The sequence below is a fragment of the Dama dama genome, chromosome 5, assembly GCF_033118175.1.
Source record: "Dama dama isolate Ldn47 chromosome 5, ASM3311817v1, whole genome shotgun sequence".
NCBI lineage: Eukaryota > Metazoa > Chordata > Mammalia > Artiodactyla > Cervidae > Dama > Dama dama.
Genome location: NC_083685.1, coordinates 29,668,227 through 29,740,315, shown reverse-complemented (window position 1 = coordinate 29,740,315; position 72,089 = coordinate 29,668,227).

Below are 72,089 nucleotides of genomic sequence, written 5' to 3'. Positions count from 1 at the left end.
TTATTAAGGTTTTCTGTCTGGAGCCCTGAGTGTCTCTTTGGGACAGCTGGCATTCATCACCATCAATCCAGGGATCTCTCTGGTACATAAACACTTTTGCGAAATGAGATAAGCTTAAGTATGTTGCTAAATCATGGCTATCTGTCACCTCGTGGTACCTAAAAAAGACGTAGAAGTGATCAAATTATCTACTCCACCGCTTTCCACTTTTTAGGAGAAAACTTCATTTCTGTTGCTGCAAAGTGATAAAGCACAGCTTGGCAACATGGATTCAAAGGAGAACTGAGAGATGAAAATCAAGATTCAATACAAACAGTTCTTTCCAGGTTAAAAATAGCAGAACATTGCATTGGCTCTCTTTGAGGCTTACTTTATATTTTGTGGAGGAGGAATACACTTAGTAGCCTTCCCTGGCTGTGCATATGAAAACTTGGCTGAAGCATCCTGACAAAATGGATAGTGTGAGCTCATCTGCCTCCAAACTGTTGGTTGATGTCTGAATGGACCACTCTTATTTAATCTGACCTGGTGCTGCCAAAGAGGACTGGGCCCAAGCATTTGAAAGCATGTGCAAATTTAGATTGACCAATTATCTATTTATTAACATTGCTATGCTAGGTCCAAGTTTATTCTTCTCTATTTAAAATAGGATATACCCCGTGTTCTAAGAAACCCTAGGGCTCTCATATGAGTATCTTTATTTGAAGTATGAATATGCTTTTTAAAATTTTTATGATTTAAAAAAATTAATTTAATTTTTATTTTATGTTAGAGCATAGTCGATTTAAAATGTTTTGTTAGTTTCACGTGTTCAGCAAAGTGACCCAGTTATACATATACATGTATTCATTCTTTTTCAGATTCTTTTCCCACATAGGTTATTAGAGAATATCAAGTAGAGTTCTCTGTGCTATACATTAATTCCTTGTTTATCTATTTTATTTACAGGAGTGTGTATCTGCTAATCCCAAACTCCAAAGTTATGCTTCTGGATGTGCTTTTAAATTAAGCTTGAGGTAAAATTGGTGTATAACATTTATTAGTTTCAAGTGTTGTTGTTCAGTCACCTAATTGTGTCCAACTCTCAACCTCATGGACTGCAGCATGCCAGGCCTCCCTGCTCCTCACCATCTCCCGGAATTTGCCCAAATTCATGTCCATTGCATTGGTGATGCCATCCAGCCATCTCATCCTCTGAGGCTCTCTTCTTCTGCCCTCAATCTTTCCCAGCATCAGGGACTTTTCCAATGAGCCATCTGTTTCCTGGTGTACACATCATAACTCAATGTATGTACAGTCTGCAAATGGTCACCATCAAGAGTCTATAAGTACCATGTGTCACCATGCAATTGGCCCTCTTTACTGTTTTTGCCTACTCCAACCCTCTTCTAATAACCACCAACCTGTTCTCTATATCTTGTGAGTTTTGTTTTGTTTCATTTCTTCAATATTAAATTTGTTATTCTCTGTCTGGCTTACCTCACTTAGTATGATAATCTCTAGGCCCACTCGTGTTGCTGCAAATGGAAGAATTTCATTCTTTTTTTTTCATGGCTGAGTAACATTCCATTGTGTACATGAACACTTAAGGTTGTTTTCTTGTCTTGGCTATTGTGAATAGTGCTGCAAGGAACATAGGCATGCATACATCTTTTCATGTTAGTGTTTTCATATTCTTTGGATAAATACCTGGGTTATATGATAGGTGTAACCATTTTTAAAGAAAACTCCATACTGTTTTCCATAGTAGCTACACCAATTTACATTCCCACCAACAGTGTAACAGTGTTCCTTTTTCTCCATACTTGTTATTTGTAGACTTTTTGATGATACCCATTCTGACAGGTGTGAGGTGACATCTTCTGGTGGTTTTGATTTGCCTTCCCCTGATGATTAGTAATTTGGAGCATCTTTCCAGGTGCCTGTTGGCCATCTGCGTGTCTTCCTTGGAAAAATGTTTATTCAGATCCTTATTTTTCATTAATATGATTTTTTTTAACATGGTAGTACCAAAAGCATATAAAACTGAGACTACATAAAATATGAGGCTTTATAATGAATGAGACCTTTATTTAGAAACTAACTAAGGAGTGGCTAGCACAGTGGCGAGCATCAGGAACTCGATGCACGTTCTTCCTTTCACGTCTGTCCTGCAATCACTCTGGGCCCCCTGACCGGCTCTGGCCTATGTATTGTTAATGGAAATGTGTCAGTCCTGGGCTTTTTATGCCTCTCTTCCACTGCAACCAATCTTGAAGGCCACTCACTCCAGATGTCGTGGATACTAGATCCATCAGGGCCATCCGACACATACCAGGCTCTCCTGAGTGAGAAACAAATCTTTCATGTGTTAAACATTGAGATTTTGAGGAGTTTTCTGTGTGTGGAAATCATCAACAACTCTGATTAAAATATGAGGACATCATTTTTTTAATAAATTAAAAAGTTTAGTTCAACTTTTATTTATTTATTTTTGAATGAATAATACATTTCCAGAATTCATAATTTAAAGGTTCAGGGGATATAGAGTGAAAAAAATCGCTCTTCCATTTCCTAATCCTGGCCATTCTTCACCCTCACACTCCTTACCTTGGACAACAAATAATGAATAATTTCTCATATATTTACAGAGACATTTCAATTATATTCAAACAAATTGTTTATTAAATTCCCCTTTTGTACAGAAATGGAAGTATACTATAGTCTGCATTTTGCATATAGGAACCTTTTATATGTTAAGAAATTTACCTTTTGTCTGTGATATGTATTGCAAATGCTTTTTCTTAACTTTGTTGTCATCTTTTGATAAATGTTCTCAGAATGGAAAAAAAAAAATGATCTTGCTTTAGTTCATTTTATGCACCAAGACTGGAAAGATCTCTTAGAATTTTTTTTAAATTCTCACCTGTTTTCTTCTCTTTTATTATTTCTTTTCATACATTTAAATCACTGATATACCTGAGGTCAGTTTTGAGGTATAGGTCCAACTTTAATCTCTTCCAGATAGCTACCTGGTTGTCTCCGTTTATTAAACACTTTGCTCACTGATTTGAAATGCAACCTTTATCATCTGTAGTTTTCCAGATGTTCTTGGATCAATTTCTAGACGCACTATTTATTCCATTGATCTGTCTCCCTGTTTGTGAGCCAGTATCATTTATCCTTCAGTTCAATGCCAGGATGGCTTCTGTACTTATGACTTCAGGGAAATTCTTCTAGTCCAAATGTACTCAGTGTAGCTGACATTTAATACACTGTGGAGGTCTAGTCATTGATCAGACGAAGGGGATGGGGACAGGTCTGGAAAAGATGGAGGCAGTGGTACCAGGAAGCGGGGAGCTCTTAGAGTCACACTGTGCCTTCCATGAATATGGCCTGTGTTACTTATTTCTTCTTTTTTTATACCCTGGACTAGGGAAGCCAGGTATATAGAGTCCTGGATAGGTAGCACATTGATGATTGTTGACATTTTCTTACATGTTTCCCTTCCTGATACTCATCTTGAATAATCTTCTGAAAACTCAACTTCTCTTATGTTAGGAATGGGAAGTTGCTGGTTATCTTTTTTTTTCTCCAAGAATGATCCATATTTCCCCCAAAAAAGTACATGATCAAGAAAGATTTCAGAGAGATTGCAGTAACTATCTTTTTTTAGTTATCCAAAGTTCTTGGAGACTGACTGAACAGGATAAAAATATAGTTTAAGAGTTTTCTGATTTAAATCCTTCATCACTATTCTCTTTGATATATGTCTGAGAAAGTCTTTGAGAGTAAAGATAATTCTGAAGAAGAGCATATACAAGTTAAAAAATATTTTCAAAATTTGACCTAACTTCTAAAAATGAAACTCTGAGTACATTATTGCTTCTTAATGATTTTCTGCTAAGTTTAGAGACTTTTCATGAAATTGTAATGAAAAGATTAACTATAATATTTTTAAAATGTCAAAATGAAGTCCTTCTGAATCAATTCTTAGTTGATAATCTTTTCTTGTAAACAGGCCACTAATCATCTGTGTCTTACCTGACATTTGAGCTTGTTTTTGTGTGTGTGCTTTACTTTAACTGAAATATGACAGAGGATATTATTAATGAATAAAGGTTCACAGACTGTTGCTTCTTTAACACACCAAAGAGAGTATTATAATTTCCAGCCCTGTCTTTCTTCTGTTAAGAAGCATATCAGTTACCTATTGCCATGATCATGATTACCAAGTCACCTCAAGTCTCAGGAACTTAATATAATAATAAGGATTTATTTACCTACCAGTCTATTCTCAGAGAGTTCAGCTGGGCTTGGTGGGTCTATTTATCTGCTCTCAGATGGACCAGTACACAGGTCCAACTGGGATGACAGTGCTGTTGGGACCAAGCCTCTCTCCTCCTGCAGCATGCCAGCCTGGCCATGCTTTCATGGTGTCAGGGCAGGATGAGAGCAAATCCAGGTAAGAAAATGCTTTCTCAAGTTTCTTCTTGTGTCTTAGGTCCCCAAATTTCTGTGACCAGAGCAAGTCACAAGACTGAGACTTGTGTTAATGTAGCCAGGAGATATGGTTTCTAGCCAAAGAGCCTGAAAGCAGAGGAGTGACAAGCTGGGGCCGGTAGAGCTGACAGTCCGTCATAAAGAAGAATTACAATGCATTCTAGGGAAAAGTGTGAATTAATAGTTACTGTCATGTCCGAGTCTTTGCAAACCCATGGACTGCAGCACGCCAGGCTCCCCTGTTCTTCGCCATCTCCCAGAGTTTGCTTAAATTCATGTCCATTGAGTGAGGGATGCTATCCAACCATCTCATCCTCTGTCACCTCCTTCTCCTCCTGCGCTCAATCTTTCCTAGAATCAGGGTCTTTTCCAATCAGTTGGCTCTTAGCAACAGGTGGCCAAAGCATTGGAGCTTCAGCATCAGTTCTTACAATAACTATTCAGGATTGATTTCTTTTTAATTGACTAGTTTGATCTCCAGTTTAATTCTCCATTTGAATTAATAGTTAATTCATTGTAATTAATGCCAAAATCATACAACAGTGGGAAAGAGGAGGAAAGAAAGCCTGGTGGGCTGGGATTAGGGGGAGATATTTCCCTTTTCGATGTGGAAAAAGCAGAGGAGAGAAAGAAATCTCTGATGAGATTGGATGGAGACAAAGAGCACTTGAATGGAAGTTTCTGAAGAATTCTTATTTCAGTCACTTTAATGTGATCCAGGTGGCTCAGTGGTAAAGAATCCATCTGCCAATGCAGGAGACACGGGTTCAGTCCCTGAGTCAGGAAGATCCCTTGGAGAAGGAAATGGCAACCTACTCCAGTATTCTTGTCTGGAAAATCCCATGGACAGAGGAGCCTGATAGACTGTAGTCCATGGGGTTGCAGAGAGTTGGACACGACTGAGCACACTCGTCAATGCAATCCAAGAGGTTGTAGAGCGAAACTCTTCTGTAGTCACTTTTGGTTCCTGGGCTGTGATCTGCATGTGTCCCAGCTCCAGGGCTGTGTCTGCAGATTCATGGTGTGAATCAGGACCCTTTAGCTTGAGTGCCCAGAGCCAGGCTCCCCTTGACTTGTGTAATGGATCCACTATTTGGGACTCCAGCTGCTGCATCCTCTGGGATGTCGAAAACCTCCTTAAGTGTGCTGGTTGTAAGGACTGTCTTGCAACTCCAAACCTACTCCCACAAACTTCGCTTTGAGGCCATAAAGCTGGGCTTCTAGAAGACATAGATGACATCACCACCTGAATCCCTGTTGTGCTCATGCTCTTTCCGACCCTTTGTGACCCCACGGACTGGAGTCCACCAGGCTCCTCTGTCCATGGATTTTTCCAAGCAAGAATACTGGAATGGGTTGCCATTTCCTACTTCAGGGGATCTTCCCAGCCCAGAGATGGAACCCACCTCTCTTGCTTCTCCTGCATTGGCATGTGAATTCTTTACCATTGTTCCACCTCAGATGCCTCAAAATTCCCTGTTAGGTTCTGCCAGTGGATGGCACTGAAGAGGGTCTGGAGGAGGAGGGGTGAGCTCTGTCTTGACACTCTTCAGCCCAACTGGAGTAACTGTGGTTGGTCCTTCTCCAGTGTTTTCCTGTGTTCCAGGGCCCATGACGTGACCCAGCTGACAGACAGCCCTCCAGTGGAGGCTGGGCCCAGCTCTGAGAATGATGCTCCTCTGGGCTTTTTTAAAATTTTATTTATTTAAAACTTTTATTTTATATGGAGTGTAGTGGATTAGGTGCTTCCCTGCCACATTGTGTTCATTCCAGGGGTACAGCAAAGTGATTCAGTTTTACATATACATGTGTTTATTCTTTTCAAATTCTTTTCCCATTTAGGTTGTTACACAACATTGGACAGAGTTCCCTGGGTTATACAAATGGTCCTTGTTGGTTATCGTTTTATAGATAGTAGTGTTTACCTGACTGGAGAAGGAAATGGCAAACCACTCCAGTGTTCTTGCCTGGAGAATCCCAGGGATGGGGGAGCCTGGTGGGCTGCCGTCTATGGGGTCGCACAGAGCCGGACACGACTGAAGTGACTTAGCATAGTGTTTACCTGACAATTCCAAACTCCCAGTCTGCCCCCCCCCCCCACCCTTTCCCTTCAGCACGAGCACATGTTGGAAACTTTGTCTGAGGCTTGAACTTGATGAGTGACCGAAAGTGACTAACCTCCAGTGACCCTAGTTAAAGAGATCTTAAGGTTACCATTGCTTCTAATTGTCCTAATATAGATTTGTCTGCAGCGTAATCTCTTTCTGCAGACACAAAACTTATTGAAAAAATAAAACAATTTCAAGTGTTTAATTTAGAAGCCACTTCTTTAGTGTAAATTATTCTAGAAAAGTGATTTAATAGATTCACTGAATCATCAAGTGGCCAATAAGAGGAACTATTTAATAGAAGGAAAATATAAAAGTGAGGTAACAAAAAGCATTGTTGGGAGTGAACTGAGCTTGCCTATGTGAGAGTGTGTTAGAAATTAAAAAGGAAATTAGAATTCTTAAAATCAAAGGTAAATTTGATGTACATTAAAATCATTGACTCCTTAAATTTGCAAATAACACTTCTGATTCAAGGAGCTTATAAGAGTTTTAACTTTTTAGATTGAATTTCCCTAGGTAACTGTGAATCTCCTTTTTCTTTTCTTTGTTCCTGCTGCTTGCCTTTCAGGATCTTAATTTTCCAACCAGAGACTGAATCTTCACTTTTTGCAGTGAAAGTGCAGAGTCCTAAGCACTGGACCATCAGGGAATCTCCCCACCCTGAATCTCTTCTTATTGGTTGTCTTCCATTTGTATAACCCTCTGAAGAATGCATTTATAATGGCAGGTGTTTTCAGTGATGTATCCTGGTCATATATAATCCTGACTTAAATGGTTACAGATGAATTTTGGTATTTAAATGAAAACAGGAATTGTTTTCCTAGTGCTTGGAAGCCCTCTCCCTTAGTTATTGACATAAACTTCCAGTGAATAAAGCAGTTTATGGAAACAGAATAGGCAGAATGCAGATTTGCTGGTCTTTCTGCTTTGCTGTGGGGATGTGGAGGGAAAGGAATGTGGCTTTGCCTCTTTTTTGACTCATTAGTGATTCTGTGTTGCCTGTGTGCCTAGAGACTCTACCAGTAGACACATTTTTGTAAGTGAAATATCATGCTTCATCCTGGCAATGTTGTCATACATCCCGGTAGCTCATTTTCATTAGGGAGTTGCCATAAAGAGTTCATTTAAAAAAAAAAATCAGGTATAGGCAACACATCTATTTTTCAAACAATCTGAAAAATACTTGCAAAAGACCCTCCAACATAATAATATAAACAAAAGTTTTTAAGGATCTTTCAGACCCTCACTTATTCTATTATTTCTATTCTCAAGAAAAATAATTTTCAAAATTAAAAGTAAATTCTCAATCATAAATCATACCATGCTATTGTTTGATTAAGTAGTCCAAGTACTCCATGACTATGGGTTCTATTTCTGTTTTGTATATAGGTTCAGTTTTATAATTTTTTAAATTCCACATATGTGCTATCATATGGTATTTGTCTTTCTCTATCTGACTTACTTCACATAATATGATAATCTCTAGATCCATTCATGTTGCTATAAATGGCATTATTTCATTCTGTTTTTATGACTAGGTAATATTCCATTATATTAATGCTTTCTATGTCATCATGATTTAGTCTTGGTAAGCTGCAAATTTTTAGGCATTTATATTTCTCCTAGGTGACTCAGTTTATGATACATAATCCTTTTTATTTATGTGGTATATGTTATTGTCTGTTCTTTCATTTCTCATCTTGTTTGAGTCTTCTTTCCTTTTTTTACCCCCTTATAGTCTAGTTAGATGGTAATCTTTGAAAAACATTAACTCAATTTTGTTGATGTTTTCTTATTTCATTCTTGATTTTATTCATTTCTATTCTAATATTTACTATTTTCCTTATTCTGCTAACTTTTTCCTTATTTGTTCTTTAAAATTAAGTTGTTCTATTTTGAGATTTTTTTTTATATACATGCTCACTTCTATAAGTTTTCCTCTTAGTATTTCTTTGTCATACCCCATAAACTTTGGTATTTTCTTTTTTCTTTTTTGATTCTCTCAACCTTTTCTCTCATTTACTGGATGATTTATTCTTTGATCCATTTGTTTTTCAATCACTGTGTTATTCAATTTCCATTTGTTAATTTTCCACTTTTGTTCTACTGATTTCTACTTTTATTCTATTGGGGTCAGAAAAGTTACTTGGTATGATTTAAATATTTCTAAATGTGTGACTTTCCTGGTGATCCAGTGAGTGTTTAAGAATAACCTTGCAGTGTATGGGATGTAGGTTCAATCCCTGACTGAGAACTAAGATTCCACATGCTACAGAGCAACCAAGCCTGCAAGCCTCAACTAAGACCTGATACAGCCAAATAAAATAAATATTCTAAAAAATTAAAGCATTCTTAAATATATTTAAGACTTGCTCTGTGACTGATATGTTTTCTATCCTAGAGATATTTCTGTGTGCGCTTGAGAAGAAAATGTATTCTGCTGGTGTTGGGAATGTTCTGTATATATCTATTAAATGGTGTACTCTATAGCGTCATTCAAGTTCCTGTTCTCTTATTGATCATCTGTCTGGATTTTCTATCCACTATTGAAAATGAAGCATTGGAATTTCCTTCTCTTTTTGTTTTATCATCTCTCTTTTCAGTTGTATAGATGTTTGCCTCATGTATTGGTACCCTGATGTTGACTGAATATATATTTATAAATGAAAGAGCCTCCTGGTGAATTTACCATTTTATAATTGTATAATGATCATCTTTATTTCTTGTGGCAGTTTTTGGCTTAAGTATATTTTGTTTGATATGATTGTAGCCATCCATACTCTGATTTGGTTACCACATAGCCTTTCCCCATACTTTCACTTTCAGCCTATGGTTGCCTTTCTGTCTAAATACAACATACAATTCTATCTTATTACTGTTTCTACTCCACTCAACCACTCTATGTCTTTTAATTGGGGAGTTCAACCATTTAGACTTAAAATAATTCTTTGATAGTGAAGGACTTATTGCTATTTTGTTTCCTGAGCTGAACTGGCTTCTGTCTGCTATATTGTGGGTTCCCTGGAGGAGGAGCATGACACCCACCTCTCCTACTTCTCAGACCCATCCCTGCATCCAGAGCATGCCTGGTCCCAAAAGAATGCCAGAATAGGGAAGGCAGAAACAAGTCCCTTGGACAGCCCTCCTGAATGTTGGACATATGTTTCAACCTTCCGCTTCTCTCCCTAGAAGAACCTGGGGCTGAGGGTTCTCCCAATTATGCCACACTGAGTTGGGAGGATGGGACTGCAGCAGGTTAGTGCTGAGTCTTTTAACCAGCTTTGATGTGGGTACAGAGCTCTTAACTATTTCCTGAATCTCTCATGAAAGGAATTGGTCTGTGTATTGTCTTTGAGTCAGTGTCTCTCTGGGGGAAGGAAGGTCTAGGACTTGCCATTCTACCATCTTACTGACTTCATCCCAGTTTTATCCATTTTTAATCTAAAATGTTACTGTGTTATGATTCATGAAGGCTGGCAGATGTGAGATTCCTGAATCAGAGAGACTGGGTTTTGTTACTCACATTACAGCAAACTACACACACATCAACATATTTTGTGCCAGGTCCCTAAGTTGCAATTCACACAGGATGATGTGAAGGTCAGATAATGTCTGCACATACAGTGAGTTGTGTTAAAGGAGAAGCTGAAGGGGCTTAGAAACTTTAACTTTTCACATTGGATAGTAAACTTGCCTGCCTACTGTTCCAGAGAGAGACGGTCTTCCCAGTATGGGAGAAAACCTGTCTTATGTCCTAAAGGAAGATGCTATCTCTATCTTCCAATGTTGATTTCTGCACAGACAGTCTTGAAAATACAGTTCAGAGCAAAGAGAGTCAGGATCTCTGCTCTGAGGACTTGCAGAAACACATCAAAATATATATGTTAGATTTGCATTCTTTGAATGCATGCTTATTTCAGTAACATTAAAGTTAAAACAGCTACAAAAACTATAGAGAGAAAATGGACTCATTTGAGGTTAATAGCTGAGATTGCCAAATCTCAAATTATTCTGCCCTCCTCTTTTTGGAATTTTTACATGAACATTGCATTAGTCTTTTGAGGAAGATTGTAAGAAGGATAATCATTATTAAGCTCTAAGTATGGGATTGGAGTACACCAGTAAAACATTAAAAGCCAAGTTTATTTTTAGTAGTTAGGCCATCTAAATTCACAAGTTGGTTTCAAGGAAGAAAAAAAACTCGAATTTATGAGGAGTCTCAGTGGGGAGTGTTTATATTAGATACTTAGCACCGCAGGATGCTGTGAGTTGGAAAACATAGGCAGATCCAATTAACAGATTGTGCGCTGTAGAAACTGAACCATATTCAGCTTTTGGACAGCTTTATGTGTGAATGTGAGAACATACTTATAAAAAATGTTATTATTTTATCCCATATAACTTCGTGAGAATTTTTCTACAGGCTAGGGATTTGTGATTAAAATAGAGATAAGCTGGCTCCTCATTTATGGAATTCTCTAATAAAGTTCCTTGAGAATCATTATTTTAGGGAATAATACTGCTTTTGAGGGATGGGTACAGTGTGTCTGCCTGTAGTAAGACTAGGAAAGATAACTCTGCCTTAATGATCTGGCCCCTTATTACCTGATGAACTTGCTCTTACATATGTGTCAAATTAGCAAGATTTTCACTTGTGACCAGTTGCTTCTGACAAAGCTTCCAGCTACCATCTGACTTTTTCCAATAACGCATTGTTTGAAAAGATTCATTCACAATGGCCGACTACAGATTACTGCAATGGTGTACATTTTCAAAAAGAAATAAAATCTACTCATAAATGCCAGAGTTAAAATTTAACCAATGATCTCTGTGGAGATTAGAAGAATTTTGGTTGGAAACCTTGCTTCTAGAAATTTATCCTGATATTTCTGACTTTATTGGCTGTGTGGAATGTTCAGGAACAATGAATCTTAAATTGATATTTGTAGGTCTCTAGAGAATCAAAGCAAATCCCCAAAAGGTTGCAAAAATCAGAGCTACAGAAACCTCAATAACTCTTTGAAAGCAGAAGTGTCAGTCGTTCAGTTGTGTCCAACTTTGTGATCCAATGGACTGTAGCCTGCCAGGCCTCTTTGTCCATGGAATTCTCCAGGCAAGACTATTGGAATGGGTTGTCATTTCCTTCTTCAGGGGATCTTCCCGACCCAGGGATCATACCTGGCTCTCCTGCACTGCAGGCAGATTCTTTACCAGATTCGATAACTCTTTGGTGCCACTCAGATCCATTAACCAAGCCTCATAACATTGTATTTGCTATTTTTTTGCTTTGGCTAGCATCTATCCAGTCATTCTTGCTAAGACCGAAACACATCAATCTCTCATTTATTGTCTTATCACTACTTTCTCCAAAATTGTCTTATCACTACTTTCTCCAAAATTGTCAGTCAGGAAATCAAGGTAGGGTGTGTGTGTGTGTGTGTGTGTGTGTGTGTGTGTGTGTGTCTGTACATATGCATGCTTATATTTCTTCTAAGTTCTCCTTTGTGTTGGGGTGAGGAGAAACAAGTCAGGAAAAGTTTAAAGAGTAATTGGAAAAGTTGCTGGAGTATGTGGTATAAAATGTTTTTCTTTTTTTTTTGAGAATAGTCATGCTTAGTAAATATATATTGTTAAAATTCAAAATGTCAGAGCTTAATAAAATAAATAAAACCTTCACTATTTCTGGATCAAACATGCTATTCAGAGGAAAGTGTTTCAGTGGAAATTTAGTGTGTGTTAAGATAGTCACATTTTCTTTCACTAACATATGATTCCACAGAACTGAATTGTAATCATATTGCTAATAAAAATGAAATAAAAATTAAGGCAGGCATTTAATTAAAAACTATTTTAAAATAAAGGAGTTGCTAGAGGGTATTCTTTGAAGGTAAATGGAAGAACCAGGCTTCTAGAATATTTGCTTTGATGAGAGAGGCTAATGTTTCCAGCAGAGAGTTGTTTAAATTTTATTTCTCTTAATCATTTGTGCTTTCAGGAAGAGGCAAAGTAGGGGGTAAGTGATTAAACAAAAACAAGAAATGTACAGTAGATCCATGAAATTTTTTCTTCTGGAAATGTAATTATATGGTTCTTAACATTTCTCTAGGTTCAGCTGAAACGAATGTCCATTTTCAAAATAAAACTCTGTTAGACTCTGTGACTTGTTTGATTTCAGAATTCAAAGAATATCTTGTGTTACTTAAGGATTCCTCCTCCTCCCCACAGAAAGGTATTTTAAAAAATTGTCAGTAAGTCTTTCTCAAGTTTTTTTTTTTTATTCCAGGAGAGGATTGTGAACAAATTGAAAATTTAAAGAACACCAAGACACCTGAGAAAATAATTTTTTAGAAAGAAAATAATTGGAAAAATATTACAGACACTACTGCCATTTTTTTCCCCCCTTTGGTTTAACATGTAGATTTCCATAGACTTTTTGGAACACGCAGAGGGTAATTTTTTTTTTTTGTTTTGTTTTTGAAAGCAGGAGGGCTTTGTTTGCCAGGTGACTATCTCAGAGCTCTCAGAGTCCTGATAGAAAACAGCTTTAGTTTTGGAAAGGAGAAATATGTGTGAAAAGTCATGATAAAATCAGAGCCAGGTTTTCTGTGACAGCATTGATTTATACACAAGACTAGAGATGATTATATAACCTGTTGTCAACAATTGATTCTGCGATTGTCAACTCAGTCATTTTTAGGGAGGCCTGATGACATATCTAGAGACTTCTGATTTTGAAAATATATATATGTTGCTGAGTAATACGGACAAGTGACTTTTTATTTTAATGCATGCTATTTACAAAGAGAAAAATAGTAGAATTTTAATAATTCTTGAGCTGAGAAACTCAACAAATCAAATCTTATTTTAAGTTTCCCCAATCACCTTACAATCAGCCCTGCCACCGACTCCTGGTCATCCTTACTCTATTATTTTTACTTTTTTCTCTTTTGTTCTAGTCACCTTCTGAATTTCCACAGTTTTGTTACTTTATTATGCTCATTGTATATTTTCAGTTTCTTCCTACTAGAAAGTGCAGGGTCGCAGGGCTGGAATGACATCCAGCAAATAGTGATACTCAATAATTACTTGTTGAAATCAAGGTTATTTTACATTTGAGTTGGAAGAGATAAAAATAATAGAAAACATTTCTTGAGTCATTCCTATGGGCCAGGTCCTGCTAAGTTCTTTCTTTAGTCTCATTTTCTCATTTAATCCCCACAAATAATCTTATGAAGTAGGTGTTGAGTTTGAGACTAGCACTGCCCCTTTATGGAGATGAAGAAAACAAGGATCAGGGTTGTCACCTGAGGGTCAAACGGCCAGTGAATGGCCAATGAGAAGCAGAATCAGAGCTTCTGTTTGTCACATGAGGTGTCCTTCTTTAGGTAATGTTCATTCTTTCCTCTGCTTGAATTTAAGCAGATAAATGTGAATTCTAATTGGTCTTAAAGGACCTCCAGATTATCATGAACAATTCTATCAGCCATTACCAAATTTGTATATGGAAATGAGCATTCCATGGGAACAGAATAATCCTGGCTCTTGTTTGCTCTTTTTCAGAACATGCAGGGTTGGCCACTGTGCTTGGTAACACAAAGAGAACCAGAAGGTTGTCACTGGCTGTGCAGGCTTGGCCAGGACTGACCCGTGCAGAGACTGAGGTCAAGAGAAATGAGACCTGGTGATGGTGTTCGACTGTGTGAAGCCACATCATGGTCCTGTCCCACGAAACAGTCTGAGTCTGCTGGTGTGGATGGCAGGAGATTCTCTCCAGTTACAGGCTGAGTGGTATTTTTACACCTTCATGTTTATGTGGCTAGTTAGTAAAGAGCCAAACTTGCTTGGCATCTGAGGAAAGATCTGAGGGCCATTGTTTGCTTATTTGATGTTATGGGCAGCACAGCTCTTAGGGTAAGTAAAGATGAGTGAAAAGAATTATTTTTTTTTATTTTTTTTTAATTTTTTTAATTTTTTTTCCAGTGGGTTTTGTCATACATTGATATGAATCAGCCATGGATTTACATGTATTCCCAATCCCGATCCCCCCTCCCACCTCCCTCTCCACCCGATTCCTCTGGGTCTTCCCAGTGCACCAGGCTGGAGCACTTGTCTCGTGCATCCCACCTGGGCTGGTGATCTGTTTCACCATAGATAGCATACATGCTGTTCTTTTGAAATATCCCACCCTCACATTCTCCCACAAAGTTCAAAAGTCTGTTCTGTATTTCTGTGTCTCTTTTTCTGTTCTGCATATAGGGTTATCGTTATCACCTTTCTAAATTCCATATACATGTGTCAGTATGCTGTAATGTTCTTTATCTTTCTGGCTTACTTCACTCCGTACAATGGGCTCCAGCTTCATCCATCTCATTAGGACTGGTTCAAATGAATTCTTTTTAATGGCTGAGTAATATTCCATGGTGTATATGTACCACAGCTTCCTTATCCATTCATCTGCTGATGGGCATCTAGGTTGCTTCCATGTCCTGGCTATTTAATTTTGATTACCCATTGAAGGAAGTTGGCTCTAGATTTTGTCAATATTCATATGGATGTGCAAGAAATATACATTTGCATATTAATATGTAGTATATGTTCACACATTGTTGTATATGAAAAGTGAGAGGCAGATAAACAGGTAAATGAAGCACCAAAATTAACTATATAAGAGAAAATCCAAATAGGATCATACATCACCTGGTTTTAGATCTTGATTGTGAGTAACAAAGAAATTGAATTGCAATTCTGATGTACAGTCAAATTTTTGTTTTATTTTGGTTTTGGGATTTACATTTATTTATTTTTATTTTTTACATTTATTTTCAATTTTTAAATATTTTTGAATGTGCTATGAATCTTGGAGGGTATGGCTTCTCCAACTGGGGATTGAATCCAGGCCTTTGGCAATGAAACTGTGGAATCCTAACCAATGGACTGCCAGGGAATTCCCTCAAATGTTTGTTTTATCAATCCAATTGATTTAATGGAGATATGTATATTACATATGTAATATACATATGTATGTATGTATGTATATGTATATTACACTGCATATTAAAAAATGACCAGTGTAGAGTGACAAACTATATGTGCTACTAAGGCAGAGTTTGGTATCTTATACTATAGAATACATTTCTATATCAGTTGAGTCCAGTCATTCAGAGTCATGTCCCACTCTTTGCGATCCCATGAACTGCAGCACTCCAGGCCTCCCTGTCCATCACCAACTCCTGGAGTCCACCCAAACCCATGTCATATGTGTATATATATATATGTGTGTGTATATAATGTATATATATATATATATATATATGTATATATATGTATAAATACTCTGATCTTTTCTGAAGAAAAGATATTTACACATTTATAATATCAATAGCAATATAACAATGATTCTTCACAGAAATCTTTTTGGTATACCATGAAGCTTTGATAAATGACTTAACAACTCTCATCAGATGAAGAGGGATCTTTTTAAATCCTTAGTAATCCTTAGTAGTAATTAAGACAGAATTGGCTTCTGTCTGTGGAAAGGATGCATAAGCTTTTTTTTTTTTCTGAAGAAAGGCAATAATTAACCTTAGATCACATCTTGATTATTTCATTCCATAACATTTGAAGAAGTTCTAACAATGAAGGAAGAGTCATGTGGACTTTATTTGCTGTGGTCTTGTCTATTAGGGCTGAGTACCACCACACGAGTCATATTTTACCTTTCATGTCTGGATTTTTCTTTCTGTGCATGTGTGTTTACTCTGAAACAGACAAATTGCTAATTGATTTTTAAATTATGTAAAATAATTTTTTAATGTTTGATTTATAATGATAGATAGTTAAAATACCAAAGGATTTCTATAACAATATCAGTCTCATTTGTCTTTAGATTGCTTTTTTGAGTAGAAAAGATAAATGGGCCCAGGAAATGACTTAAAATCCTTAAAATGTCCAGGGAATTTCCTACTACTTATAAATAGTAAAATATGGTCAGAAGCCCTGGTCTGAACCATGCAAACTGTGTGCAATGACCCTTCCTGTAACTGTTTTCTGTTTCTCAGACCTGCAGAGCTCTCTAGCTCAAACACATCCAAGATTGCTCCAGAAATTTTGAGACATGCTTATAATTCACAATAGATGCCTGTAAAGTGCTACCTGTCCCATCCTCGCTGAAGCAAGTGCAGAAGTTCAGTGCATTGGTGGTGGATTTGAGGCAGTAAAAGGTGAGGGCGTGGGACTCAGTCAGACTTGGGTTTACACTCTAACTCACCACTTATTAGCTATGTGATTGTGAGCAAGTGACCCACTCTCTCCAAGTCCTCATGTATGGGATTAAATAAGGATTTCCGCACTTATTCTTTTGTGTTATAAAGACAAAATGGCAATGATGTGCTCCTGTCTTCATTCAATACTTTGTATTGAGAGCCCACCCTGTGTCCTTTGATGTTCTCCCAGCATCCTGTTGACAGAGGTGGTATTGATCTGCTCTCGTGGAACTTTAAGCTTAGGATATTAACACATGTATTAGAGGAAACAGTGTATAAGTGTCCAGTAAATGTCACCCATGGTACGGGCATTGTGCCTTCAGATGGATAGTTCTATCACATCTGAAAGCCCAATGTTGTTATAAGGTAGCTTCTCTCAGAACACAAATGTTTAAAGAATAAAGGAAAAATTAACCTCAGTATTTACAGAGGAGAACCACAACCATTCATACAATATGGTTAATTGTTAACAGTGGTGGAAATCATAGGATGAGTGAAAACTATAAACTAGTTAGATGTCAGTTCCTGATATATTTGAATGAACCCTCCTCTGCTTTCTCCCCCTACTTCCCTCCCCCATCCTCCACAGGCACATTGATAAGGAATTCTAATCATTTGGTTCACTTCACGGCTATTATCACAGCTGGAAATTAGCTGGAAAAATAATGTTGAAAAAAATTATGATGACCAGATTTACTTATAGGGCTTATTGAGATGTCAAATGATATGAAACCCTACAGAGAAACTTCAGAGGAAGAGTGAGAGGTAGAGGTTTTGGAAGAAAAGCACACAGATGCTCACTTTAGCTATATTTCATAAAATAATATAAAAAGAATAAAAAAGAAAAGTCAAGTATGAGTGTGAGGGAGACCTTGCTGTTGGAAACCAACCCAAGGAGTTCCAGAAGAAAAGACCATGGATGACTTCTTGTTACTTGGGAAAAGATTTTCAGAAACAGGAAGAGAAGAAAGAATTCAAGGGCAAGCCAGTGAACGAATGAAATATTGAATTAAATGCTTTGGCTTGTATGTTTCCCCTAAGCTCCACTGTTCCAAATAATGGAAACCAATATCTGGTGAAGGGATGATGAGCCAGAGGTTCGATCCACAGTATAATTATGATGCTTTGAGATTTTGCTTACTTTTTTGTTTTGCTATCCTTCCATACACTCCTGTGGATTAGCATGTAGGAGAATCAGAGAATCCTGATGCTGAGAGAGACCCCAGTGATGACCACTATCCAAGTTTTCAATCAATGGAGAAAGAGTGTACAATGACTGAGCTGACTTTGCCAAGGTCACCACAAAACTACTTTTTGTGTTGTAAGAAAGTGGTCTAGCAGGATGGCAGCTTTTTTGCTATGTACTTTTGTGTTCTGTCTGCAAAACAAGTTTACTTCTTATTTGTCCTGAGGTTCAGCTGCTGGAAAATGAAACCATCTGGTAATTTATTTTTTTCTTAGAAAAACATACATTTCTTTAAGAGTTTCAGTGAATTAGCACAGAATTACACATAATATTATCTTTTAAGGGTTTAACTACATCTATTTGTTAATTATTTTGGTCAGAATTTTGTATGTACTTACCATTTGATTTCTTTGGCCCTCATTTTTCACAGATTTTTAAAAATTGTCTTTTAAAATTGGTTCTAATATCCTCAATTTCATTTTTTCCTTGTTTATCTTCAGAACTTTATGTAGTCTACTTTTGTTTTCTTCCTTACTTTGAATGTTTATTTTCATTTGTAATTTGTTTTCATCCTTTTGTTAAAATTATGAAAGTCTCTAAAGGTATACATTTGTCACTGTCTACAACTTTTGTCACATCCCATATGTTTAATAAGCACATTTGCACTGTTATTTTCTAAATAACCTCCATTTGAAGTTTCGGCAGCTTTTTTGACTCGGTTGCCCTATATTAATAGTAGGAAATGTGGGCTGTAAAATTTGTGCTTTAAAAAATGTCTTCATATGTTCTTTATGGACTAATATTTACTCAAATGCTTATATTTATATAGACATTTTTCAAAGTTACAGTTACTTACAAAATTTGAATCTTTATTAAAATATTTTTATTCGTAGTTATATTTTGCAGCATTATTTTATTCTGTCTTAAAAGCTCACTAAAATCATATTTTAAAATAAATAAACTACTTGGATTTATAAATTGCATTTTCTCTTGCCACTCTACTTAGTTTCTTTTTTTAAAAAAGTTTTCATTTATTTATTTGTTTTATTATTTTTGGCTGCGTTGGGTCTTTGTCGCTGCATGCAGGCTTTTACTAGAGACAGCAGAGGCTACTCTCTAGTTGCAGTGCATGGGCTTTTCTTATTGTGGAACACAGGCTCCAGGGTGAGCTGGCTTCAGTAGTTGGGGCTTGAAGGCTCCTCAGTAGTGTGGCAAGGGGCTTAGTTGCTCTGCGGCATATGGAATCCTCTCAGACCCAAGGATCAAACCCATGTCCCTTACATTGGTAGGCAGACTCTCAACAACTGGATCAATAGGGAAATCTTCTACTTAGATTCTGAATATCATTGTCCTCTCCAGTCTTCTTTTCAGTACTATATGTATTAAAAAGCAGTAACCACTATTTTACTTTTAAACTTTACTGTCTTTTTGAATTCTCAATCAGCCCAGCTGGACACTGCTGTCTAGCCATGGTTTGTTTGCTATATCCTATTCTATTACTGAAAAGTTACAAATTTTGTCAGTATATTTTTATCCCCAAACACTTGGACTATATTCCTACTATTCTAATCAAATACTCATCTTGGATCCCCCTTTATCCCGGAAAGGCAAGACATTTCTACACTCCAAACCTCCCATCTACCATCCCTGGTCTTTATTTATCTTTGGAATTCTAAAACATTCTAATTTTTTTGAATGTTTAAGTTAAGACCTGGTTAGCCATGGCCCAAATCTCAGACACATGTTTTGCTTGGCACCTTCAGTGCTTTTTTTTTTTTTTTTTTCAATACTGGAACTGTCTTTGTATATTAAAAAATTGCAGTGTTACATATAAATCTCTGGATTCTCTTGAAATGTACTCAGGCCCTTTTATGGGGTGATGCTCTAAGAGGTCTTGGTGGCTTCTGTGTCCTTGAGCAGACACACCTCCAGCTCAGCATCCTCCCTCACTGTCTGTCCAAAGGTAGGATCTCATTCCTAACTTGTCTTCTGTCCCAGGTTCCATGGTCATGTGAAATTGTGATCATCACTCTAAAGATGTCTACCTAGATTATTACCAAAATATTATTTATGTCATATATCTTGATTTTAGAAAAAAATTTAAATATTTTTCAAATTTAAACATATACCATTGAAACATATTTAATATTTAGAGTCAGCCTTTTAATGTGATAATCCATTTAAAAATTATTTGATTATCCCTGTTTAGATACAGTTTTAAATTATTTCTATTATTTTTTCAAGCCATACATGTTAGTGTTATATATTCTGAGTTTTGCATACTTGCAAATATCATTTTCTTGTGGCCTGCACCCACAGAGGATGGTTTGATAGGAAAGGCAGTCTTTAATGAGTAATTTTTTGTCTCAAATGCTAGAAATTTACTTTTATTTTTCTGCATTTACTGTTTTGAAGAAGTAAGGGCTAACCTGACTCTTCTTAAATTAAAACAAAAGGTTTGGATGTTTTTAGTATTTTTTTGTCATCCTAACACCATTTTTTCTAAGCATATTTAAAGTCTCTATGATGCTTATACTCAGTTACTAAGCTTTGCTAATCTAGATCTTCGCCATTTGTTAACTCATAGATGTTTTCTTTCGTTAAATCTTTCATCATTGCCCCTGCTTTACATGTTGTACTTTCTTCCACAGTTATTTCTATTAATTTCTGGTGGTCATTCTCTGTCTTTCAGTTATAAATTTTAACTTATCGTTTTGCTTTCCTTGGGCCATTTTTCCTCTGTGGTATTCAGAAATATGTCTAGTTTTGCTTTTCACATTAGGATTTGATTTTTATTCTTTGTCAATATCACTGTTTTATCACCTTCAATGTGCATTTTGTTACTGCTACTGTGATCTTTTCTCATCTAACCTATTTCACTTTTAATAGGTTGAGGATCTTTCAAAACAGAAGATCTTTTTAAAACTATAGCATTTTTGAAGATTTTTGCAACTGTCTCACATGTGGCTTGGGTTTGTCTTTTGTGTGTTTTTTTTTTTTTTTTCTGAGAATGTCGCTCTTTTCCTAGAAATTTTCCTGGCTTCTCAGCTGCTTAGCCTTGTCAGCTGCTTTTCCTTGCTTGGCAGTGTTTTTAAGACCACATGGTCTTCTTTTTCTCAGTCTTTTAATGGGGTGCTCTCTAGAACTCGTGTTTTCCAGGGACAAGCTGTGTCGACTGCCCTGTCCTTGTTTCTCTGATGTCACATGGATTTATTCCAGTGCTGTCCTGTCATTGCCTGTGGGTTTTAGCCTGGTTCTCAGAGCACTAAAATCAAATTTCATAAAGTCATTAGGTTGCAAAACAATGGAATACATAAAAATTATAATTCCCATGCTTTGAGGTTTATTCAGCCTTCTGCCATCTACAATCTTTAACTGAGGAGATACATTTTCCAAAGAGATGCCAAGCACCCAATCCCTCTTCCTCCAAATCATTTTACTCTCTCTTGCCTAGATGTTTCCTTGAAGTTTTAATCTCTAAAAGAATTAAGGTAGTATTTATGAGTGTGTGTGCATGTGTATGTGTTGAGGTGTTGAGGCAGAGGGTAGGATTAAGTTGAGCAAGAAGAGGATTCTGAAATGAGCAAGCTGTGACATCTATTCAACTGAAGAGTGACTGCTCTCTTTTCCTGTTGGCATGTATCTTGCATAGCCGGTCCAGTGGGCAGAGCTGAAAAGGTAGCTGAAGGGCCTTCTCACCTTCCTTTAGGTGTGTGTTCAGCTCCATCCAGTCTGCCTTGAGGTACATGGACTCTCTTTCTGGGTTTCATATTTTTTGGAGTTTTCATAGGCAGTGGGTTGGGAAGGTCAGAGCAGTTGCTGTAGGGATTACTAGCCTTTTTTTGTATTTTGATTTGAAAGTCTCCTTAAGTGACACTATAGGAGTGTCACTTAAATAGCTGAATGACGTTGTTTATCATTCCATGAAACTACTAGGGAGGCTGAAAGTAAAGAGGTGGGGAGTGTGGCCAGAAGTAGGCACAAGGGCAATAGTGAAAATGCTGATGTTACAGAAAGATAATTCATTATGAGTGTAGGGCATGCATGCTCAGTCCTCTGTGTATCTAACTCTTTGCAACGCTGCCAACTGTAGCCCACCAGGCTCCTCTGTCTACAGAATTTTCCAGGCAAGATTACTGGAGTGGGTTGCCATTTCCTACTCCATATGAGTGCAGTAGACAATATAAAATTACATTCAGAAATATTGCTAGACATCTAAATAGATTTTACCACCAATATGTCATTAAGAAAAATCTAGATTATAATAAAAATTCATTTGAATGTGGTGACATACATAATAATTTGCTTATGAAAAGGAGAAATATCACAAATTCTTCATACCTAAAAGAGGTTCAAGGTTATTATCTAAAATATTCACTTAAATAGACTAACCCAATCCTGACCATTTTCTGGTGAATTAGATATTATCCTGCATACAAGTATTACCTACATATCCAGATGTATATTTGCCTTAGATTATTTGTTGTTACACTTTACTTTTGAAGGAAATGTGATGGGTAATAAAGATCTATAAATGTAGTTAAATGCATGACACTATAACCTCCTAATAAAATGAGAGACAATATAATATTCTCTTTACTTAGCATGCTCACACTTTTCTTTTTAGGAGTGCCACAACCTGAAGCCTTAGCCCAAAATGATGAAGCTCCCTTAAAGGTTAATGAAGAGGTTTCACAGTTGCTGTAATTTCCAACCACCCACTCCTAAACCTCATTATCTGAAGCTGTGTCCCAGCGATTCTTTAAAAGTTATGATCTGCCTCATTTCAACTGGCTTTACTGTAGCTGCCAGGGCTTCTTGCTTTCATCTGCACTACACGTTTGGTCAAATATTTTTATGGACAATCCAGGACTGAATGCTGAATGCTGCCGTGGCATTTCTCTGGACTCTTCGACAACTATGCAGAGAATGGAATACGAAAGAACAACACAGCCTGGGGAAGCTTCACACAGAGCGTGGAACCTGTGTGACACCAAGATCCGGGTCTAAGGCAAAGTCATTCAAAGGACTGTGCCTGAAGTCCTACATGGTATGAGGAGGTTTCTTACTAAGTATAATGGAAATCCATTTTTGCATATACAAGATCCGTGTGTGTGTATGTGTGTGTGTGTGTGTGTGTACAGACAATTAAAAACAGAGAAGGAAAAAAAGAGAGGTGAGGCATGACGGAAATACAGCAAAGTTGGCAGAGAGCATGTCTGTCTAGAGAACTAGGGATGTTTTAATACTGCTCTGACATTTCAGAAAGTAGTTTTTAAAATATAAACATAGAGTTTACCAGTACATAGAATTTGCTGAGTACTGAAAAGCTTTAGCATTCTATATTAATGCAAATTATGAATATAATAATCTAACTTTTAAAATGTTTTGACTATACTATGTAACTAATTCCTAATACTACTTACTATGTTATGGTACTGCATCATTTCCAGCATCTTCCTATGATACTCCAGCTGCAAACTAATTTTTTTTTTATTGAAGTATAGTTGACGTATAACATTATATTAGTTTCTGAGGTGCAACATGGTAGTTTGATATTTATATAAATTGCAAATTGATAATCATGATAAATCTAGTAACTGTCTGTATTGATACAATGCTATTATGATATTGACTATATTCCCTATGTTGTGTGTTACATCGCTTGGCTTATTTATTTTATAGCTTCAAGCTTGTATCTCCTAACCCCCTTCACTTATTTCTCCCAACCCACTATTCTTCTCCCTTCTGGTAACAACCAGCTTGTTCTCTGTATCTATAAGTCTGATTCTGTTTTATCTGTTTGTTTTTGTTTTTTTTAGATTCCTCAATTATATTCCAAATCACATGGTATTTACTTTATCTGTTTGGCATTTCACTTAGCATAATACCCTGTAGGTCCATCCATATTGTCCCAAATGGCATTATTTCATATTTTTAATGACTGAGTAGAATTCCTACAAACGTGTACATATATACATACACCACATCTTCTTTATCCATGAGCATCTTTTCTTGTGTCTGTTAGCCATCTCTATGTCTTCCTTAGAAGAAAGAGACACAGATGTACAGAACAGACTTTTGGACTCTGTGGGAGAAGGCGAGGGTGGGATGTTCTGAGAGAATATCATTGAAACAAGTATACTGTCAAGGGTGAAACAGACCACCAGCCCAGGTTGGATGCATGAGACATGTGCTCAGGGCTGGTGCACTTGGAAGACCCAGAGGAATGGGATGGGGAGGGAGGCGGGAGGGGGGATCGGGATGGGGAACACATGTAAATCCATGGCTGATTCATGTCAATGTATGGCAAAAACCACTACAAATTGTAAGGTAATTAGCCTCCAACTAATAAAAATAAATTTAAAAAAAAGAAGAAGAATGTCTATTCTGCTTTTTTCCCCCAATTTAAATTAGACTGTTCAGACATTTTTTGGATATTGAGTTATATATTTTTTAAAAATATATTCTGGATATTAACACACTATTGGTCATATCATTTGCAGATACCTTGTCCCATTTAGTAGGTTACGTTTTGATTTTGTTGATGGTTTCCTTCACTATGCAAATTCTTTTTTATTGTCATCCATTGTTAAATTTTTGCTTCTGCTGTCAAAAGCTGAGGAGACAGATACAAAAAAAAAATGTTTTTAGAAGTGATGTCAAAGTGTACTGCCTATGTTTTCTTCCAGGACTTTTAATGGTTTTGTTTTATATTTAAGTCTTGAATCCATTTTAAGATTTGAATATGGTACAAGAAAGTGGTCTCCTTTCATTCTTTCATGTGTAGATGTCCAGTTTTCCCAACATCATTTACTGAAGAGACTGTTTTCCCCCATTATATATTTTTGACTCCTCTGTGGTAAATTAAATGACCATGTAAATATGGATTTATATCTAAACTCTATTCTGTTCCAGTGATCTATGTGTCTGTTTTTGCACCAGTACTACACAGTTTTGATCACTATATCTATGTAGTATAGTTTGAAATCAGGGAGCATGATACCTCCAAATTTGTTTTTCTTTCTTTAGATTGCTTTGGATATTTTGTGGTTCCACTTAACTTTGGGATTATGAGTTTCAATTCTGTGGAAAATGTCAATATTTTGATAGAGATTGTATTACATGTCATTTCTTTGGGTAATATGAACATTTTAACTATATTAATGGATCTTCCAACCCAAAAGCATGGTGCACATTTCCATTTATTTCTGTCATATTCAATTTATTTCACCACCAATGTCTGATAGATTTCAGAGTACAGAGTTTTCACCTTCTTGGTTAAATTGATTCCTAGGTATTTTATTCTTTTGGATACTATTGTAAATTGGATTGTTTTCTTAATTTCTCTTTCAATAGTTTTTTATTAGTGTATAAAAATGCAAAAATTTCTATATATTGGTTTTATATCTTGCAACTATATTGAACTCTTCATTACTTCTAATAAAACTAAAGGTTCTGTTATCACTCCTAACAGAAGCAGAAGATACGAAGTAAAGGCGGCAAGAATACACAGAAGAACTACGCAAAAAAGAACTTAACTACCCAGAAAACCACAATGAGGTGATCACTCACCTAGAGCCAGATATCCTGGAATGCGAAGTCAGGTGGGCCTTAGGAAGCATCACTACGAACAAAGTTAGTGGAGGTCATAGAATTCCAGTTGAGCTATTTCAAATCCTAAAAGAGATGCTGGTAAAGTGCTGTGCTCATCATGCCAGCAAATTTGGAAATCTCAGCAGTGGCCACAGGACTGTTTTCATTCCAATCCCAGAGAAAGGCAATACCAAGAAATGTTCAAACTACTGCACAGTTTCACTCATCTCACACGCTAGTAAAGTAATGCTCAAAATTCTCCAAGCCAGGCTTCACAGTACGTGAACTGAGAAGTTCCAGATGTTCAAGCTGGACTTTGAAAAGGCAGAGGAACCAGAGGTCAAATTGCCAACATCCTCTGGATCATCGAAAAGCAAGAGAGTTCCAGAAAAACATCTACTTCTGCTTTGTTGACTACACCAAAGCCTTTGACTGTGATCACAAACTGTGGAAAATTATTAAAGAGATGGGAATACCAACCACCTACCTGACTCCTGAGAAATCTGTATGCAGGTCAGGAAGCAACAGTTAGAAGCAGACATGGAACAATGGACTCATTCTAAATAGGAAAAGGAGTACGTCAAGGCTGTATATTGTCACCCTGCTTATTTAACTTATATGCACAGTACATCATGAGAAACGTTGGGCTGGAAGAAGCACAAGCTGGAATCAAGATTGCCAGGAAAAATATAAACAACTTCAGATATGCAGATGACACCACCCTTATGGCAGAAAATGAAGAAGAACTGAAGAGCATCTTGATGAAAGGGAAAGAGGAGAGTGAAAAAGCTGGCTTAATAAGATCATGGCATCCAGTTCCATCATTTCATGCAAGTAGATGGGGAAACAATGAAAACAGTGAGACTTTATTTTCTTGGTCTCCAAAATCACTGCAGATGGTGACTGCAGCCACGAAATTAAAAGATGCTTGCTCCTTGGGAGAAAAGCTATGACCAATCTAGACAGCATGTTAAAAATAAGAGACATTACTTTGCCAGCAAAGGTCCATCTAGTCAAAGCTATGGTATTTCCAGTAGTCATGTATGGATGTGAGAGTTGGACTATAAAGAAAGCTGAGTGCTGAAGAATTGATGCTTTTGAAATGTGGTGTTGGAGAAGACTCTTGAGAATCCCATGTACTGCAAGGAGATCAAACCAGTCAATACTAAAGGAAATTAGTCCTGAATATTCATTGGAAGGATTGATGCTGAAGCTGAAGCTCCAGTACTTTGGCTAGGTGATGGGAAGAACTGACTCCATTGGTAAAAACCCTGATGCTGGGAAAGATTGAAGGCAGGAGAAGAGGGCAACAGAGAGTGAGATGGTTGGATGGCATCACCAACTCACTGGCCATGAGTTTGAGCAAGCTCTGGGAGTTAGTGATGGACATGGAAGCCTGGTGTACTGCAGGCTATGGGGTCACAAAGAATCGGACATGACTGAGTGACCGAACTGAATTGATTAGATTTTTTGGTCGTGTCTTTAGGGTTTTCTATATTTAGATGATATAATCTATAAATAGTGACACTTACTTCTTTCTTTCCAATTGGGATGCTTTATTTCCTTTTTCCTGTCTGATTTCTGAGGCTAGAACTTTAAAAGCTATGTTGAGTAAAAGTGGTATGAGTGAGCATTCTTATTTTATTCTCATTTTAAAATAAAACTTTTCAGCTTTTCTCTCTTGAGAATGATTTTGGCTGTGGGTTTACCGTTTATGACCCTTATTATGTTGCAGCATGTTCCTTCTATATCCACTTTGTTGAGAATTTTTAATGATATTAATGAATGTTAATAATTATAATGATATTAATGACTCAATTTTTAATGATTCAAATGAATCATTTGAATTTTTTCAAAAGCTCTTTCTGCATCTATTGAGATGGTTATATGATTTTTATCTTTGATTTACTTAATGTGGTATGTCATGTTGATTGGTTTGCAGATCTTCCCTTCTTTTATTTTGCCCATCCCACCCAGCTTGCAAGATTTTAGTTCCCCGATCAGGGACTTACCCTGGGCCTATGGCAGTGAAAAAACCAAATCCTAACCACTGGACCATCAGGGAATTCACTGATTTGCAAGTATTAAAACATACATTCCTTCCTGGAAAAAATTTCCCTCTTAATTACAGTGTATGATCCTTTTAATGTATTTTTTAATTTAAATTAATTTATTTATTTTAATTGGAGGCTAATTACTTTACAATATTGTAGTGGTTTTTACCATACATTGACATGAATCAGCCATGTGTATACATGTGTCCCCCATCTTGAACCTCCCTCCCACTTCCCTCCCCATCCCATCCCTCAGGGTTGTCCCAGTGAACCAGCTTTGAATGCCCTATTTCATGCATCAAACTTGGACTGGTGATCTATTGCACATATGGTAATATACATGTTTCAGTGCTATTCTCTCAAATCATCCCACCCTTGCCTTCTCCCACAGAGTCCAAAAGTCTGTTCTTTATATCTGTGTCTCTTTTGCTGTCTCGCATATAGGGTCATTGTTACCATCTTTCTAACTTCCATATATATGTGTTAATATACTGTATAATTTATTTTTAAAATCCATTTACTAAAATTTTGTGAGGATTTTTGCTTATCATGAATCGCTTCAGTTCAGCTCAGTTGTGTCCGACTCTTTGTGACCCCATGGACTGCAACATGCCAGGCTTCCCTGTCCATCTCCAACTCCAGGAGCCTGCTCAAACTTGTGTCCATTGAGTCAGGGATGCCATCCAACCATCTCATCCTCTGTCATCCCCTTCTCCTCCCACCTTCAATCTTCCCCAGCTTCAGGGTATTTTCCAGTGAGTCTGTTCTTTGCATCAGGTGGCCAAAGTATTGGAGTTTCAGCTTCAGCATCAGTCCTTCCAATGAACACCCAGGACTGATCTCATTTAGGACAGACTGGTTGGATTTCCTTGCAGTCCAAGGGACTCTCAAGACTCTTATCCAACACCACAACTCAAAAGGACCAATTCTTTAGCGCTCAGCTTTCTTTATGGTCCAACTCTCACATCCATACATGACTAGAGGAAAAACCATAGCTTTGACTAGATGGACCTTTGTTGTCTCTGCTTTTTAGTATGCTGTCTAGATTGGTTATAGCTTTTCTTCCAAGGAGCAAGTGTGTTTTAGTTTCATGGATGCAGTCACCATCTACAGTGATTTTGGTGCCTCCTCCATCACTATTTCCATTGTTTCCCCATCTATTTGTCATGAAGTGATGGGACTGGATGCCATGATCTTAGTTTTTTTAATTTTAAGTTTTAAGCCAGCTTTTTCACTCTCCTCTTTCACTTTCATCAAGAGGCTCTTCAGTTCCTCTTCACTTTCTGCCATAAGGGTTGTGTCATCTGCATATCTGAGGTTATTGATATTTATCCTGGCAATCTTGATTTCAGCTTTATCCTATTCCAGCTAATTTATCATGAATTGTGCTCAGCAATTTTTTGTAGTATTTTTATATGGTTTTGATATCAGGGTGATGTAGACCTTGAAGAAAGAAGATGGAACCATTCCTTCATCTTCAATTTTTTGAAATTACTTGAAGAGTATAGGTGTTAACTCTTCTTTAAATGTTTGGTAGAATTCACCTGTGAAGCTTTTGCTTATTGGTGTTGTTTTTATTGTTACTGATTCAATTTAATTACTAGTAATTTGTTTGTTTAGGTTTTCTGTTTTATCCTCATTCAGTATTGAAAGGTTGTGTGTTTCTAGATTTTTGTCTATTTCTTCTAGGTTGTCCAACATGTTGACATATAACTGTTCATGGTAATCTCTTCTTATCTTTTGGATTTCAATTCTGTGGTGGTGTTGTAACATCTCTTTAATTTCTGATTTTATTTATTTGAACCTTGTCTTTCTTTTTTTTTTTTCCTTGATGAGTCTGGATAAAGTATTGCTTTTCAAAGAATCAGCTCTTAGTTTCACTGATCTTTTCTATTTTTTATTCTGTACTTCATTTACTTCCACTCTGCTTCTCTGGTGGCTCAGATGGTAAAGTGTCTGCCTGCAATGAGGGAGACCCGGGTTCAATCCCTGGGTTGGGAAGATCCCCTGGAGAAGGCAATGGCAACCCACTCCAGGACTCTTGCCTGGAAAATTCCATGGACAGAGGAGCCTGGTAGGCTACAGTCCATGGGGTCGCAAAGAATTGGACACAATTGAGCAACTTCACTTTCACTTTCAATCTTTATTATGTTCTTCTTTCTACTAATTTTTTATTTCATTTCTTTTTCTAGTTTCTTTAGATGCAAGTTTAGATTATTTATCCACATCTTTTCACTTTTTTTTTTTTTTTTTTGGTGTGTGTTACAGCTGTATCACTATAAACTTCCTTCTTAGAACTGCTTTTGCTGTGTCCCATAGATTTAGGATCATTGTAATTCTATTTTCATTTGTTGCAATATACATTTTGATTTCCTTTTTAATTTCTTTGTTGATCTATTGGTTGTTTAGTATCATGCTGCTTAGCCTCCACTTTTTTTGTGTTTATTACCCCACTTTTATTCCTTTAATTAATTTCTAGCTCATTACTTTGTGTTTGGAAAATATGCTACTTAAATTTATTGAGACCTTTCATGGCTTAACATGTGCTCTATCCTGGAGAATGTTGCATGTGCATTTAAAAAGAATGTGTATTCTGCTGTTTTAACTTATAATGTTTTGTATATAAAGATATATATATATATAAATTAATTTGGCTAAGGCATCATTTAAGGATGGTGTTTCTGTTTACTTTCTGTTTGGATGATCTATCCATTGATATAAATGAGCTGTTAAAGTTCCTTACATTACTGTACTATCAACATCTACCTTCATATATGTTAATATTTGCTTTATGTATTTAGGTGCTTTTATGTTGGATTCATAGATATGTATATGTTGTATCCTCTTTTTGGATTGATCTCTTTATCATTATGTAATACCCTTCTTTATCTCTTGCAATTGTCTTTGTTTTGAAGTCTATTTTGTCTGATGGAAATATTGCTACCCAAGCTTTATTTTTGTTTCCTTTTGTGTGGAGTATTTTTTTCCATCCCTTTACCTTCTTTGGATCTTAAGTGAGTCTTTGTAGGTTGCATATATGTGGATATTGTCATTCTTCTCTATTCATACATCCTATGTCTTTTACTTGAAACATTTATTTCATTTACATTTGAAGCAATTATTGATAGGTATGTACTTAATGCCAGTTTGTTCACTGTTTTCTGGTTGTTTTTGTAGTTATTTTCAGTTTCATTCTTTTTTTCGCTTTCCTTGTGATTTGATGACTCTAATGCTGTGTTTGTGTTCATTTCTCTTTATTTTTTGTGTATCTGTTATAAGTTTCTGATTTGCATTTACCATTAGATTCATATATAATGATCTATGTATATCACAGTCTATTTTATGTTTTTATGTTGATGATCACATACTGATGCATTCTAAAAGCACAATATTTTTCATTTTTACACAGTATTTTTCCCCCACTAGTTTTTATAATTTTGATGTCATATTTTGCATCTTTTCATTTTATGTATTACTTAGCTAATTATTTTAGTTATAGATGATTTTGCTATATTTAATTTTTAACCTTCATTCTGACTTTATAGATGGTTAATCCACTACCTCTAATATGTATTTACCTTTACCAGTTAGATTTTTTTCTTTTGTAACTTTTTGTTTCTAGTTGTGACCTTTCTTTTTTATTAAAAGAAGTCCCTTCAACATTTCTTGTAAGGATGGTTTAGTGGTGATGAACTTTAACTTTTGCTTGTGTGAGAAACTGTATATCTCCTGAAATTCTGAGTAAAATCTTGAAGGGTAGAGTATTCTTGATTGTAAGGTTTTTTCCCCTCCTTTTAGTAGTTCAGAGTTATTATGCCAGTGCCTCTGGCCTGTAAAGTTTCTGCTGAAAAATCAGCTGGTAGTCTTAATGGGGGATAAGACTAATTGTTTTTCTTTTGCTAATTGTGACTAATTGTTGTTCTTTTGCTGCTGTTAAGATTTTACCTACCTTTAACTTTTGACATTTTAATTATAATGTGTCATGGTGTGGGTCTCTTTGGATTTGTCTTATTTGGGAATCCCTGTGCTTCCTGGACCTAGTTGTCTATTTCCTTTGCTGGGTTAAGAAATTTTTTGGCCATTATTTCTTTAAATATGTTCTTAGCCCCATATTCTCTCTCTTCTCCTTTTGGGACCCCTATAATGTGAATGTTTGTAAGCTTGAGCTTGTGCTAGAGGTTCCTTAAACATCTTCAATTTTACCTGTTGAGTCTCTCCAGGGTATTTTCATTTCAGTTTTTGCATTCTTCAATCAGATTGATTTGTGTTTTTTAATATGTTCTAACTCTGCTGAGGTTCTCACCAAGTTCATCCATTTTTCTTTGGAATTCAGTAAGCATCTTTATACTTCAACTCTTTACCTGGTAAATTGCTTATCTCCATATTGTTTAGTTCTTCTCTCGAGATTTTGTATTATTTTTTCATTTGAAAGATATTCCTTTGTCTCATTTTCCTAAATATCTTCTTCCAACAATACTTTGTTTCTATGTATTCAGTGTTTTAGCCATTTCCCCTGTCTTTAAAGAGGGGCCTTAAGTAGAAGATGTCCCATAGGGACCAATGGCATAATCCCCCCAAGGTCACCAGAACAAGAGATGTCGCTTATATGGGAAATATGTGTATACTTCTGTTGCCTCTCTGATTGCTGTGGGCATGCTGGTGGACAGGGCGAGCCCCTGGCTGACTCCTCCAGGCCTGGAAACAACCACTGTGGGTAGGTTGATGTGTGGGATAGGCACCCAGCATGACTGGTTGCAAAGCCTGACCATGGCCATTAGAGGAGTGCAGGTGAATGAGGCTGCCCCCCTCCCACAGGTGGGAGCAGTTTTGGAGGAGTGCCAGTGCTGACTGAGGCCATCCATAGGGTGGGGCATGACAGGAGCAACCATGCAGTTTTCAGCTATATTAGCACCTTTCAGATCAAGGTCAACATGCATGCTCAATGAGCAGATTTGTTCACAACATAGTATTTTTTATTCTAAAGAGCTAAATGTCAGATTTTGTGGTCTTTTAGGAAAATGATTGGATAATACCTGATGTCATATGTCTGTGAGATATGATATCTGTCAGGAATATATTATTTTTAGTGAAGAGATAGTTATCCTAATAAATAAATATAGTATAAATTATGTCAGGCTCAAAGAGGTCTTGAGGGTAATTTTGTGTGAGTTATTTCCAAGATTCCACCCAATTTTGACAAATTAAAATGATCTTTCATCAGGGATGTCAGAGTTGAGGTTTGAAGCATTATATTTTGAGAAAAAAACCTATTCTTCCTATTTCTTTTTCTTTTTACCTGATTCTTTCAACAATAATATTCTACATTTACTGAGATAAATTTTGTTTATCACAGTGTTTCAGAAAGGAATTGGAGACAAACTTTTCAGTACATTTTCCTGTATGGGCTACAATTTGCTTTATAAGTGTAATATATGCATATCTTGGTCCTTTGCCTATTGCTTAACCTCCATATGTCTTTTGGAAGGGAATAACCGCACATATATTTTCAGGCAACAGCAAAATCTTGGAGATTAGGTCATCTTGAAAATAAAATATAAACCAAGTTAAGATGACCCATTCTCAAGTGGCCTCTGGAAGGATCCTTTAAAGTTAAATTTGCTGTCATGTCCAGCTCTTTGCAATCTAGTTCAGAATACTGGAGTGGGTAACCTTTCCCCTCTCCAGGGGATTGGAAACAACCAATCCCTGAGTTGTTCCCAGGGATTGAACCCGGGCCTCCTGCTTTGCAGGGGGATTCTTTACCAGCTGAGCCACAGGAAGGATCCTTTAGTAAACAATTTTTTCAGCATCCCAATCATACTGCCATCAATTCCACTACCAGAACGTAGTTTTACTATTAAGAATCCTTAAGAAAAAAAAAGAAAAAACTTCTAATATAGTAGATTTAATGCTTGGTGGACGCAAAAGCATGGTCTTTCTTTCCTTGTATAAACTCCAGTAACTCAGATAGTATGTTATCAGTTATGACATCTTCCCTGCCAGAGGAGTGGGAAGTTGATATTTACTGACTAATAGCAGTTCTGTCCCAGTAAACCTGGGGACTGTCTAGCTTGATCACATGATCCAAGCAGAACCAATCAAGGCCTTTTTAGGGATGATTATATGTATGCTGAAAGAGAAAGGGTTTTTCTTCTTCTGGGATTGTAGATAGTAAGTACCATACAAAGCTTACTACTTTCTGGATGCTTTTTTGCTCTTCATGGGCAGAACCTGCTTGACAATAAAAAATAAATAAAGAAATAAATGATAAATGTGAGACGAAGATTCCTAAGGACATCACTCAAAATACTAGACCCTCTTATGCATAAAAGTTATGCAACCACTTGGATTTCCCATAAAAGAGTCAATAATTTTTATTTTGTCTTAAACTAGTTGATCAGGGCATTTGTTACCAGAAGAGCTGGAGGGAGAGGTTATCGCAAGTATACACATTGTTCAGTAAGGGTATTCTGGAGAATTCATTGGATTGGGAGCCTTGGAGAATCTGAGGTAGATGATGGAGATACTCCTCGGGTTTTGGGTACCAGAAGATAGAAGAGAAGTACAGAAAGGAACTGGGGGAGCCATGGAAATCAAACTTTGGTATAAACAACATGCTGCTATAAAAAGCCTCAGAGAAATCCTATGTATTTTTCTTTCTCTGCATTTCAGATACTTATCAAATAGTAAATAATGTGCTCTTGTAGCTTGTGCTTTTAGAGCTGTCTAATTCTCTGAATTTTGGCAATAAGCAAATGAGGAATAAAAATCATGTGGATTTTAACATTGTATTCCAAAATTTTTGTTGTTTTAACTTTTTTTTTAAATTTAAGCAATTTTGACAATTTAATTGGGAAAGTTCCATCAGCTTACTTGTTTAATAAGATGGAACTTTTAGTATTTCAGTTAAGTATGACTTTTTTTTTACATCTGAGCACACATTAAGATGATAAAATAATTCAACAGAATGTACACGAAATGTCTTCAATAACCTAATTTCAGTAATAAAAAAGTTTAATTGTTATACTCACAGAAATTGTCACCTTTATCATATAAATAAATATTCTAAAGCTAATTTTAAATGGGTAACATCTTGTAGGAAAAAAAAAATCTGCTTTTAGGTCCTCCACCCAATCATATTGTGAAAAGCGTAAAAGTTATTTTTTTTCTCTAATAAGAATATATTTCAAAAAATACATGTAGCCACTCAAAATCTACCTTTTATTACTTTGTGTTATGTATTGCTTCTAATTGCCTAGATGTTAAGCAGAATGCATTCCTTCTCAGAGTGTTGACAAACGGGCAGCCAGAAGCAAAGGCTGAGATTTCATGGGGAGGATTAGCGTTTGGAGGAAAATTTAAGGGAGCGGAAGATAATTAAACCAGAGCTAATAGCAACAGACTCGAATTTCAGAGGGCCACCCAGATATCTTATTCTCTATCACTCTCTCTAATGTTTCACTTTCTCATTTGAGAAGGTCATCAGTCAGAACTTTTCTTGGCATGTAGGCAAACCTTTGCATTAACTTATTTGTGTTTAAAAATCACAAGTTTTATTTTTAGCATTCAAAATACTTAGCTTTTTTCTAAACCATTTTTCTTTGCCATTTTTTTCTTTCTTCTACTTGTTTTTATTTTACTTTTTTAAGTTGAAATAATCTGGGAATCATTAAGTGCCAAACATGTTTCTTAAGCCCATAAACAATACAAGATTCTATAGTAAATCCAGTTACTTCTTGGGAAGTTTCAACAAAACACATTTTTACTCATTCAGAGCTGGGGGAATAAATCTTGAGGTCTTTCAAAAAAGGTGCACTTGAGACCCTAAGAGGCTGACATATTACTGGATTTCACGCAAAAAGATCACAAAAGCTATCCTGCAGGCTCAGTAAATTCTGGAGGTTCTTGAAAGATTTGACATGTATTTCAGGGATGGAGTCATTTCTCTTAGCTTTACTGATTTTCTCTTGACCTATCAACTTGGATAAAATGAGAGAGCAGAGAGCAAACTTTCAAGAAAATATCTAGCTTTAATCAAAGAGAATACAATTGAGGTCAGGTTATCATCTGAGGGAAATGTCAAAGATTGTTGTGTTATTGTTTTTCAATGTCTTGTAATTTTACACTTACTTTTCTTCCTGACAAGTATAATTCTATTATGTACTTTTATTTGTGGCTTGTTCTATATTATGATAATTCTGTGGGTTTGAATGTACAAATTAATGCCCTTTCAAAATTTTACTTGCTGTGATATGGTAATTAGGGGCATAATTATGCAGTAACTAATAAGTGAAGAAGTAAATACCAGTAAACAAGTTACTGCCAGTTTTTATGCTGATGGGACCATCAGCAGAGGAATGTATCCTGAAAGTAGATTCTTCCCAATATTCTCATCACTTGAGATAGAAAGCACCACTGTCTCCTGATAGAGCCTCTGCTGATTGCCTAAACGTACAGGAATAATTGTGTGAAACTAAGGAAAACATGATGACATGCAGTATAGGTGAAAGGCCAGTAGTTTTCACAGTATTGTAATCCAAAGACCACCTATCTCAAAAAATATGTGGTACTTTAAAAAATTTTAGACTTCTTATCACTTCAAACCCTGTGGTTTGATGTTATCAAGTGGTTGGTACCAGGAATCTGCATTTAACAGGCTTCCCCATGTGAACCTGATTTTCCTCAAAGTTTAAAAGCTACTAGTGTGCATTAGGTGTATTGTTATCAAGGTTGGTTGGATTTGCCATGTCTTTGAACTGGTACGCCTTCGAAGGAGGGGTGAATCAGACAGCAGCTAGCCTCAGAGAGCCGTGGTTCAGTGGCTATTTGCACATGTCCTTGAGAGTCAGTTCTGGATTTCTTTGCAATAGCAAGGGGAACCCATGAAGCATTAGACCCAAAAAGGACAGTGGTTATGCCCATAGACACCTCTCAGAAGTGCTTCTGAATCCACTTTCTTCCAGGGATAAGTTGGCAGCAAGAAAGCACAGCCTGACCTACTAGTCTGGAAACCCTGACTACAGAGAAGCTAAGAGTCCAGGAAAATAGATGTTCAGGATTATTCCCCAAATAGTCCTGCCAGAAGACACAAATTGGTACATCCAACTGAAGAGTTTATGACTGAGATGAACAACCCTAAGATGCAGCCAAAATCTTAGCATTTAGTTGAGGACACAAACAAATTAATCATTCAATGTATCATCATCAGACCAGAGACAAAAGTCAAGACATTCTTATAGAAATGGTAGCACACTGAACTAATGCCAAAGTTACTTCACCCTATAACTGTCTGTAGAAAATGGTTTCAGCTTGCTTCAGGCAAAGATTTAATATTGAAGGCAATGTAACTTTAAAGTCAATTAATTTAAAAAAAACTTAGAAGAAATTTCACAGAGTATGTGTGGACATGAGAGTTAGGAAGATGACAGAAGAGAGGCATTGGGGGATTAGTGCTTGTGCAGGAAGCAGAGGTTGGGAATGAGGGTCTATAACTTGTGATATATATTTGTTCTAAGAATTTGCCAGAACTTGCAACTTTGCTTTTGAAAAATGTTCATACTTAAGAATCCATGGCAGTTAATCTGGTTATTGCTTGACTTTATCATTATCATTACTATTTTTTACAGTATGCATCTACTTTCCTGGACATTCTTGGCTACCAAAAAAAAAAAAAAAAGTTCTGCTTTTCTTATGTGTCTACTTCAGGAGGGGTCCTTGCCAAATATTTGATAATGGGTTATAATGTCATTTACATGGAAGGCTATTACTGTCACACCTTAGGAAAGTGAAAGTCACTCAGTCATGTCTGACTCTTTGCAACCCTGTGGACTGTAGCCCACAACCCCATGGACTGTAGCCTGCCAGGCTCCCCTGTCCAGGAAATTCTCCAGACCAGAATACTGGAGTGGGTAGCCATTCCCTTCTCCAGGGGATTGAACCCAGGAATTGAACCCAGGTCTCCCATATTGCAGGTGGATTCTTTACTGTCTGAGCCACCATGGAAGCCCAAGAACACTGAAGTGGGTAGCCTATCCCTTCTCCAGCAAATCTTCCCAACCCAGGAATTGAACCAGGGCCTCCTGCATTGCAGGCAGATTCTTTACCAGCTGAGCTATCAGAGAAGCCCTCACCTTAGGAAAGGGATAGTCAATGGAGGACAAATGATTCAAAGGTTTCAATGCAATGCCAGACTTGAATGAAATAATTTATGGGCAGGACAGAGGCCACATTAAAATGTATGATTAGGTGGAAACACTGTCCACCCAGGAGCTAACACAGAATTTGCAGTATCTGTAAGAAGAAGCATTTCCACTGCATGGAATTTGTAACATCCTGTATCTTGAGCTTTTTGTAATTTTAAGAGAAGATAATTAATCCTCCCTTCCTCTCTTTCTCCCTGTCCCTGAGTTTTCTTGTGTGTGACTCTGTTTTATGAGTGTAAATGTGGTGTCTGATATGCAGCACTGGACCAGGAGTCAGAGACAGGCAGCCTCCCTGAAGATTACCTGTATGATCATGGTCTAGTCACTTCGTCCTTGAAGTCTGAGTGGACTTCCTCTTGATAGGAGGAAGACTTGAATAAATCTCTTTCATTAAATCAGATAAGAAATTTCTGAGTAGCAGGTCATAAAATGAAAAGGAAGCACGCATTCTACAGGAAATAACTCTATGACAAGAGATAAACATGACAGTAAATGTGTTTCTTGAAGAATGTCAGAGCTCTTGGAAATGTAAGTGAATAGATTCTAGTCCCTCCTATCATATCCCAGGGGAAAGATCCCACCTCTCCCATTTCTGGGAGCTTCTGGGAGATACATGTCAATATGGTCAGTTTTGGTCTCAGGCTTGGGGTCTGAATTCCTATTCCTTCTGAACACTTGATTTAGCTTAAATTTAATCTCCTGCATCTGTTCTGTCTGCTGAAGGGCAGCACACAGAACTTGTTTCATTACAGTCTCTACTCAAGACTCAGGTCTCAGCCACAGCACTGACAACATGTGTGAACGGGCCAAGGATCCGTTTCTTAATTCTCCAGTTTGTAAGATGGGATAACGGTTGTTTCAGTTACTAGTGTTTTGTGAAAAGTAAATGTTCTACTTAAAGTAGAACATGACATATTATAAATACTCAAGATATTTTTTTGCTCTCATCTTTAGAAGTCACTTATACTGGCATTTGTGTACATAGCACATACTCTTGGGGCAGGGCGAGTTAGGAGAGTTTATTACTTTGTAGAAACAGAAACCCTGGACTGTTATTAATAGATATCTTTGTTTGCTAAGGGCACATCTGTTGAATTTTTTTAACTACCCCACAAAACTCAATTGTAAAACATGGTAATACATCCAAAAGTACAAGATACAAAAACAGAGGGAGTGGAGGTAATTAACTGCTTTGGGAAATGGGAGATGAAGGAGTCAAGTGATATTTGCACTAGGTTTTGATGGGTGAATAGGAGTTTATCAAGTCAGAAAGTCACAAGAGAACAAGTAGAGCTAAAGTACTATACAAATGCTGTAATTTTTCCTTCTCTTAATAATCTCATTGAATATTCCTTTGGCATCCAGCACAGGGAAGGCAATATTTTAACAGCTATCTTCAGCAGAAGATATAATATGCTGATCCAAACTCTGAAAAGGGGTTTTCTTTACAAGGACAGAGTCAGGGCCCCTGAGAGGTGTACCAGGAGGTCCTAACCTGATCAGAGGTCAAATTTCCTGGAGGTTGTCACACTTAAGTTGGACACTCATATCCAATCCCTCAGTCAGTCCTATCTGCTCTACTTTCAAAATATGCAGACTCCTGCACTGTCTCATCACCCCCAGTACCACCACTCTGGTACCCCAGACCACCATCTTTATGGATGCAGCCTTCTAAGCCCTCTCCAGCCCCTCTTAACCCTTGTGGTGTGTCCCCAATATGGCATCCGGCCCCTCAGGGGTCCTGGTGAAACCTAGTCAGTTTATGGTACTTGTTGACACAAAGCCCTCTGACGCCACCTCTTTACTCAAGCATTCAATCCAATGTTCAGAGCGTCCATCAGGGCCCTTTGCAGGCCACGTGGTCTTGTTCCCTCTCTGGGTGTTCCTCCCCACCCCCTGCTGCATGCTCCTCCCTTGTGCCTTTGCTCCACCCATCCTGCCAGCCTCCCAAATCCTCAAACCTAACAGCCAGCTCTAGCCTTAGAGACTCTGTGACTGCTAGAATGCACAAGTGACTGGCCCCCATCACCTCCCTGTCAGTGTTTCCCCAAATCATCACCACTGTCCCAGTACATCATCTCCCTGCCCCCAAATCTAAATCATCATGGTACTCATGGCGCTTGTTTATCACTATGGACCTCTGTCCCTTTCCTGGAATGTGAACCCTATGAGCTCCCTGGTGTCACACCTCCATCCCCTTCTGTGCTGGGACACAGAAGGCTCTCCTGAAGTGTTTGCTGAGGGAAAGGATAGAGGCATGGGGTGTGCCTGGTGAGTTGGCTCTGGACACCCAATATGGAGGGACCAGCACACCCATTGACTCAAAGATGCTAAAGATCTAAGGAACTGGAAGGGATAAAGGAAGCTCAACGTGGATGAAGCACCAAAAGTGGAGGAAACAAAGCTAGGCGACCTTTTCATCTCTACGATTCTACTACAGTGATGAAAAATGAAATTCTCTTATCATGTTTTAGATTTTGTGATGGCAAGTAGAAGAGGACACAGTATTATACAGTGATGAAACTATAACTATACAGCCCAATATTTTGATTGTAAAGAAACGCTGCCATATTTTGCTGATGTTGGAGATTCAGTAAACTTTCCTGGAATAAATTGATATTCTTATTTGATGGCAAATACTCTTCTGGGGATGAATCTTTAAGATTGCCAAAATGGAAAATGTGGCTTTCTTAATCCACATTTTTCTTTTGTCCAATTTTAGAGGCTGTCCTTTCTTTGTGTTTTGTACTCAATGTCTGAAAGCATTTTCGGAATGGTTTAAAACACATATTCTCTTTTCTTGGCTGTGAGGTTCTTTCTTTGGCTCTTTCTTTCAAGTAGCCCAAGGAGTTTCCTTTGGGGGGATGGCCCCCTTGGCCAGGTGATAAATGCATCCTGTCTGGTTTGGGGACCAGAATTCAGAGCCTTGCTGGGTAATCATGGCACTTGGGCTGGTCACCACCTGAAATGGAAGTTCACTTTTGAAAATCACATGGTGAAAGAAAAAGTTTTATTTATTTAGGCATGTAGATAAAACATAAGAGAAAATATATTCTCCCAAATGAGAACTCTACTGAAATCATTGAATTAAGGGGAAAATAAATGTATACATTTGCTCATGAAGCTAGGGACTGTTGCTAAAATAAAGTATACTGAGAACTTTTGAGTTCCATTATATTGTTTTAAAAAATGCTTACTGGCTAGTTTACTTGAGCTTAAGTAATTTCTTCATGGAGCAAAAAATAAATGCTCTTTGATTTGGAAATAATTGCAATCTAGCCAAGAGAAGCTGGAGGGATCAGAGAAATTGAGCATTAAGTCCTAGTTTTGTCAGTTTGTCCCTAAGGCTGCTGGGATCTCACCTGCATGGCTGCTGCTACTGCTGGGGGCATGGGCAAAACCAGGGTAAAGTGAACAAAAATCTGGCTTTAAGGAGGGGGTTGAACTTGGTCAATGTGTCTTAACCCAAGGATGTGGCAGACCTGACTTTCTTTCTGATCAATCGCTGTAATAAAAAATCAAGAATTGCATATGGGACCCAGCATCATAATATACCAGATAAGTTATTTGTAGATAGTTAGAGTTTGCAGCTGTGAGACTCACATACCTGGTGAGTAAAGCCCATCCACAGTGTGAGGGGATCATTCTGGGCAAGTTGGCCAGAACCTGAACAGAGCTCTAAGACTAGTAGGGAAAGACATTGTAAAGAAGGAAGCAAATTAAGTCCTGAGATTTGGCGGGAGGCTGAAGGGTGGGGGTGGGAAGAGATGTATACCTGAATTATAGCATAATTATAAAGATACTGTTTTTTGAGAAAAATCACCATCATTGAGAGTAGATGTCATAATCAGATCTCCATTTTACTTTTACTTCACAAGCAACTCAAAGGCAGGTTGTTTGAACAACCCAGAGAGGTATAGAATGAAGAGCAGAAGTTTTTGAACTGGTTCTGTTCTCCAGAAGTAATAATTTCATATTTCTTTTCTTGCATAATAAAGATTTAAGAAATACTCTACCTCTGCTTAGTAGCTGGAGATTCAAGCATTGTGCATAAACTTAAAAAATAAGACAAAAATCAAATCATCATCAGCATAATCATCATCATCACCGCCACCACCATCATCATAGTGTTAGTAACAAAAGGGAATGGGCTGGGAGAGAAAAGTGTCTGATTGTTATTTTCATAGCAGTAGATCATTAGACAAAATTTGGAATTTATAGACCAAGGTTTAGAGGTGAAATCCAATTATATGGCTATATGAAGTCATAACCTGGAAAACTATACATTAAAGAGCTGTAGATAAAGTTGTGTTTAGAAATCAAAGTGGAGAATGGAGCAGGAACAGGAGGAAGAAACCTGAATCAAGGCAGGAAGCCTGGTGAAAAGGAGATTTTAATCTGTGACAGTGTAATATGGATCAAAGGTGGGCATGGTTCAGCATGAAATCAGAGGAATACAGTCTGACTGAGTTGTTGGAACTAGAAGACTAGGGTATTAACATGATGATCGACACAAATAATGATGTGGCTCAAGGTGTTAGGCAGACTAAAGGAAAGAAAAACAGACTCTGAGTCTCATATCAAATATGTTATGAGACATAAGGAAGATACTTACAGTTAAGGATGCAAGAGGACGCAGGAGAGCAGTGACAAATTCAAAGCCAGTGCCTTGCTGCTGAAGACAGGGACTAGGGACTGAAGACTGCGCCAACCTTCTCATTCATACTCAGACAGGAGACAACTGCAGGTGACGATGCTTCCCTTTGAAAGTTATGGGAACATTGCTGTTTCTTGACTCATCTAGAGTAATAAAGTAGACGATTTTAAACTGTGGTGCATGGCATTTCTTAAAATCTTAGCTTTGGATGGAAGGGGAACTGGTTAAGTGCCTGGATGAGGGACCAGCAATGAAGGGCTGGGCTTCATCGGGCTGAATTAATCTGAAGTGAGAGTAGAACACATGTGATATGCTCAAATTAGGACACATAAAACTTGACCTTTACTTAAGACATCATCCTGGTGCTTTGACAATGATGTTTTATGCATATACACAAAAGTTCCACTCATAGTTAATTTTGAAAGTGAAAGTGTCAATCACTTACTCCTATCTGACTCTTTGTGACCCATGGACTGCAGCATGCCAGGCTTCTCTATCCATAGGATTCTCCAGGCAAGAATACTGGAGTGGATTGCTATTACCTTCTCCAGGGGTCTTCCCGACCCAGGGATTGAACCTGGGTCTCCTGCATTGCAGGCAGATTCCTTACTGTCTAATTCACAGGGAAGCTCCATATTTAATTTTACTCATGGGTTATCCACTTAATAATTTCTTGATTTCTAAGTTCTTAATAATCTTACCTTTAATATTGCAATTTTTAAACGTAATTTCCCTAGAATTTAGGGGAGAGAGAGAAAGGATTCATGCATACAGATGGGCATGGTAACTACCCTATGAAAATAATTCTGTGATCTTTTAGACAGGTAGACAGACATATTTTGCTAGGTATCTAAAAACACTTTTCTTGTTGATCTGTAAATTAAGCAATAAAAAATACTTAGATTTTTACTGACTTCAGCTACATTTTCTTTTCTCATTGTGATTTAAATCTTTCCAAGTCTGAAGTTTATGGTTTTGGTGCCATTTAATTTACATGAGTGGAAAGAAAAATCTTAACAGTATTTTTTATAACTGGAGAAGCATATTTCTTCTATGCTCCCATAACTCACAAACAGCCAGACAGATTTTGCTTAAGCTTTCAAAAGAAATTCCATTTTAGACTAGACACTAATATGGAAAATCTGAAGCCAAATGATTCCACTACTTCAGGTTTTATAACTCGGAGAGAGAGACAGAGAAAGAGAGGAGATAGAGAAAGAGAGACCAAGAGAGAGACAGACAGAGAGAGACACAGAGAAACAGGGTGAGAAGGTGGAGTTGGGGGAGGCAGACAGAGACAAAGAGAGATCAAGTCATTTATGAATTAATTGGAATGCTGTTCTGAATCATTCATCTAAAGTTTACATATGTATGTATATTTTAACATTTCCTTTCCAGTCCTATGGGACACTTATCATGCATACACGAGCACAATTTTCTTAAGACATTGTGCTTTTCATTTTAGTTGAATATTTTTGTTTCTGGAAAGTATGCAGGTTAACATTTCCTCTGAATTATACCATTTACATGCAACTGCTTATAGCAGTATGAAGAAAAGCAGAAGATAAAACAGATATATATTAGTTCAACATTAAACCTTTACAGAACGTTGGGGGTTGAGGGGAAGTGAAAAAGCGAAGACCAACCTCACCAGACACAATTCCTTCTATGAGTCGAGCTCCTGTGGACTTCAAAGGGTTTACTGCTCAAAATCCAGACACACAACTCAGGGGAGAGATTGAAAACCAGCCGACAATTGCCAGTCACAGAGTCTTGGCCAATTTTAACTTGGAAGTTGTCCTCTCTGATTTTTTATCAGTGAAAAATGTCTGGAATGAAGGGAGACACTTCTAAAGTTTTTCACTTTATGTTTTTGCAGACTAAAATAGGTTGGAAAAACTAAAATTTCATTAAACACCTCCCAGTTATAATGTAGAGTGTTCATCTCTGTATTTTCTTCAGGGCCAACTAAATTAAAAAAAAATTCTAGGTACAGTATTTATAAAAATTGTAGTATTATGGGCTTCGAAAGCTTCTGGAAATTACAGTGTAAAGTTAGCATGTTTTGTAGGAGAAGGTATTTGCAGCTCCGTTTTCACTTTTGTTTTCACACTTTGTTCCTTCTTCCTGCCCAGGGTGCAATCTGCTTCCCAACTGTGGTCTGCTTTCCACCGGGGAAACAGGATCCTCAGATGTCCTCACCAACTGCTTCCCTTGATTTTGAGCCAGTTACTTGACCACAGTAGGAGAAGAAAGGTGATTTTGACCTACAGGCCACAGGGAAGGTTAGTCTTGATGGAAACCATCCCCACGGAAGTCCAGAACAACCAAGCCTTTGTTCTGTTTTTTTCTTTGGAACACAAGTACCTATAGAAGGACTAGAGAAATCACAATGATAAACCTGAGAAAACCTAAATAGACACCAAGAACAAACATTGTCATTTTCAAGAGGTTATCTTATTGATCATCACATTTGCCGGACAAAACATGTTTGAGAGAATTTTTTTTGGAGTAATTTACCTAAATCACAGTTAAACATAAGTGTGGCCCCTGTTTTTTTTTTTTATCATAAAATGCTGCTCCCTGTGTGTTTTCAGGTCTGTGTTTGTGTGGAAAGTTCAGAATAACTTAAGGTGGGTCTGTGGTGATGGCATTTATAGAAACAATTGATCTCTCTTGCCTGTAAGCCTAATGGACTCATGCAAAGCCAATGAGAAGACAGAAGGAGATACATGTCTATGTTTTAGGATGCCAAAACAATTTCTTGGAGCATAATGGGCTAGTTACTAGTTTAGCCTATAAATTGCAAGATAAACAGCTAATTTGAGTTTTTCCCTTGAATTTAGAGTTTTCTTCTCTAACCTGCAAACAGTGCAATTTTTTTTTTTTTTTTTTTTTTGTAGAGAGAGCTTTAGCAGGTTCCCTCTCTTTCTGTTGTGTTGATGGCTGTGGTGAGCACACACATCTGCTATATTGTTGCCATGTGGTCCCCGGGCATCCATCATAGCAGCTGTTGTTGACAGATCATTTCAAGTATCCTGGGGCTGAATGGAATATAAATGATCATTGCCCAATATGTATGAATCTGGGATTATGCCTTGTGACACTGGCTTATTATCAATATATTCTATGTTTTATTCCCAGTACTTCTGTGATGCTAAAATTTGCTTCCAAAAAAAGATTTGTTATCTAATTACTCAAATATTCAAGAATGCTGCAATGTTGCTGGTGTGACAGGTTAGTGCCAGAGAACTGTTTTGCTGTAAAACAGTTTTTGTGTATGGTGCCTACTTGAAATATATCACAATCTGTGTTTTATAAATACAGATTTACACAGAAGAAAACTAAATTCAAGGGAAAAACTCAAATTAGCTGTTTATTTTATAAACACAGTATTTTATAAATACAGATTGTGTATATATATACACACACATATATAAAAATAAAATATAAATTATATATAAATGTGTATTATATAAATAAAATGTAAATTATATAAATTTTAAAATAAATATAATATATTATATAAACATAATAACAGATATCATAAACAGATATAATTATATTATATATAATATGATACTATGATATATGATATAATATATGACTATGATATGATATATGATATATGTAGTATATATCATATGTATGTATGTAGTAAAATATGTAAAAGTCATATGTATCATATGTAGTAAAATATGTAAAAGTATACAAAACAATTGGAGAAGGAAATGGCAACCCACTCCAGTATTCTTGCCAGGATAATCCCACAAAGAAAAGGAGCCTGGTGGGAAACAGTCCACGGGGTCGCAAAGAGTGGGACACAAATGAGCAACTGAGCACACACACGTACAAAATAAAATATTGAAGTTAGTACACTGGTAAAATTCTGGTGTTATATAATAGGCCTAACACTGCTTTAATATTATTTAAATATTATTTAAAAACTGCCCCCTCTGTCTCTCTCTCTCTCTCTGTCTCTCTCGCTGTCTCTCTCTTAGACCAGAGAGACCCTCTCTAAGCTACTGGATATCCCAAGTGCTGTGTGTGTTTCGTCACAGCTTTGTTTCTACAAAATCAATGGTTTTGAACAAAGTTAAGAGTGTTTCAGGAGTTCGCATTAAAATGGAATGTATTAAAGACATACCCACACCCACCTATAGGGCTTATAAGTAGATTTGTTCAATTTGTTTAGAACTAAAGAAAGCATTTAAGTGAAATCATTGGTTAGGTAGATGAATTACAAAGATAGGACATATTTTGGGGTAATTATTAATTAAGGAAGGATTATTGGAAGTAATTATGTACTTTTGTATATATGATTCTTTTCACCATTTACCATTCTTTGACTGACATTATCATAATCAAACATTAATTTGTGAGAAAATCTTCCATAAACAGATATCTCCAGAACTTAGAATTTTTAACCACTTGCCTTTTAGCCACATTGGGAAAAAGAGATCCTTTATGAAAGGATGATGCCAGGTTTAATTTGTTTGGTACCAATTCTATAAGAATAGCATATTTGAATCCATGTTATTTTTCAGTTGCTAAGTCGTGTTTGACTCCTTGCGACCCCATGGACTGCAGCATACCAAGCTTCCCTGTCCTTCACTATCCCTTGGAGTTTTCTCAAACTCAGGTTCATTAAGTTGGTGATGCTATCCAACCAGCTCGTCCTTTCACCCCCTTCTCCTCCTGCCCACAATCTTTCCCAGCATCAGGGTCTTTTCCAGTGAGTCACCTCTTCTCATTAGGTGGCCAAAGCACTGGAGCTTAAGCTTCAACGTCAGTCCTTCCAATCCACAGGAAATCCCTATCTTTGAAACTGTTGCTTCAGAACATGTTCATGAACAAAGTCCACGCAGTTCTGAGTTCCCGTTTGTTTTCTCTAGCTCACACTCCTTTTTGTGGTCTGTCCAATCCCCTGTGTGCTAATAATTTGGATGTCTATTTCCAGCACTGACTTCCCTGTAAACTAACATCTTCATTTCACTATTTAGGAGACATTTTCCACCAGGATCTAGACATAGCTCATCAAACTATTCTTCACCTAGCCCACTATTTCTATGGATTTCCCATTTCTCAAAGGGAAAAAGCCTGTTGTACAGATTTCTTGGGCCAAACAATTTAGATTATTCTTTATTCATTTTTAAATCTCATCCAATCCACCAGGAAGCCACATTGTCTCCTCCATGAAAATATACCCAGCAGCAAATCACTTCTCAGCCCTGGCATCCTGCTCCTCCATCTCACCTAAGAAACATTGCAATGGCTTTCTAAAGAGACATTTTTCCTTTCACAGCAGTCAAAATTTTAGAAAAGCTTCCATTTAAAAACTTGAGTCAGATTGAGTCATGCCTCAGCTTATCACCTTGTAGCTTCCTCTTTTATCCTGTAAGTAGTAGCCAGAGTTTCCACCACAGGCCATGGGCACCTGGATGCCGCATGGAACCCTTCTTCTTTCCCTCTTTTTCCTTAAATATGCTGGGTGTGTTTCTGCCTCAGAACCTTTTCACCGCCTCTCCTGTCTGAAATATTCTTTCTTCTATTATTGAATAGATGGACTTACTCCTTCCTTTGTGTTTACACGTGCAAGATTTTCTCTGACTCTTGTACTCAACTCAACTCCACTCCCACCACCTTACTTTGTGCTATTACTTGACATTTAACTCTCTGCAACATCTTTTTAACCACAATCTGTTGCCATAGTCTGTATTTCTTCACCAAAATAAAAATTCCATGAGTCTGGATTTGTTTTGTTCTCCAATATAACTTCAGAGTCTAGAAGGATGTATAGACATTCAATAAATATTTGTTGATTTAAATTAAGTATACTGTTTTAATGGAATTCTCTGAGTAAGAATACTGGAGTGGGTAGCCATTCCTTTCTCCAGGAGATTATCCCAACCCAGGGATTGAACCCGGGTCTCCTGCATTGAAGGCAGATTCTTTACTGTCTGAGCCATCAGGGAAGCCCTTACTGAATGCTAAGTGTATTCAAAAGATTGCTATAAGAAGAAGAAATAAGTAGTTTTGTCAAGTTTTCATTTACAACAGAACAGATGTGGACTTTTTTCCCCAATAAAGACAATAGTGGTCTTAATTCAATCAACACTCTTCTTGCTGGCAAAGGAAAGCTTTCTGTGCAAAGAGGCAACTTGACCTCTAAAAATTCCTTCCCCTGTCCCTCATAAACCAAAAAAGAAATGTACTTAAATCAACTATACTTCAGTTTAAAAGGAATGTATCACAGAAACACAAATTTTAGAATATGCCCAACTGAATTAAAATCTCCAGTGGAAAATTGAGATAAAATGTTTTAAAATATTGAGAAGAGTCTGTATATTTCTGTATGTTTTGCCTTTCTTTCCTATCAGTGTAAGATAATTAATGATTTTTTAAATCAAATACATTATTTTAAATCTTGATCGTAAATGAACACTGTCAGGTGAGGATTGAGAAAGAGGAATAAAGATATTATAATATTATAAAGGCTAAGATAAGTATATTTTATTTATTTATTTTTGATAAGTATATTTTAAAGTTTTATATTTTATCATCAAAATATATGGATTCTGCCCCTCGTGTCTCTGTAATGATAACTTCTGAGAAAAATCCAGGAATAAAATAACTCTGAGGTGTGAGGTCACAATAACCCGATTTAATGCAGAAGGTGAATAATGGAAGACATTTTTTGACCCTGCGAATTTTGTTTTTTGGATCAGAAAGATACTTTCCTTTCCAGACACCTTCCTATGCATGCTGTGGGGTGTTCTGGATATTGCTGCAGATGATGTAACCATGGCAAGTTTTGCTGCATCCAGAGTACAACTGACAGGAAGAGATTTACTATTTGAATTTAATTATTTACCACATGTGCATGAAATTAAAGGTCCCAGATTGCTCTGATAATCCATGTAAAATCAGTTTTTCTGAATGTAGAAAGTAGCAGAGTTAAGAGGTTTGAAGAATGTGTAAAAATGATCCTGATGATTTCTTGGGAGTGAAGACACAGTCTCAGAAGTGAAGGAGCCTGAGGAGCTGGATCCAGGGCTCATCCGCATAACCTTCTAAAGACTGCCTGGATAGCTTCCCCTCTGAGTTGCTGCTGCTTCATGTCAAGATGGGGACAATAATCATTATCTTGCTTAACTACAGGTTGTGGTGAATATTAAAAAGCATCATAAAGTGTTTGGTAGGTGCTAAGAAGCGTTTGTACATTTTTACATGGGTAAGAGTTCACAGCAGACAGTAATATGGAGATTACTGGACGTTCTGGAGTTTACTGGAGATTACTGGAGTTCACAGGATGGAGAAATATCAAAATTGCAAGTTTAATGATAAAGCCAATACACAACTGACATGTGCAAATGCAACATAGGCAAACTATTTCTAGCTGGAAACAAAGCAATCCTGGTCAAATGAGCTTGCTTCAAGCCAGTCAAGGAAAGTTCATTTCAGAATGTGTTCTGTATGGGAAGTTTGAGGTCTTGGCTGGGGTTCCCCAAAGAAGACCTTCGATGAGGCTTCTCAAACTAGTTACCCATTGGGAAAAATTCTCTGACAGTTGTGGAGGCATTGGGTATGTAAGATGCAAGGGAAAGAAGGGAGGCAAAGCTGTGCCATCAAGTCAAGACCCACAAGGTTAACTGCGCTGAAGTCAACCCACAAGGCTAACTGCACTGAAGCAGATGTTTGAGACCCTGCAGGTCACACGTGGGACTTGGGGAGCGGGGAAGTAAGACAGCAGTGTTGTCAGAGTGCATTGCAAGGGGACACACTGCACACAGGTCTGAGCAACTCAAGTCAGACCCCACTGATGATTTTGTAGCATGGTTGTAGAGATGCATGGACGTTGTTGACTCCTCATCCACAGAGCCTTCCATATAGTCTGTGGAATGCTATGAGTCACATTCTGGGGGAGGGTCCAAAGGGTACCTGGAAAAACTTGGCATGTGGCAGGGAGGATGAAATTAGAAGAGGAGAAGAGGATTCATAACATAACAAAGTTGAATATTATGGTATTTCCAGGGCTTTACCTGGATCCTGGCATGTATTGCTGAAGAGACAGCAAAGCAGGGAATAACCTTATAGTGCGCTCTTGGTTTTAAATTCTGACTCCATGATCCATCCTTGTGTGACCCTGGTCAAATGTGCTAGCCTCTCTGTACATCTGTGTTCTCATATTGCCACAGAGATGACTCTCCCTAACTAATCTGTTTTTTGTGAAGACTGAGTGACACAATGTATTGGAAAGGGGGAAAAAAAAAAGAACACCTGAGAAGACTGTTAGGAAGTTTATGTCTATTTCTAATGAATATTCAACATATACAAACAATGTTCACTTTTCGGATTCTGCTTTTATGAAGAATCCTGAGTATACAATGGATTTTTTATCTGCATCTGCAAAGAGGAGGAAAGCAGGCTGGTGAAAGGATACAAAAGGCTTCATCTCCCAGCATTTTTCCTGCTCTAAATGGAACTTTTTTTTACAGACCTATAGCAAATTAAAAAATATATATATATATTTATGTGTACGTATATATATATATATGTATATATATATATATATAGTTTAACATCTTTACTGAAATCTACAGCAAGGTGTGTCTTGGATTTGAAGAATAATTTTTTGCTTGATGTTCACACTGGAATGGCCTTGCACAATACTGAATAACTATATAAATATTCTTTTTCAGATTATTTTCCTTTATAGATTATTACAAGATACTGAGTATATTTCCCTCTGTACAGTAGGTCCTGGTTGTTTATCTGTTTTATATACAGTAGAGTGTAGATGTTAATCCCAAACTCCTAAATTATCTCCCTGTCTCTTCCCTCTTTGGGGCCATAAATTTGTTTTCTCTCTGGGCTTAGATCTGGTTCATTCGTATTATTTTTTAAGGTTTTACCTATAAGTGATATCATATGATATTTATCTTTCTCTTTCTGACTTATTTCACTTAGTGTGATAATCTCTAGGTCTATCCATGTTGCTGCAAATGCCAGGATTTCATCTTTTTTTATGGCTGAGTAATATACCATTGTGTATATGTACCACATCCTCTTTATCCACTCATCTGACATAGAATTAGAATTCCAAGTTAAGTTTGCTTTTACTGAAATTCACTCACCACATTTCCTCTTTGATATTTTTCACTGGGTCAGATTTTTTTCATGTCTTTCTTTGTAACTTCTTTGCAGATTATACAGCAGGAGGCAAATCTTTTAGAAAATGAGTTACCTGACTTTTCCACTAGGTATTTTCATAGAATTTACTTTGAGTAAGATTTTATTCTTACTCAGATTTTTATCTTTCCAATATGTATCTTTGACCTTGAGTTAGAAAATTGTCTTAAAAGAGCATCACTACCATTTCCAAGAAATGCATCTGTGATTGCTTTGAAGTAAATGAGAAAGAGAAAACATGGCAGAATAAGACCCTGATTCTTATTCTCTTCAAAAATATTCAGAAGTGAGAGGCAGTGCACAGCTCTAAGGTCAGAATAATGATTTCATGCATATTCATATAAAATCATTTCAACAATCCTCTCGAAAAGCCTAAGGTGTCTCCAGGAGTAGACCATGCCTCCAAAATATATTGAATTGTAGAGGGAGGAGTAGGGAGATAGTAAAAGGCAGCAGAAATTCTAAAGCACAGATGTTAGAGAAAGTTCAGGGTAGAGCCTCAGGAAAATGTGGGTTTCCTGGTTGTCTCTTTTTATTCTTTACCTTTTAAGGTGAAGGTACTCTTTACCTTTTCTGCCAAAGAGAACTTTTCAAATTTATTTGACTCAGCAACATTTTTTTTCAAACTTCTCAGAAACCCAGTAAGTGGTGAGCTCCAGTGGTATACAGCTGACCCACAGTATAATTAAAAAACCGATTAGACTTAACCTTGATTTATTTTGACATTTCCTCCAATTCTTTTCTGAGGATGTGGTGAGCATTTGCCATTTCGAGATCCCAACCTCCCATCCCCTGTTTGTGGCAATGGTACCTCATCTTGCCTAGGATGAATGACCATTCTCCCTTTGTCACCCACCGCATGCTGAATAGCTTACATTTATGTAATCTCCTTGAATGTCTGCCTTACACTTGGTTATAAATTATGCCCTTGAGGTAAACTTACTCTTTTTGTCCCATTTGTACATTTAACATTAAGTACCTTGGAGAAAAGAATAATCTGAAGTCCTCTCACTCCTTTTATTTGTGGTGGGAGAGTGCCTGGGAGAAAGAAAAAGAGGTGGGTGATACTCTCTGATCTCTTAGTCAATTTAACCTCTGGGTCATAGGCTAACATTATTTGCTAGGAAGAAAAACCCTTAACTCTGAGGTGCTATTCATAGGATGCCCCTAGGTAAGGATATCCTAGAAAAATAAAATCCAAGATCTGCCTCCTGAGAAATGTAGGATTCCACTTCCTGGAGTTAGTTCATATTTTAAATGTTCCAGTTGTATGAGCAACCCCAAGAAACCCAGTTGGAGAATTTATCTCTTCTGATCCAGAGTCTAGGGATCTGCCATTGATGGCTCACGTGCCTCTCTGTTGTGTCTGAACCATGTGCTTGCCTACCTCCTTGGAATTATTTAGTAAAGCTTGATACCAAATAACGTCTCTGATTCCTGTGAGTTGGTTTGACAAGCAGTTCTGTGAGTTAGTTCAAAGACCTAAATTGGTAAAGAAAAGTTTGACTGTATCATTGCAGATGCCAGCAAACTTGGTATACAAGGGAGTTCAGCTCAGGTCTCTCTTAGAGTCTTGTGTGAGTGATGAAGCATGTTTCCTTTGTGTCTCCTAAGCGCATAACTGATTAATACGTGTGGCTTCTGTTCCTACCTTTCAAATGTATAATGTGTAGAACAGCCTGTTAAAGCAGAATTATTATGGCCACATTGTTTAATGAGGCATAAAGCTCACCAACAAGACCATCATGGCAAGTAGGGTACCATTACTTTCCAAAGTGATATGCTGGTCCATCCGTACAAGACTTGACAAAGAGGTGAAGACCCCTGGCTTGGGACCTCTGACCCTTCATTGATTTAGAGGATGTGAAGTTGGAGCTGAAAGTCTAGGGATGTTGGAAACCAAGTCTTTCTTTGGAGAACGCTGGGTTCTATGAATTCCCATGGGAAGGAAACATGTCTCCCTCATCTCAAGCCTAGTGTGAAGGCTTCACAGGATTAGTCAGGACATACCTGGGGCTGCAGAGGATGGCGGGGGTGGAGGGAATGGGGGGGAGTGGCGCTTGCTGAGTGCTCAGAAACCGCACTTCCATCTACACCAGAAAGATTCTCTAGACCAGATGTAGCCCATGCAGAGAGTTGGCTTGCCACCACCCATGTCTTCTGAAGGGTTAACCACTTGTGATGCTGGGAAGAAATCAATAACAGCTCAGTGCTTAGGCAAGTACAACTTCCCATTACTTTATCTCTTCTCCTTGCTAAACAAGTTGCTTCCCAATTCTCCTGTGTTCCTGCCCCTTCCCTCCAAAACACCAGAATTCAAAAGCAACAGATACCCTGGGGCCAGAGTTGGGGAGAAGCCAGCCTAGAAAAAAGAAAAATGAAGTTCACTCAAACTTCCTCTCCTGCAGGTGGCTCAGATGAAGGGGATAAAATTCTGGGAAGGGGAGAATTTTAACCCTAAATTTTTTTTTAACCCTAAACTCTGAGTTTTTTTTTTTTTAATGTTATGAATCTTACTCTATGAATTAGTGAAATGGAATCGAAGCGCAACAGCATCTAAGAGTGACCAGAGAACATTCACATTTGCTGAGGGTGACCTACCCATGTGTTGGCCAGGTCATGTTCCTGAAGATGGAGGAGCAGTGCTGTTGGTGGGAAAGGAGCTGTCTGAACTTAATATGCTTTTTTTTTTTTCTTATTGTCACCAATCAACATATACTTGCTATCTATTTCTTTCTATAATTTTGGCAGCATTGTCCACTGTAAGAAAAGACAAATGAAATGTAAATGTACACATGGGGTAGGGAGGTAGGTATAGCTAACTATTATATCTGAAGGGCTCAAGGTCATGTTCTATCCCAGGAAGTTCAGTGCAATGATCAGCAGACATGGGCTATAAACTTCTGAATCCTCCCACCCCTTAGGGAGATCCCAGAGGGGCCGTCTGGGCCTTAGCACTTCTCAGGGGCTGATGGAAGACTTTGCTGGAACTGCAGGGTCCCACCACCTCCTTCGGCCCCTCCTTCTTACTTTCTTGGAGTCTAACAGGTGTTGATCACAAAGGCCTGTCCTCATGTCCCTCCTACATCCTGACTTCTACCTTTCACTCCAAATCTGCTGCTCAGGAACACGGATCATCCTGATGTTTGCCTCGAGCTCAAGAAACTCACAAAGAAGCAGGAGGCGCATTGACTCTTAGATGTGTTAAACAAAAAATTGTCTAGTTTTTAAGGATTATATTTATTTTCCTAAATGCTTTCTTAAAGTTCATGGAAGAAGAACATATTATGACATTGTCATAAATTATTTTATGAGAAGGTATTTCAGAGGAAAATTAACACCAATGTTATATGAAGTAAAAACATTTTTACTTTTATTGCCTTAAAAATACATAATCATACATGTCTTCCTGGGTATATACATTATTTTGTTTCTTTTAGCCAGGATCTTGCTGTCCTCAACTCTGTCTGAAGAAAGAAAACTTGCAAGGGAAAAAAACAAAACAAAACCTGATTTACCCGAAGCCACAAACAACAGAAAGTTAATAGAAAAACTGTCCAGATAATTTTCCAAGGGTATATCAGTTATAAATACTATTCTGTTGTTTTTACAATAGTAAAGACAGTAGAGTAACCCAGTTTCCCTGACAAAGGCAGAAAATAGTTTCCATGTTGAGCTGTATTGGTCTCTGAAACAGTAGCAGCCCCTGAACTGAGAACCATAACAGAATTAAGGAAAGATGTTTCCATCCTGGAGACCAGACGTTTGGAGGGCAGCCACGGTGAGTGTAAAATGTGAACCTGGCCTAATAGCTTTCCTCCTTATTGAATTCCTGATGATCTCTGACTCTCATCAGTTCATGAGTCATGACTGACTGTGTATTTGCCCATCTGCAGGCACTGCTTCTGAAGGAAATCTCTCCGGGGACCCATGCTGCTTTCTTTTGAACACATCAATGCCGGGGGCAGCGGGGCGGGGTGGCGGGGGAGGACACGTCAGCCCCAGAAGCTGCAGAAGCAGGGGTGGAGCAGCCCAGTCTGCAGGGCTCTGGTTCTACCTGCCCAGTCAAGGGCCGGAGTCATATGGAGAGAGTTCGAGTTGGGGCCGCTGGTCACTCCAGAATTGCATCATGAGCCCTGACCATCTCAAGTGTTTCCTGGGAAGCAGCACGGAATTGGGGTTAAGGCTATGGTTTGGTTAGGGCTTCCTTGGTGGCTCAGAAAGTAAAGAATCTGCCTACAATGTAGGAGACGCATGTTCGATCCCTGGGCCAGCAAGAGTCCCTGGAGGAGGGAATGGAGACCTACTCCAATATTCTTGCCTGGAGTATCCCCATGGACAGAGGAGCCTGGTGGGCTCCGGTCTGTGGGTTGCAAAGAGTCAGACACAACTAAGTGACTAACACTTTCACTTTGTTACAGTTATGGTTAAGGTTCTACAAAGGACACAGGACGTGGGTTTCAGTCTTGGCTCACCCCCATCCAAGATGTCTAGTTGGGCAAGTTATGTAAGTTCTTCAACCTCAGGGTGTCTTTTGGCAGATGAGAGCCAGTGCTATAAACCTGGTCGTGCAATGAGTGGACATGTCAAGGACAGTGGGAGTTTTGTGTGAGCTCCTTTAGTTTTAAGTGTCCTATTAAATTTAACTTTGAAACTCTATAGAATTAAAAAAGGCATCAGATGAGACTCCTTCTCTAGGGCAGGCCAAGAACCATTCCATATTTCTTCCCTGGCCTTCCTTCCTCAACTTCTTGAGACAGCCTGCCTCCAGTCTGTGTGTCTGTTTTTCAGTCTTCACACACCTTGCACTCCGAGTTTGGCTCCATCCCCCTGTTGAAAGCATCTCTGTAAAAATCCCTTAGGCAGGTAGTTCCCTAGACATGGTGGATATTCTCAGTGTGCATCTTCCCTGACCTTGAAGGGCACCTGCACAAGCCAGGCAGCCCTTCCTTCTAGAAACACCCTTTCCTGGGCTGCTGGACACAGGTCTGGCTTTCTCTCTCTGGAAGAATCCCTTTAGGAAGGCGACTTCCTCCTTCCTCTGATCTTTGTATATTATACTTTAAGGCTTCCTTCCTGGTCTTTTCTTTTTTCACCCTTTATTTTCTTCCCACACATAAATCGTGTCCATGCTCACAGTTCCACATACCTCTATGCCACTAATGACTCCCAAAGGTATATCTGTGGGCTACTGCAGTCAATTGTTTTCTAATATCTCATTTTTAGGCAATGCAAGCTCATCATGCCTTAAAAAATTATGAGATTTTCCCCTAAAATCTGGTTTTATACCAGGGTTTCACATCTCTTTCTGTGCTCAATATCATTATATTAATTATCACATATTAATGTTCATCATATATTATTAACTTTATAATAATTTGATTATACTAGTATTAACCATGTTAATATACAATAATAATATTATATTATTACCTATTATTATCCAATCCCGAGAGCTAGAAGCTGGGGAAGAAACTAGCATCCCCAACTCCCTCTTCCCACCTTAAATTTCCAGTCTCTGGGCTGACACAACTCTTAAATCATCTACACTTCTCCATCTTCTTGTTGTTCTCTTGATCTCAGTGACAGTCCTCACTGTGGAGGTAACTGTTTCCTTTTCCCCTTCAGTGTTTTCGACAGCCAGATTGATTTGTTAAACAAAATCTGATTATGTCCTTTTCCTGTTCAAACCACTCACGGATTGTTAACTTTTGGGGGAGGTGAAGTCTCTTTCAGTTTTATGGCTCTAAGACCGGTTTACGATGCAGTCTGACCTTCCTGCCCCTCAGGAGCTTTTTTATGGATTGATCTTCATCTTTCCCTCCACCCTCTGGCCCCTTTCTGTTACTGAAATTCACCAGGGAATCTATTTCTTTTTTTGACCAGCACCACACACTTGATCCTTCAGATCCTTCATCCCCTGAACTCACCTTGCTGACATGGTACAAACAAGACTTTCAGGGCGAGACTTGGCCGCCCCTCCTCTGCCCTGACAGGCTCCTCCTGGGTCCGCGGGGCTGTTCTTCCCCTTTGGGCACTTGCTGCTGTGTGATGTCACACTGACATCACTGTGTGGTCATCCTGCTCTCCCAACTCATCTGGCTGCTCCACTAAGAATGGTAATATATACCTTTTTGTTCATAATTCTATGCCAAATGTCTATCATAGTTCCCGGTATTTAGAAAAACGTCAGTAAGCAGTAACTGTGGGAATAAATGCATGATTTTGAAGAAGTTTACTTTTACAGGTTAACATTTTACATGTATTTAGAAATCACAAAGGTCTTTTTGTGGCCCATGATAATTACAGGTGGTCCCCTCTCCCAGCAGGCCTTGCAGTGGATCACCATTCACTCTGCTCTGCATCCAGCAGGCATAGCACCTGGAGCCACATGTATTTGGACATTATCTTTAGATAATCCTCTCCTTCTTTACTAAGGCCCTGACCTGGCAGAAAGAGTTTTGTTATTTCAGAGTCTGGAACAAGTGTCCTTGCTTCAGGAAAGTATCAGGGCCCTTTCATTTCAGTGTTCGTGTTTCAAATACTCAGTGTTCAAGCTTCAGTGTTAATCTGATCTGTCCGTATCCTCCTCTCTCCCTTCACTCTCTTCTTCCCAACAAATAGTTTTCTCTCTGCCCCCATTCATAGGTATTTTGATGGAAAACTTTCATTTATTCACATTTTTTTCATAGAAGTTTTCAGGCCCTCAAAACCGCCTTATTACCTAGTGACCTCTCAGATCACTTTCTTACAAGCCCAGCTTACATATTTGGTCATGATTTAAAAGAGCCACCACCACGAGTTCAAATCACCTGCTTCCTCATCTTCATGCCACCTTCCTGATGTGACCTTAGCATCTGAATTACTATGATCATTACCTGTGAGGATCCAGAAGGACACTTGGAAGCATCTCAGCCCAAGGCCAGATCTCAGCGTGGCTGGGAAATACCTGCGTGCCACACCACTGACACCCTTTGCCTGCAAAGCTTGCCCTCCATCCTGACCTCAGAAACTGGGAAGGTCACTCTTCTTCACAAAAGAAAAAACATTTAAACTTGATTGGATTTTTCCACTTTAAACACAAAGACCTCTGCCTGGGGGTTTTGTCCATCTCTAATGCTATTTCATTTTCTTGCTCTGCCCTCTGTCAGGGAAGGGCTTATATTTGAATGCATTGTCCATTTCATTTTCTCTTCCCAACCAGCTGCAATCTGACTTCTCCTGCAATTCTATTTTCCAGTGGGGGTCGCTTGTATTCCCCTAATTGCTGACTTCTGCAATATAGATATAGATATAGACCTCTGAACTATTTTAATACCTACTCCAATGTTCTTTTTTTTAAATCCTCCCTTCACTTGAGATCTTTGACATCAATTTTCTATTAATTTTCTTTTGAACTCTCAGCTGCTCTGTCTTCTAAGCCTGTCTCTTATACCTTTTTTTTTTCTTTTTAACTGAAGCCAAGAACTTGTATATTTATTTACTTACTTTATTGTACTAATAGTTGATTTACAATGTTATGTTAGTTTCAGGGATATAGCAAAGTGATTCACTTATATATATACATATATGTGTGTATATATTTATTCATATCCTTTTCCCTTATAGGCTGTTACAGAACACTGAAGAGAGCTCCCTGTGCTACACGGTAGGTCCTTGTTCGTAATCTATTTTAAATATAGCAGTGTGTACATGTCTATCCCAAACTCCAAGTTTATCTCCCCACCTTTTTCCTTTGATAACCATAACTTTCTTCCCCCCAAAGTCCATGAGTCTATTTCTGCTTTGTAAATAAATTCATTTGTATAATTTTTTTAAATTCCACATATGTAATATCATGATATTTGTCTCTCTCTATCTGACTTACTTCGGTTAATATGACAATTTCCAGGTCCATCTATGTTGCTGTAAATGGCATTATTTCATCCTTTTTATGACTGAGTAATATTCTATTGCAGGTATGTGTGTGTGTGTGTGTGTGTGTGTGTGTGTGTGTATGCATATTTTCTGTTGATGAACACTTAGGTTGATACCATGTCTTGGCTACTGTAAATAATGTAGCAATGAACTTTGGGGTGCATGTATATTTTTGAATTATGATTTTAGCCTTATATATGCCCAGACATGGGATTACTGGATGATATGGTAGTTCTATCTTTAGTTTTCTGAGAAACTTCCACACTGTTCTCTGCCCCAACTTATATTCCCACCAACAGTGTAGGAGGATTCTTTTCTCTCTATACCTGCTCCAGCATGTCTTATCTTCTACTTTTAAAACATGGGGTTTGTATTGCTCATTGTCAGCTGTCCTGTGGTCTTACTTTTACAGAATCCTGCACTTTCCTCCCCTGTGTCTGGTGTTTGATCACTTGCATCTGCAGCTCTGCAGTGTGTCTGATAAGGCTTGCTCTTCTGGGCATGGTTTCTGCCCAGAAAGTATTCTTTCTTTCTGCCCAGAAAGTATTCTCTACAAGAACACTGGTGCTCCCACATCTTTGCTGAACACTCTGAGCAGGTCATTTTGAAATGGGTTATTTTCTTTATCTTTTTAGCACCATTGAGCAGCATAAGTCTCCAGAACCCAGACAACAGCTTTTCTAAGGTTTCTTTAATAACCGAGGGTACAAGACACAGGTGGTGCAGTGGAAAAGAATCTGCCTGCTAATGCAGGAGGGCTTCTCTGATGGGTTAGCGGGTAAAGAATCTACCTGCAATGCAGGAGATAAAGGATATGCAGGTTTGATCTCTGGGTCAGGAAGATCCCCTGGTGTAGGAAATGGCTACCCACTCCAGTATTCTTGCCTGAGAAATTCCATGTAGAGAGGAGCCTCGCAGGATACAGTTCATGGGGTTGCAAAGAGTAGGTCTCGGCTGAGTGACTGAGCATGCGCACCCTCACAAGAGGCACCCTAGACTTTGCCAATCTGACTGTTCATCCAAGCCCATGACTCAGAGTAGCAGGATCCTCTGGCACTGGTGCGTGGGGGAAGGAGTGGGTAAGGATATCCTTTCCGGATGCTGGTGCAGGAGTTCAGACCGCAGCACCGAGGTCTGGCTCTTGCAACGAGAATTTGGGTGTTTGTGGACAGGTCTGCCCTGGGAGCAGTAGCTTTGTCTCAAGTGGAACTTTTACTCCAGTGAATCTGGGGCCCTTGAGCTTGTGGTTTGCAATGCTGATGCCAAGCCTTCCTGGAAGAGTGAGAGGCTAATAGCTCTCAGCAAAAGCTATTTTCACTATTTTCTGCTCAAATAGCGAAAGTTGTTTTGCGACAGGAAGTTGCCCTTCCTCCCTGATTAGATGCTTCCTGTCTTGCTCCTCGAGCCTGGAATAACCTAGCCTAAAGCAGTCAGCATGAAAGGGGAAGGGAGATTCTCCCAACGACATTATTTCCCTCAAACCACCTTGAAATGCCCTGGGGTAGCTGTGGAGGTCTATAGGAAATAAATCAAGAATGACAAGGCTTGCACACCTAAGGGTCGTGCAGCATTGTCAATTTATATAACAAGAGCCTAGGGGTGATGTGTGTGGGGGACAGATTCCGTGCCTATTAGGCCAAGAGAGACGCTTGATCTTAAATCAGGTTAAGTTTACTGATAGAGGCTCACATACCAGCATCGTGAGTGGTTCTAATTGTTTGTGCCATTCATTGATTGAAGTGTGGACTTGGTCACCAATGTCAAAATAATTCCATGTGCCAAAAATACCTGGTATCACCTAGACTGGGAGTCAGCAACTTATGGCCCTGGCAGCCAAAGTTGATCACTGGCTTGTCTTTGAGTTTTATTTATATATGTACTTTATAGCTCCTGAGCTAAGATTGGTTTGTGTGTTTTAATTTTATTAATTTACTTTATTGAAGTATAGTTGGCTTACAATGTTGTGCTAGTTTCTGCTGTACTGCAAAGTGATTCAGATATGTCTATCTATCTATCTATATATATCTTTACTCTTATAGTTTATTACAAATTACTGAGTATATTTCCCTGTACTTTACAGTGGTATCAGTTTAAATGGTTATATAAATATCCATGTTTTATCCTTAATTTTGTCTTGTAGTCTAAAATGTTTACTATCTTGCCTTTTAAGAAAAAGTTTCCTGATCCCTTATCTGGAATCCAAAGGAGGAATCCCAAATTCAGGGCGATGGAGAAGATGGACTGGCTGAGTTCTCCACAACTTACTTACTTCCTGTTCTGATTTGTACCCCAACAGGGCTTGCTTCCTGTTACCAGCATGTGTGGCTGGTATGTAAAGGGGGCAGGAGGGACTGAGTCCAGAACAGAGGGTGTACCATGAGAAGGTCCAATGATAAAAATTAGTAGAACATTACAGCATGAAGGCAGGACCTCTTCACTCTGATCCATGAGAATGAAGGTCTGGGTTATCTCACTGGGGAAAGAACCCGAATTTACTGAGTAGCCAGCTGAGGACAAAGTGGCTCAGAGAAAGAAAGAGACAGTTATGAAAGTCTAAGTGCAGCCTTGTGACCACTTGCAGCATCTACTATTTCCTTCTTTTATGTGTCATGTATGCACCTGAATATTCTAATATCTTCCTCTTGACCTGTCTATTATATATGTATAGGCAGGGATTGATGGTCAGAAACATTACATTCTAACTTGAGTTTATAGAATATCAAGCAATAAGAGAGAATCATGGTGGAACTAGAGAGAAAAGGCATGGTTCAGAGATCCCAGACCTGACCCTATTTGATGAGATTTTGTACTCTCTCCCTTCTCATTTGCAGAGTGATGCTTTTGTCCCCCATATTTAAGAATACTGACTCTTCTATGGCATCTCAGCTATCAACTTTTGCAGTGTAGGCAACCAGACCCAAAACTTGGAGTCTTAGAAGAACGGTCATTTCTTAGCTCACTATTCTGTGAGTCTGAATTTTTCTCTTAGCTTCACCTGGGCTTGTTTATGAGAATGCAGTTATCTAGCCTGTCAAAAGGGGGCTGGTTGTGCCACATTCGGTAATGTCCCAGTGGCCAAAGCAAGTCACATAGTAAAGCCGAGGTCTAATGGGTAAAAAAATAGAATCCACCCCTTCTAAAGTCACAGCACAGATGCTATGCAAATAGAAATGGAAGAATTTGCTACATGGTTTGCAATCTCACTTACCAACATAGAATGTTTTCTTTCTTTCTGTTTTTTTGTTTGTTTGTTTTTAATTGAAATATAATTAATTTACAATGCTTCAGGTGTATGGCAAAGTGATTTAAAATATGTACTTTTTTCAGATTATTTTCCCTTATAGGTTATTTTAAGATACTGAGTATAGTTCCCTGTGCTATACAGTTGAGCTTTATTGTTTATTTTATACATAGTATGGTGTATCTACAATACACAGTATAGTAGTGTGTGTTGGCTGACTTCACTTAGTCTGATCATCTCTAGGTCCATCCATGTACCATGAAATTTCTCTGTATATTTCATTTAACTCTCAGAATTTTGAACGAACCTTCTTAGAACTGTCTACACCTCTGACCATATTTTCTCATCTAGATTGCTATTTCTCCTTAGTCGTCCTGGATATTTGCCAATGCAGTCTTATTCCTACAGTTCAAGATTCCATCTCTTCATGATATAATGAATGCATTGGTTTTTATCTCAGTTCCCACAAAATGTTGTGGATCTATTACTTAGAGTACTGATTCCATTCCACTCCATCATTAAAGGTCCTAGTCATTAGTGAAAGTAAAAGTGAAAGTCATTCAGTCGTGTCCAACTCTGCGACCCCATGGACTATGTAATCCATGGAATTCTCCAGGCCAGAATACTAGAATGGTTAGCCTTTCCCTTCTCTAGGGGATCTTCCCAATGCAGAGATTGAACCCAGCTCTCCCACATTGCAGGAGGATTTTTTTTACCAGATGAGCCACAAGGGAAGCCCAAGAATACTGGAATGAGTAGCCTGTTTCTTCTCCAGCAGATCTTCCTGACCCAGGAGTCGAACTGGGATCTCCTGCATTGCAGGCAGATTCTTTACCAACTGACATATAAGGGAACAATCATTTCTTTCCTAGTCATTAAAGGACAGCAATTACCCAGAGAATGGAGATCTCCTCACATCCAGTACAATGGTTAGTTACTCATCTGCTGAACTTCTGCTGAACCAGCTGAATCCCACACTGCTGAGTTCTCTTTAGAGCTCTTCAGCCATGACATGTGTTCTGGCAAATCTGTCTGCAGAACTGCAGTGCTTGAAGGTTTCTGGGAGGAATTCCTATGCTAAGGCCATGCTAGCATGGTAGCCATGGGAAGCATGAACCATTTTTGTGCTCCTCACAGTGTTCATCCAGCTTCTTCTTCTTCTTCTTTTTTTTTAATTGGAGGATAAATGCTATGCAATGGGTTGGCTTCTGCCATACAACAATGTGAATCAGCTATAAGTATACACATGTTCCCTCCCTCTTGAACATCCCTCTCATCCTCCACCCCATCCCATCCCTCTAGGGTGGCATAGAGTGCTGGGTTGAGCTCCCTGTGTTTACAGCAATTTCCCACTAGCTGTCTATTTTACATGTGCTAATGTATACTTTTCAATGCTACTCTTTGAACTTGTCCTACCTTTCCTTCCCCCATTGTATCTACAGTCTGTTTTCTATCTGTGTCTCTATTCCTGCCTGCAAATAGGTTCACCATTTTTCTATTTGTTTCTCTTTTTCTGACTTACTTCACTCTGTATAGCAGGTTCTAGCTTCACCCATCTCACTTCAACTGACTCAAATCCATTCCTTTTTTATGGCTGAGTAATATTCCATGTATATATATACCACAACTTTTGTATCCATTCATCATCCAGCTTTTCAGCTGTAGCCAAATCAATGAGCTAGAGGTTTTGACTCCATAATACTTCTGAAGCATATTCTAATCACCACAATGATTCCTGTACCTCCTTCTTAATAAATCAAAAAAGACTATAAAAGTCAATCCCATTGTCATACACCTGTCCAGATTATTTGGGTAGTTGTGGCTTAAGCTGAATCTTATTTTTGCCTGGATTTATTTCAGTGTTTTCTATTTCACTTGTTTTAGAAAAGTCCAGTTCATTTCGTCTAAGAAGGACAGCCTGCTTGTAAGCTGTTTATTTACTCTTTTTCCTTTCTCTGAACTCATTGAAGTTGGTGAGATACAATCCTTTCCAAAGAATTAAACTAAAAATAAGATTTCATATATCCTGGCTTCTCTCTTACCCCAAACAAAGACGGGAAACCATTCAGAAATCAGAAGGCTGTTAAAGGGACTTTCCCATTATCCTGGCAGAGCCAAAATATTTTGTTCTTTTCCCTTTTCCCTTCCCCCAACTTTCCTCCAAATCCAAGTCAAATCAGACAGTTGTGAGCAGAGAAGATGTCCTTTCCTCACCCTCTTTGTAATGGGAAGATGGAAGACACTCTGTTGGTCAGGTTTGGGCTCCTGGCAGCTGCTGTGTTGGCAACAATCAAGAGAGATTTTGAACTGAATGTCTGGCTGCTGAAAGTTTTTGGATTTGGGGTTTGATGTTATCAAAAAATCCATCTGGTGAGTTGCAGGGACATATTGTTTAATCTAGCAGGAATGCCAGCAGGTTGTCCTGCATGGAGCGTTTCAGAGAGCTTGGTCTTTTTTGTGGTCAAGCCTACAGCAATTGCTCTGTGTAATCTGAGAAGGGTCTGTCTGGGGACCCAGTTCTCCAGTGCATTTCAGTGGAGTCTGTTTCAACCCTTAGGCAGATTCTGAAGCAATTTCTCAAACGAATGAGACCGTGGTTAAGTTTCCTAGTTTCTTCTGCAGAGTCTGAATTGTTATACCCATCTTAAGCTAATCCTCCTGCCTAATAAGATTTCAAATATTTAGTTCAGGAATCGTTTTCACACACACCCTGAATGACCTTAATATGGGGATTCATTTATTTTACTCAGGCAAAGTAGTTTTATTGGTTGAAAAAATATTATTTCTAATAATAAACTATTTTTACCCAAATTCACTGATTGTTTATGTCTGTTCTATTATTTAACTGTATCATTTTAATTGTTAATAAATATATTGTATATAACTCACCAATTTAGTATATACTATCTTGATCATTTTTAATTTAAAGATTATAGTGCATTGGACAAATATCTCTTCTAAACTCTGAAGCACACAATTTTCAAGTCTTTATTAATGAGAAAAGCATTGCTAACCTTATTTATGAGGAAATATTATGCCTAGATTAATACATCTTCAGACACAAGATGTGATTGGTAAGAGCCAGAAGACCAATTATAGTGTGAGAAAAAATAACCCTGACACTAACCCTAACCCTTAATATATTTATTCCTTGATCATCTGAACACAGACTGCTTATCCAGCTTCTCTTTTACTGTTTTTTACTTTTCCTACCATTAAAGTCATAACATAGCTAAGATGTTTGGTCTTTTATAATTTCTACAAGCAAGATATTTTTGGGGACAGCATCAATCTTCATGTGTTTAAGTATGGTTTCTTTTGTAGTTCAGGGCATAGACTATCTTTAAACTTTTCAGGCCATTTAATTATGGCTTAAGAATTGGATTAACTGTTTTTTGTTTTTTTTTTTAACTGCAAGAAAAATTTTCCCCACTTATATTTGACTCTGTATCCTTCTCTCTGATTATTTTTCTTCTAATCTGGTATTTGATAGTTTTATTTGGTTTACTCATTAAACAACCTTAATTGGCCTGCCCTTTATATGACTGTCTGTACTGGTTCATATTACTAAAGCAGTAAGATCAAAGTCATCTGACAGCTTTTCTTGAAGTAAGTAACTTTCACATGGCCAAAGATGTTTTTAAATTCTTTATTGCTGACTCTTCATACCAATGGCCAAATAGGACATTGTGGAATGTCGGAGGATCCATTTCAGCTGTGACTATAATTTCTGGTTCCTATAGAACCAAAAAGTTAAAGAATAGAAAAGTTAGACCTATATTATTCTTTGATCTCTCTGCTTCTGCTCCAGTAGTATGCAACAAGATGAAAAACATAAGCTAATGGTTACTTGAAGTATTTAGAAGTATCAAATGTCTGGAGAGTTTCTGAGAAACTGCAAATCTGAAATGGAAGGCTCTGTGTGTCTTGCAAAGTATAGTCTTGAAAAAGAAAGTGTATGGGTGTAGCAGTAACTTTAGGAAGGTTTGATTGAGGTTAATTGTTGCATAAAGCTGCCTTATGCAACTCAACATGCCCAAATTTGAGTTTATTTCGCCCCCCTGCTTTAAAGCAACCTTTTTCTTACAGTAAATTCCTTACTGTTAGTGGATCGCAAGTTCCTCCAGCTTTAAACCTCAGATTTGACTTTGATTCTGTGACTTCCGTTCATGATACTTATCGTAACATTAATTCTCGTTCATTCCTGTTTTGAAATATGTTTTAGATACCCAATTTATTTCCTCTTGTCACCATCCATTGAGAACTCTTTCGAGTCCTGCACCAATTAGCATAGCTTCATCATTCACTTGCTGTTTTCATTGATCACTTTGTACCTTCCTCCAGTTTGATCTCCCTAAAGTGTTCTTTGATTACACCACTTCACTGGAATGATGTTAATCTTCCACTCTTATGTCCCCCTCTTATTTTGCTTGATAGACCCCTTTAGTTGTTATGCTCCATCAATTTTACTTTTTAACTTAGTTTTTATTTTATATGAGTGTAGTTGACTTGCAATGTTGTGTTACTTCTAGTGTACAGCGAAGTTCAATTATACATATATCCAGTCTTTTTCAGATGTTTTTTTCCCATATAGGCCACAGAGAATATTGAATAGCTTTCCCTGTGCTATACAGTAGATTCTTGTTGGTTATTTGTTTTATTATTCATGAACACCTTCTGCCAAATGGTCACATTTTCCTTTCACACCACACAGCCTGTCAGATTAGTCTTTTCAATCAGCTAGGAGAATATGATTTTCAGCAGATACATATAGAGTGCATCCCATTATGTGAGGCTTCAAGGGCATCTGCAGGGGTGGTGGAGGCCTGGGCTTGCCTCGCTGAGGGCGCCATTCAGCACTGCCCTTGTAGACTGAGCTTTCCGGGCAAACTCAGCTCTCAAGTTTTGCCCCTGCTTCCCACCTCAGCACTTCTGCTGGGCTGTTTCCTCCATCCAGAATGAGCTTCCTCCCAACACCAGGTCTATTTTCCTTTTTACTGTCTATGAACTGCCACTGTTCATAAAATTGCACCCTTATCTTCAAAAATCTCTACTTTTTTTTGAGTCCTGGAACATTTATTTTTACAATAATAATTTTCTATCTTCTATTATAGATATTTGTGATTAAGGTATATCTTCCCTGTAGGCTCCTAGTTCTTAGGATTTGGGATATTTTAATCTGCTCTCTCTTTATAATTCTTATCACAACTCAGCTTTGAATATGACAGATGTGAAGTACATTTAATGAAATTTTTGGATTAATATTTCATAATACCTCCACTGCCAATAAAATTGACTACATTTCTATTTTATTTCAATTGAAGTATAGTCAATTTACAATGTCATGTTAGACTCAGGTATATAGCATAGTAATTTAGTTATACACATATATATATTTTTTCAGATTATTTTCCCTTATAGTTTATTAAAAATATTGAGTATAATTCTTTGTGCTATACAGTACATCTCCTTGTTGGTTATTTATTTCATACATAGTTGTGTATATATGTTAATCCCAAGCTCCTAATTTATCCATCTTCAACCCCCTTTAGTAACCATAAGTTTGATTTTTATGTCTGCGAATCTGTTTCTGTTTCATAGATACGTTCATTTGTGTCATATTTTAGATTCCACATATAAGTGATATCATATGGCATTTGTCTTCTCTTTCTGACTTATTTCACTTGGTATATTAGTCTCAAGATCCATCCATTTTGCTGCAAATAGTATTATTTCATTCTTTTTCTATGGCTGAAAAGAGTTGATTTCATATCTTCAAGGCCATTTGGAGCCAAATCATGTCTTCAACTTTACTTTTTTCTCCTCTTTGGCAACGAGGACTTTCCACAATGAACAAAGCCTGCCAGTCTCACTTTCTTCTGGTTTCTGCCCTTTTACTCCTGCGTGAAGCCTTGCATGCTATGCACATAAAGTGCTTCCATCCTATATTCTCTTAGGAAGCATTTAATAAAAAGTGGTTAATATAACTGGTGATGAGGTGGCTGGGTTCAATCCCAACCCTTCTGTCTGAGCTCTGGTTTAATAATATCCCCAACCTGTAGTGTTTCATTGGTTAAAATAGGAATTTCATAGTATCCATATATTATATAGTAAAACCATTCAGCACAGGGATTAGCCTACACTAATACTAAATAAGTAAATGTTAACTATTTATTATCTTGGCTCTTTGTCCTCTTTATTTTCCCGTCTATCTTAATGAGAAAGAAGAATTAAGAAATATGTATCAATACTATGTTCCAAGCCTTATTTTATCATTAGGTGAACATATGAATAAGCCACAGTTCCTACCCTTAACCTCACTCACCATTTTTAAGGGCTTATGTCCTCAGTAAAAGATGGATAATTTAAAAACTAAAAATAGAGTTACTGTACGACCTTATAATCCTACTCCTGGTCATATATCCAGAGAAGAGCATAGTCTGAAAGGATACATCCGCCCAGTGTTCATTGCAGCACTGTTTACAGTAGCCAGGACATGGAAGCAACCTAGATGTCTATCAACAGATGAATGGATACAGAAGTTGTGGTACATATATACACTCAGCCATAAAAAAAGAATAGTGTCGTTTGCAGCAACATGGCTGGACCTAGAGATTGTCAATTGCGAATTAACTATCTCTAGAAATGGCAGCCCACTCCTGTATTCTTGCCTGGAGAATCCCAGGGACGGCGGAGCCTGGTGGGCTGCCATCTAAGGGGTCGCACAGAGTCGGACACGACTGAAGTGACTTAGCAGCAGCAGCAGCAGTGAATTGAGAAGAGAGAAATAAACATTTGAAAGATTAGAAGGCTTGGAAAGAAAACTAGAAAAAGCCAAGAAGTCATCTGAAGTTCATGACCATGGTAGGTCATATTGGTGATGATTGTAAAGAATACTATGCTTACATGTAATTTGACAACTACACAAGATTAAATGTGAGTTCCTAAATTTAAAAAAAGAAAAGATGAACAACTAAATGTTTGTAAAGCATAGGCTTGAAAGTAAAGATGCTTACAGGTGTGTGTGTGGCAAGGGTGGAAGGGACTTGAAATATAGGAAATTGAAAGAGTTTCTATGTTCTTTGTGTTGCAACCTACTGGAAAAGTTTACAAACACCCTGAAGGTAACAGAGCTCAGTTTGGACAGAAGCATGTAGGAAAGTCAAGGTGAATTGGAAGAGGAGTGTGTTATAAATAACTAGGAGGGATCTCAGGCTGACACGGAGACCACAGTAGCGATGGAGTCTGTGACGCCATCCACCACTGATAGGAGCAAGTCAGGGGGGACCAACCTCAGAACACGAGGGCAGTGGGAAGACTACAGGGCCAGGATGGGCGCTCTGGTTTAGTGAACCATTCTAGGGTTTGAGGCACTTGCCACGGAAATGCTGGAGTATTAGTTAGACCAGAAAGATGGGTTTAGTTGAACCAGTGCTTCTTGAGCTCCCTCAGCATTCTGGACTCAGCATCACCACAGTGTGATCCATGATGGAATGCCCTAGGGGCTAGGCAGGGGGTGAAGGCTTGGTGCAGGCTGAGAGTCAGGAAGGACTGCTGGGAGGGATGGACTGGGGCTGGCTGCCCAGTCAGCTGTGAGGAGACAGAGGCTCACACTGTGAGATCCCAGCTCTCACAGTGGCTCTGAGAGAGGAGCAGAGGTCACTGGGGTCACTAGGATGCTGGGCTTAGCCAGGGATGCGCTTTCACCACGGATGCCTCCGGCTTTTGATTGGGATCAAGTTTATCCTGTGAGTCAGTTGAGGAAGTCCCTGTAGGAGGGGAACTTAGAATTTGAGTAGGAAGAATAAAAAAATTGGAGAATACTGCCAAGTGGCCAGGGCTTCAAAGAAGGGTAGCCTTGGGGACTCCCCTGGAGGCCCAGTTGTAAGGATTCCATGCTTCCACTGCAGGGAGCATGACTTAGATCCTTGGTCGGGAAACTAAGATCCTGCAAGCCACTCAGCACAGCCAAAAAGAAAAAGATGGACTTTTTTTGTTGGAGGGAGTGTGGTGGATACTCTGACTTTGGTGCTCAGAGCAATGGTCCTTCCCTCCTGTGACTGCATGTAGACCCGCAGGGATCCTCTGGGGCACAGCCTCCTGCCCCTCCCAGGCTCCACACTTCCCCTGGAGTTTAGTCTGCGGTGACTTATGCATCTGGATGTATACTCAGGCCCAGCATGTTTTTGGCCGTGTCATCACTGAGCCTTTTGCTTCCTAAAGCTGCGACTTTCCTCAGACACCGAAGTCTCCGATTCTATGGAATTTGGTGCTATTCACATAAGCCTTATACTCATCTCATCCCTCCGAGCCATTAGGGTGTCTGTAGCCACGCCAGCAATCAGAAGGCAACAGACGGAAGGATTAAGACAACTTGGAAGCTAAAAACATAGAATTAACAAGAAACCAGGTAGAAACAGGTTAGAACAAAAGCGGGTATTTGCATTTTAGGAGATATTTTGCAGAATGATGGCATTGGAAAGAGGCCAGACTGGTTTTTCTGGCAAAGTTGACAGTCCTAGGAGCAATGCTGGGTCTTCTTGCATGGTAAGGTATCCAGTTACTGAGGGGACATATTGTTTTGGCCAAAAAGTTCATTTGGGAATGTTACAAAAAATTTTACATTGTACACTTTTTCTTTTTCTTTTTTTTTAATTGGAGGAAAGTTGCTTTTCAATGTTTCGTTGGTTTCTGCTGTACAACACCATCAATCAGTCATAATTATATCTTAATATGCAATGGAAGAAAAACCCAATCAAACTTTTTGAATAAAAATGTGTTTGAATAAAATGTGTTTGAGAATTTCATCAGATATATTTGAGTCTGAAATGGGCTGGTAAAAAGTATGGCAGAATCACCATTCACGAGGCAAGGGAGGTATTCCTGGAGACCTATTAGAATTAACTGGCTATTCTCCTTCAAGACACTGAGAAATAAGCTAGATGTGCTCTTGAACTCATGAGCGTTTTATTGGGGAGTCTATGAAAACAGAATTTATAATTCATGTGACTGGTTTCCAAAGTATTTGCTATCCCCGTGTTATTTTTCTGAGATTATCCCAGATTTATTACCTCTGTAGAGCATTGATCTCTTTGTATGAAATTGAGAGGGTCTCCCTGCCGGGTGAAGTAATTGCTGTTTATTAAGATATAACTGGGTAAGTTACAGGATGATTGACCCTTTTCAAGT